We start from the raw sequence: 72,089 nt of genomic DNA on the forward strand, positions 1-72,089 counted from the left end.
TAATGCCTTCATATAAGTTCTCAGCCCAAACCGACTTCATTGTTTGCACTTAGATGCAGCCACCCTTAAAGGGCGTGTTCTGCTTTGTGTAAATCACTCTGATCTTCACATGTAGCATTCCTTTCCCTTAGAATGAGTCCTTTTGTCCTCCAAAATTAACTCCTACCTGACTCATTATTACTTGTGCCAAAAGCTCCACTTCTTGGAAAAGTGATTTCTTGATTATCACTTTAAACGTTTCCTTTTTCTTTTTTCCTTTGTGGTTCTAAAATCGTCAGCCATGTTGCTAATAAAATATTAATCAAATTTTGCTACCCATACTTATATTTGTTTTGTAAGATATTATGAATGGAATTTCATCTTTTTATTATAGCATAGAGAAGCTTAGTAGCCAACTGGCTGAAGATAGGCATTCAATAATCCTACTGCAGATGTAAAGGCATGATTGATCATAGAAAGTACCACATATATGACAAATACACTGTATTATTTATTATCCCCACATTTTCCCTATTAAAAGCTATTATAACTGCTGCTTAATACTCAGGAAAAATGTGGATGAAAACAGAGAGTAAAAACATCATTTAGTGGTGAAACTTTCACAGCACCATGATACAAAGACACACGCTGGGCCAAAAATAGAAGCCTCTTCCTTATCTGATACCTTTCATAGTGTCAGAATGTGCTATGTAGGCTGCAGGCGGGGGAAGGGGTCAATTTGAACTCTATGAACTGTGATACCAACCTGACAAACAAGATTTGACCACTTACACAATAGTATCATTATCATTATGGGGGTAACTCACCATTCTCTGCATTTGAGGTCCACAGTAGATAATCCATACATAGCACTAAACTTATTGGAAAATCCATGACAGGGAGGTCATAGGAAGAGACAGGGACTTAAGTCTGTTGTTTTAATAAAGTTATGTAGCACTGAATTACCTTCTAAAATACATGCTTATAGCCATAGACAGTTACAAATATTACACTTAATCAAAGAAGCCCTTCTTTCTAATGAACCATGATAGAAAAAGAGACTTGAAGCTGCATATGGTCCACAGAATAGATGGCAGTTAGCTACTACTCAACCCAAAACAAGACTTGGATTTCATCTCCTCCAAGGCTGAGAGACCATTGTAGAAGAAGGTGCAGAAAAGTACAAGTATGAGCCAGAATGTAGAGAGAAGTGCCACTAAAGGACACCTTGTGGTCAACACAGAGCCACTGCAAACACAACTCTTAACAACTACAGACAGTACCCTAGATCTACATAAGAAGGAGCCCATCAGCAACCAGGCATGGATAAAGGAGATACCAAAGAGACCTTATCTCTAACTGCTGAACTATCTACTTTGAATATATTCAAAGAAAGAGACAGCCATTGCCTTCAGCTGTGACCTGCTGATGGCTGTGCTAGGTTCCAATGAACAGTCCCAGCTCAGCAGTCACACAGATGGCCCTAATTAAATATGTCACACAACAAAATCAAAAGCCATAAATCTGAGAAATGGACAAGTATGGAGGAGAGGGGCTTGCTCTATGGAAAGGTAGATAAAAGAGGATGGAAAGAATAATGCCATCAGATGTGGGAGGAAACGGAGATGTACAGAGGGTAAGAAAATTGAATGGAGGTATATAGCAGTGGGGAATGGGGAACTGGGGGTAGCGACTAGAAAGTCCCAGAAGCCATGAAAGCAAGAGGCTCCCAGGATCCAACGGAGATAACATTAGCTGAAAGACCCCCAAAAAGGGGAGTGAAAACCTGTAGAGACCATATCCAGAGGTTAGGCATGGCCCTCAGTCGAAGGATGGGGCCACCCATCCATCTCAAAATATTAACCCAAAATTCCTCCTATCTAAAGGAAATGCAGGGACAAAGAGTGGGGCAGAGACTGAAGGAAAGGCCATCCAGTCCCTACCTAGGGATCCATCCCATCTGCAGATACCAAACCCAGAAACTTTTGCTGATGCCAAGAAGCCCTTGCTGACAGAATCCTGTTATAGCTATCCCCTGAGAGAATCTGCCAGAACCTGACAATACAGATGTGGATGCTTACAGCCAACCATCTGACTGAGCACGGAGACCCCAATGGAAGAGTTAGGGAAAGGACTGAAGGAGCTGAAGAGGGTTACAACCCCATAGGAAGAACAATATCAACTAAACAGTCCGGACTGCCCAGAGCTCCCAGGGATCAAACCACTAACCAAAGAGTACACATGAAGAGACCCATGGCTTAGCTGCATATGTAGCAGAGGATTGTCTTATCTGGTATCAGTGGGAGGGGAGACACTTGGTCTTGTGGAGGCTCTATGCCCCAGAGTATGGGAATGCTAGGTTGGTGGTGTGGGAGTGTGTGGGTGGGTGGTGGAGCATCCTCACAGAAGCAGGGGAGAGGGGAGATGGGATAGGGGGTTTTCGGACAGAAAACTGGGAAGGGGGATAACATTTGAAATGTAAATAAATAAAATAACCAATAAAAAGAAAAATAACTATATAATTAAACATAAATTTTTTAGGACTACAATTTCTTCATTTGTTAATGAAGCTGGAAAGAACCCAGATGCCCTTCAACAGAGGAATGGATACAGAAAATGTGGTACATCTACACAATGGAATACTACTCCACTATAAAAAACAATGACTTCATGAAATTAATAGGCAAATAGACGGAACTGGAAAATACCATCCTGAGTTATGTAACCCAATCACAGCAAAACACACAGGGTATACACTCATTGATAAGTGGATATTAACCCAAATACTCGAATTACCCTAGATGCACAGAACACATGAATCTCAAGGATGACCAAAATGCAGATGCTTCACTCCTTCTTTAAAAGGGAGCAAGAATACCCTTGGGAGGAAATAGGGAGGCAAAGTTTAGAACAGAGGCTGAAGGAACGCTCATTCAGAGCTTGCTCTGCATGTGACCCATACATATACAGTCACCAAACTAGGTAAGATAGATGAAGCAAAGAAGTGCAGGCTGACAGGAAACGAATGTAGATCTCTCCTGAGAGACAGAGCCAGAATATGGCAAATACATAAGCGAATGCCAGCAGCAAACCACTGAACTGAGAACGGGACCCCCGTTGAAGGAATCAGAGAAAGGACTGAAAGAGCTTGAAGGGGCTTGAGACCCCATATGAACAACAATGCCAACCAACCAGAGCTTCAAGGGACTAAGCCACTACCCAAAGACTATACATGGACTGACACTGTGCTCCAACTCCATAGGTAGCAATGAATATCTTAGTAAGGGCACCAGTGGAAGGGGAAGCCCTTGGTCCTGCCAAGACTGAACCCCCAGTGAATGTGATTGTTGGGAGGAGGGTGGTAATGGGGGGAGGATGGGGAGGGGAGCACCCATATAGAAGGGGAGGGAGAGGGGCTAGGGGGATGTTGGCCTGGAAACCAGGAACAGCAATAACAATTGAAATGTAAATAAGAAATACCCAATTTAATAAAAATGGAGACAAAAATGTTCCTTTTTTTTCTTAAATACATACAACAGGCTTCCCATAGAAGTTTTCTATCAGTTTCAGATCTATTGCCTGCTAGTCCCATTATCTTTATCCTAAGTTACACATGCACAATTCTGACTGATCTCTAGCCTTCCAGTATATCTCTTTCTCTTCTTTCTCTTCCTCCTCTTCCTCCTTCTCTCCCTCCAGCTTTTTCAGAATTATAGATTTCTTTTCCATAGACAGACTTTTCTCTGTGAAACTATACTTGTTGGCCACATTTTTTTTCTTTTTCTTTTAAGTTCTGCTCTCATATACTACATTTTGACCACAATTTCCCTTCCCTTCCCTTCTCCCAATCTCTCCCATCTACCATCCTTCTCCCAAGATCCACCACCTTCCCCTTCCCTCAGAAAATAGAGGCCTTCCAGGGACATCAACAAATCATGGCATAGTCAGTTACAAGAAGACCGTGCACATACCATCACATCAAGTTAGCCACCTATCTTAGAAGGATTAAAGCACATAAAGACAAAAGACAAGGTGAGGGGTTTTTGTTTCCATCAGTGAGAAAGAATACAGTCATGCCCTCTAAGTTCAGATGAACCACACCCCAGCTGCCCAGGTTCTTCTGACACAATTATCCTCATGGCCATCATGCACATTCACAAGAATATAATAATATCCTGAAATAAATAAGAAAGTCAAAGGACAAATTTCATGATCACTTGGTTTTCTGATTCACAGTTCCTGAAGTACTTACTAACTTTTCTCTGAAGAGCATATGGGACTACCCCATGGCTTGGAGACAATGTGTGACTATTCAACTTCTCAGTGGCCCTGTGACTGTCGCTTGGGTATCGGGATGCTTTTATTAAACTGTTATCTGTGTAATAGCCATTCTCCTGAGGTTGGAAAGGCCCAGGTTTTGAATGTTGCTCCCATGGGGTCCTTCCTCTCTGAAGATATACACATCTCATGAAAACACAACAATAAATAGTAATAGAGAGATTTCTGCTGTGAAGTCATGCATAGTCTCCCTGGAAATGACTGGGTATTACATAAACTGAAGTATACTGCTTCCAATGGGAATGGGTATCACTCAGGAGCAGAGATGATGCAAAGTTTAAATTTATTTCATTGTTTAATCATATGTGGGGCAGATGGGGTATTTACACATGAGTACAATATGCATACAGGCCAAAAGCGAGCATTGGATTCTCTGGACCTGTAGTTTCAATGAGTTACAAGTCACCTGATATGGGTGCTGGAACTAAACCCACGTTCTCAGCAAGGGCAGTGTATGCCTTTAATTGCTGAGCCATCACTCCCGTCCCAGTAACCATGGACATCCAAAGAAAAAAATCTCACTCATGTTAAAATAATCATCACCCAGGAAAAAACAGGAAATGGTAGTGATGATGACAGGTAATGGGGCCTCTTATACACTGAGGTTGGTAATATAAACTCCTCCTGCCATGGAAACTGATGCTATAATTCTTAAAAGAATTAAAATTAGAACATATCACTGGCCTCTACCACTTCTAGGTCTATATGTGTAGGAGAAGACATGGTTCAGTAGATTGCTTGGTATGTAAAAGGAGAAGACTTTTCTTTTGGAGCTAAGGTGGCTGAAGCTGTATTTGGACTGGTCTGTTGTTAGTGTTCATATGCAGACATTTGAGAAGAGGGAGGAATTCACTTCCTTGGTGAGTTAATTTTCCGTAACTTAGGAGTCCCTTCTGTACTCATAGCTGAAGTAATAACTGAATCTCACGTGGAAGTGATCATCTGTAAACAGGACGTGTGGCTTGTGTTTAATGGTATTAGTAACTCAGGCTGCTGATCAGTAAAGGAATAAACACGGAGAATTAAAATTCAACTGATACATGTGTGGCCTCTTCACCATCATAGCAAGTGTCCTTTCACAACCAACTGGCTACTTCTGCTGCTGCCCCAGGAAGCTCATTCACCCTGGTCCCATGAGCTTTCCACATAGGGATGCCAGGTACTTAGGGAGCAGCTACCAAACAAGCAAGTGGGGAGAACAGGAGGGCAGTTCTGCCTTACTATGGATGCTTTCCTCCTCTGTGCTGCCTCTAAGAAGCACTGTGCTGAGTCCTCAGATGTGAGGTGTAGCAGATGCTTTGTCTGTAGAAGGCACAGAGTGACAGAGACATGAGGTATGCCATAGGCTGTGTCCTCGGTATTTAGTGGGTGTGGATCAGCAGTAAATGAGGAAAGAAACATGATTTATTTAATCTAGGACTGAGATTTCATGGAATAGGTATCAGTCAAGATAAGATGAAGATGTAGGAGAATGAAGCATGATTTTTGGTTGAGATAAGAATATATGCAGTTACTAAACTGAGATAAAGAATATTGTATATGATATAGCTGAATCACTGTATGGAAACAATAGAAACTTTTAAATGAATTTCTGTTTTATTTTCTTTTATAGAATATTTTCTTTATTTACATTTCAAATGTTATTCCCTTTCCCAGTTTCCCCTCCAAAACCCCCATCCCACCCCCACCCTCTGCTCCCCCAACCACCCACTCCCTCCTACCTCCCCGCCCTGGCATTCCCCTACACTGGGACATTGAGTCTTCACAGGACCAAGGGCCTCTCCTCCCACTGATGCCCGACAAGGCCCATCCTTTGCTATATATGCGGCTGGAGCCATGAGTCGCTCCATGTGTACTCTTTTGATGGCACCTGGGAGCTCCGAGGTGTCTGGTTGGTTGATATTGCTGTTCTTCCTATGGTGTTGCACAGCCCTTAGTAACCTCAGTCCTTTCTCTAACTCTATTGGGGACCCTGTTTTCAGTCCAATTGTTGGCTGAGAGCATCTGACTCTGTACTTGTCTGATAAGTGGATATTAGCCCAAAAGCTCAGAATATCCAAAATACAATTTACAGACTACATAAAGTTCAAGAGAAAGACAAAAGTGTGGATGCTTCAGTCCTTCTTAGAAGGGGGAACAAAATTCTCACAGTAGGGAATACAGAGACCAAGTGTAGAGCAGAGACTGAAGGAAAGGCTATCCAGAGACTGCCACACATGGGGATCCATCCCACATGCAGTCACCAAACCCAGTCACTACTGGGGATGTCAAGAGGTGCATGCTGACAGGAGCCTGATAGGCTCTGCTAGAGCCTGACAAATACAGAGGATTATTTTTAAAAAGGGTTGCTTTTCCCTGCACAAGCCTCCAGGGGGAGCACAAAAAATGTTTGACACAGACTTGATTTGGAAGAAAACTTGAGTTAGACTAGAGGCAGATGAATCACTCTAGAAGAATATCAAAGGGTTCGTGCATTACAGGATATACTCATGTCTCTGATGCCTGAACTAGATATTTCCTAAAGTACCCCTATAACCATATACCTCCAGATTAATGTCTTATTCAGTTAATTAATAATTCTCAGCTAATATATGATTCCCTAACTTCTCATTTTCTGATGTTCAAGGCCAAGGTGCATGAAATTGTCCATAACAGCAATATTGCCTTCCTTGTATTTCAAAATACAAAATACAAAATGATAATTAATATTAATAATAAATGCTTTGGGTGATCTGGTGCTCAAGAGCTCTAATTTTTAAGGTATTATAGCTACGAAAGCATAAGCATTTGCCTATATACATACTAACTCAGATGTAAATACTAATAATGTATAGGGAGTGTCTCTGCAAGTGCCACAGCAAGCAGTGTCAATCCACAGGAGGTGAGAAGGAAGTGAGACTCAACATAACTCAGCAGCCAGAGACTTCAAACTTTGCAATTCTAACAGCAGACAGTTTATTTTAGGCACATTTAAGTACATTACGGTTTGGAGAAGTTTCTGTAACACAATCTGCTGTGCACCATAAAGCTTAGGGCACAATTATAGTGAGACTCTTCTCAAAGGACATGTCACTTCTTCCATAAAGACAGGTTCTACAGGTAAACTACACGTGTCATCTTAAGAAGCTAGAGAGGATCTGGTGAGCTCTAGACTATCAACCACTTCCGGTCCTGTTTGTAAGGGTCTGGACCTATAGGTAGCACCAAGATCACCTCGGCCTATAACCATCTATGGTCCTGCTTAATTAGTCAGGGGAAGCCCTGACGATTCAGATAGCACAGAGGTCACCAGGCTATTAACCCCATCCATCCCCAGCCTTCTGGGCAGAGGACAGGTTATGTATCTCTTTCTTTAAAGGGCCAACCCTGAGCATTTAACATTCCTGGTTTCTTTCCTGCTTGTCTGTGAACATAGGGACTTAGTACCTTATACACCAATGGAGGAGTGGCTGTACACTTAAATACAAAGAGGGAGAGAAAATAAAGGCTTAAAGCACTTTCCAAAAGTAACCTAAATTTCATGGAATAGGAGAAACCAGTGAGATGGCTCAGTAGGTAAAGGTGCTGGTCATGAGAGCCTAGCAACATGAATTCTGTTCCCAGAACCCACACAAAGGTAGGAGTGAATGGACTCCACAGAGTTGTCTGGTCTACACACATGCAAAATCACACACACACACACACATACACACACACACACACACACACACACACACACACACACACACACATTTTTTTTACACTGTGGAAGGCAGTTTTAATGTTTTGGACCAAGGAACAGTTTTGAGCATGTCTAAATGGAGGCGCTGGGTCACATGAATTGACCAGGGTCAGATAGAACTGTCCACAGGATTGAGTGTGATGGAGAAGTCAGTGTTGACATTCAAGGATTAAACATATCCCTAACTGCTTTCCCCAAAACAACATACATCTATAAAACAGAAGATCTAAACGTTCCACTATTTTTTTGACTTGCAAAATGTTGTTACTAATTTGTTAGTGTTTCCTGTTTATAATGAGAGCAGCTGAAGCTGCAGAGAAGTCAATTGAACTGCACAGTATGTTGAAGATGAAACTTGGAGTTAGTTTATAAAAATTCAAGTCAACTGTTCCAGGAACTTGACTGACCACAGAACTGATAATTACACCAGCCAGTTCAGCAACTTTCTCCCAAGAACTAGTTGACCATAAAGTTAGATTAATAACTTAAAGAACAATCTTGAGAAACAGGAAGCTGCTCCTTGTGATTTTTCACTGGTATCCTCGACATTTTCCAATGACACCATCCCTACCTCCTTGGGTTGTGGTTTATTCCTTTAAATACCCCTTCTCCCTGCTACACATGGTCGAACTCTTCTACCCCTTTGTGGGATATGAGTCTCAACCCAGTGCACTGGTTCCTATCAATAAACCTTGTGTGATTACAGCAAAAAAAATTTCAAGTCAATATGCTAAGCTGAACAAATACCCAGGGTATGAGATATTTAAAAATACTTTTCTCATGGATCAGCGCACACACACACACACACACACACACACACACACACACACACTCCTTAATAACATACACAACCTTTAGTTTCTATATTACCTGTCTCCAGGAAAATCACTTCTGATAAAAGTCACAAAATGTAGAAATCACCAGAGATGCACGCACATACCTCTCAAATACATTTGACATCAAGGTCAGGCAGCTCACTTGGAAGAAAGCCGTGATGCTACAGCAGGATTTTTCTAGAGACATCAGTTCTCTGTAAGTGGGAATATTTTATATATGGGGAGGGGGACCCACTGGTACTTTAAAATTTAAGAATATTACTAGAGTCATTAAGAAGGAGGTGAAGAGTTTATACAGCCTTTCGTGACTTCAAAGAGGTAATGAGGGGTTGGGGATTTGGCTCAGTGGTAGAGCGCTTGCCTAGGAAGCACAAGGCCCTGGGTTCGGTCCCCAGCTCCGGAAAAGAAAAAAAAACAAAGAGGTAATGATAGATGCTTGTTTTCCTGACAATGTCTGAAGCAGTTTCTTGTGAGTCATGCTTCAGCCCCTGGTTTGATGTAGTGATTCATTAAGGGGAGTTCCAGTGTATCTCTGCTGACTGCTCCAAAGCAGAAGGTGCAACGAGGTCAAAAGGTCTTTTGTTGGGCATTGATGGCTGTGTCATGCTAAAGTAAGAAAGAGGCCACCATGATATTATTCCACTCACAAGCACTGTGCAGTGGTGTTCAGCATTCACTGTCACTGCATGAACATCTGCCCCCTGAGCCATCAGCTCATGTACACCACCTAAATATCCCTTGTAGGTTTCTCGGTGAAGAGGTATATATGATCATCTTCATCCCCAGTGTTCACGTCAGTGGCTTCTCAGAGAGTAGTTTCTGCACTATAGCAAGCCAATCTTTTTGTTCAGCATCCCAAAGAAGCAATTTACTTGGATCTTTTTCCATTTCTCTTCTTGCAATTGATACCCTTCTTTGTTCCTTTCCTCTTGCTCCTCATCTTCATCAGAATCACCTACCCAGACACTCTGAGTACCAGTGGGAATCACATGTCCATGGGTTTCTAACAATTCAATCTGGTTAAACTGTTCAGAAAAGCCCAAAGAGCTTTCCGGGTCTGGTTTTTCATCATCCCTTACTTTTTCTTTTTCCATTTTTTTTACTATTCCTCTAAATAAAAAGCATTTCAAGTACTAGGGCACAATCTTTTAAGAGATAAGTTATGTCTATTGTTTGATTCTTTTCAGTCTGCAAGGTGCCTGGCCACGCATAGTTGCCCATTCCACTGCTTGGGACACATGACTTACCTTTGAAAAATGTCCTTGTATTCACTAATGTGCTTGTTTGTAATAGAAAGTATTATACTATAATATGGACTCCTATTCTATTATACATATACATACAAACACACACACATATATAATATGATTCGGTATCATATGTGGTATGATATGAGGAGATACATATACATATATGTATATATACATATTTGTGTATCCCTCTCCCATTCTATTGCATTCCACATTTTACTAATCTATCCTGGAAGCACTTTTGTTAATCTAATTTACCCAGTAGAATATATAAAAGAGAATGAGACCACTACTGACCAAATGGAACTAAAACGATATTGGATGAAACACATCAAAAATGATCAGAAAGCAATTTTGGAAGGGTAATAAGCAATATACCTATTGTAGAGATATCAGGTTTCTAGATATTTGATGGAACATTATTAAAATCACTGACTTTCACTAAACTTGACAGAAAGCATGTCTACATGGTCTCAAAGAAACGGTATAAGCAAATGGTGAAATTAAAAAAAAGTAGTTTCATAGGTATAACTCAGTGGTATTGTTCTGCTAGCATATGTAGTTCTGTGGGCAAGGCAAGAAAGAGACCAAGTAAGGAAGGGAGAAAAGGGGAGGGAAGGAGAGGGGAAAGGAGAGGTGGGAAATAGCAAAATGAAGAGGAAGGGGGGCAGTTTTAAAGGTAGGTAGGAAGGAAAGAACGAAATAGAGATTTTTCTCCCAAATGACTAATCTGAAGTTGTTGCTCTTTGCAGTGTGTGTGTCTGTGTGTGTCTCTTTGTGTGTGTGTGTGTGTGTGTGTGTGTGTGTGTGTGTGTGTGTGTGCACATGTGCAAGTGTCTTTGCCAGTGAACATATGTGTAGAGGCTAGAGGTTGACATCAGGATGTCTTTCCTTATTCACTTGTTCGCCTTACTTTGCTGAGGCACAACCTCTCTCACTGAACCTCAAGTTCATGCATATCCACTAGAATGGCTGACCAAAGAGATCTGGACCCTCCTGCCTCTACCCAGAGTACTGGGATTACAAGCATATGCAGCCATGCCAGCTTTTTATATGGGTTCTGGGGATTTGACCTCAGTTCTTTATGCTTGCTCTGTTAATATTTTACCCACCTAGCAATTTCCCTAGCTTCAAATAAAAAGTATTATTTACTTCCTCATGCAGTGGAACCAGGCTCAACTCTAGGACCTAGATCATACCAGATTATGCAGACATATGCTCTACCAGTGAGCTACATTCACAGCCCCATGGACAGACAGAACATTGTTGAAGCTATCTCAATCATCATGGGAGTCAACTATCAACATCTAAAACAGATCCAAAGGATTAAGACATTAATGGATTTTAAATGGAACTCCAAGGCATAATGTTATAACCTTCGAATAAGCAAAGAATTTATAAGGAACAAGACCCAGTAAGAGAAAAACTGTACTAGAAGCTGTAAATGGCACAGCAGGCAGCCCTATTGCCTGTGATGTGGTGTGTTAGATAATATAGACCAGCTGTGCTTGAAGAATCTGGAGAAGCAGTAAGCAGAGGAAAGTGAACAAAGGCATTTGCATTTAGTAGTTAATTGCCGGGCTGGAGAGATGGCTCAGCCGTTAAAGGCTAGGCTCACAACCAAAAATATAAGTAGTTAACTGCCCATGTAGGTTCAGGTTTAGAATCACCTAATGAATTAAGTCTTCTAGGATCTTCAAAAGAGAATATGAACAAGCATAAATATTTCCTTCCTTAAATGAGAAAAAAACAGAGTTTATGTTGAGATCAAGGGTGCCAAATTGGTATGCCAAGGTTTACACAAAACACTGCCTCCTTCCAAGGGAAATAGTCTTGGGTTCTATGATATATGAGGCTACATTGAACTTTAAGTTACAGGAGATTTGGGGGGGGGGGGATATAGTATATAAATAATACAAGCCCTTCCCTAAGAAACATCCAAGATATAAGAAACAAGATGTGATGTTTTATTCACTTTTATCCAGCAAAAGACACACAACACATAAAATATTTTATATCAGCTACTCTAAAGTATATGAGGTTGAGAAGATGGATAAAGCACTTCACAAGGCATGGAAGAGCTTACAGAGGGGCACACCTGTGACTCTAAGTGGCCAAATTACCTCCATCGGTGAATAAAGGCAGGCATTGTGCATTAGGGAGACTTTAATAAAAGGCTGGAGGACAGGGGCAGGATATGTGGGTACTGTCATGTCACGTTGTTCTAAGAGCATAACTGGACATGCACTTAAATCAAGATTATCAGTAAGTGCAGGATATAACCTCAGAAAAAAATCAACTAGCAGCTGACTCTGAAGGGAAGGATGGTAGGTGTTTGAAGCATTTTATACTTTGATTAGAATCAAATGTTGATGTTATAGAACAGAGAAACAAAGATAAAAGCTATTTTTGGTGAGATAAAATACTAAAGAAAGGCAAATTTCTTTACAAATTTCCTTAGAACAGTTAGGTCATCCTATATTAGTGTGTCAAGAGCCATTCTCAAGTGACTGTTAGGAAATAGTACACAGGAAGTTCTCAGGTACTATTCCAAAAGAGGTCTAGCTACTGATAAATTTATCCTTGGAAAAGCCTATCAAGCAGTATTTAGTCACTAACACTTTCAGTATGACCAGATGTAGGGAGCTGCGACGAGCCGCGCCTCAAAGATGGCACTGATTTCTGCCTTCCACTCTCCCAATGGTGAGCGCTCCTTGTAGTAAACAAGTCCTTATTTGGCTATGCCTGCCTGGCCTGCTAGCTTCCGCATAGTGACAGCCTATCTGCATGACCCACGTGGCTTGCTACGATTGGCCAGCGCTAGCTATTTAAGTGTGGTGCGGGGGTTCCCCGGGGTCAGAAGATTGTATCAGGTTTCCTGAGTAAAACTGCTTGAAGAAGATATTCGCTGGTCGTGTCTCCCTTACTGGTCGAGGTTGGGCGCGACAACCAGAACTGCAAATAGAATCTGTGTTAGCAAAACCTACCAACTCAGATGCCTTAATCTTAAAGATGTGACATAAGACACATTTTATGTGTCTTAATCTTAAAGACTGACAAGCTGGGCTCAACATAGAGAAAAAAATGTACATGTCTAAGACAAGTGGCAAAAAGAGGGGTACAGATGGTGGTTCAAATCTGATGGAAAAGTCAGACAGGGCAACATGAAGTCAGGCATTGATTAAACATATCACAAGTGAGGACAAACCATTCTGTTTAAAACATACATACCAGTGTGTGGGTATTTTAAAAGTATAAAATATATTATCCACAAGGAAAGAGCTGCTGAAAGTTCATATTCTAAAGAAAAAGGCTATTTAATAAAAATGGCAAAGTGTAAGAAGCTCAAGCAGGAGCCACTGCTTCTTGTGCCAAGAAGTCTCCAGGGCAGCACATGGCCTCCTCACCAGGAGCATTACTCAGCTGTCATTAGAGAAGTTAACTCCTGCAGCAGGTGGGAACAAAAACAGAGACCCATTCCAGACAATGAGCTGAGAGTGAGAGATCTCGGGACACTCAGCCCTAAACAGAATGTGTCCATCAAATCTCTCCCCTCAGGTCAGGGCGCCTGCAGAAGAAGAGATGGAAAGAATTTAAGAGTCATAGAGGATGGAGAACACCGCGGAAATGAAACTTTCTAAACAGCACTTTTGACAGAGACTGGAGCAGCATGTACAGGGTCTGCATTGGTCTGCACCATATACAATCCTAGAACTGAGTAGAGATGTGAACACATATCCCCAGTCCCAGCCCAGAAGCTCTCTCCAAGTGATAATTTCAGGAGCTACTATAAGACAAGCTAATAACTAACAGGTAATCTTCCTGAAATGGTCTACTTCAGATTATAATATAATCTGTAACAGATTCACTCTCATAAGCAAGGCCCAGGAGAATTCATTTTAGGAAAGATTCCTGCTATTATTATTCTTTTCCTGTTATTACTAAACATACATAATAATCACTAGTATTAGTCCACCCCTTTTGAACAGATCTTTGCAGATCTACAAAGATTTACTGTCTTGTAGAGATGTTATATAGACAAATAGATGACTTCTTAAATCTTAATAATGATCCTATAAAAATTCCTAAAATTATATCAGTGATTAAGCTCTTTTATAGTGGGGCTGCTATTAGGTCCTTTTCTGATAGTCAAAACTGCAATGAGAATTCTGTCAGTCTCCTACATGTCACCAGTTAACTGCTCTTAAGTAGTAACCAGACTTTCTCCTACTCAGAGCACATTCCAGGTTGTAAAACAATTAACCAAAGGTCATAAAAAGGGAACAAATGACGTATTATAGGTGCTAGGACAGAAGATAAAATATTGACTGCGTTTATCTATACAAAACTTCACTAATAACTTAGTTATGGTTTTCAGCCTTCTATGAACCTGTGAAGCTGTGGCAGGAGATGAATGTTTAGCCAGATAATTAATCCTAATGGATATGCATGTAAACATTCTTTGTTGTAAACTTCTAGTTCAGTTTATAATTTGATTTTATGCATGAACTTGTGATGAACTTTTTAACATGTGATCGTGTATTCTGAAAGGTGTTTTGAGTGCTGAGGACAAAGAGAAGAGTCAGAAAAACTGAGCTGAGAAGGAACTGAGCTGAGGAGAAATTTTTGGGACAGAACACTTCTTAGAGAAAGAGGAAAAGAAGAGAAGAATTCCCCCACCCTCAACCCCGCTTAGGATCTTTCCCCCTTTCCCCTTAGATAGCTTTCATAGAAAACTTTCCACAACTTAGTATCTCTATAATAACTTTTCAAAGTGTCCCTTTTTTCTTCCAGCGACTGACTTCTAACCAGCAGGCTGTTAGTTCAAGTTCAAGTTCAAGTTCAAGTTCAAGCTGGTTAGTTCCTGCTGAGATAAAAGAAAGGCCACATTGCTTAATCCTCCCGCTATTAGGCTACAGGTTTCAATCACCTAAGCCAGCAGCTTTTTATGCTCATTAGGACTTTTTAGGAGTTATCATCAGCATTTCAGTATAGTTAAAGAGCTAGAGCATCTGGAGACCCTCAGACTTTAAAGTCACACCAGAGTTCTACTCTGTGCCCTCCCCACAACCCCCAGGCTGGAATGTTCCCCAGCAGATAGTCACTTGTAAATGAACAATTCGTTTGCATTTGTTTTCTCCTATTTTGACTTGTTTTCTCTTATTCTGTTTTATTTTATTATTATTCTTGAAATAACTATTTTTTAAAAGAAGATAGAAAGGGAGTGGATCTGGATGGGTGGGGAATGAGGAAGGAACTAAGAGTAACTGGGGGAAGGGAAGCTAATCAGAATATATTGTATGAAAAAAATCTATTTCGACAAAGGAAAAAATAAAATAAAATCAAAGTTACGTTTGATGCAAGATCAAATGAGTTTTGTAATTTTTATTCATCCTTTATTTGTCTGTAATGTCATTTCAGAATAAAATTTTAGCTCAATTTAAAAAAAATAAATAATAAAAATGTTAGTAAGATCTGTTGAGATATGATTCAGAAAACAAATAGTTCTTAAACTAGTAAAGCTAAACTATTTATTCATTATATGACAAATATAGTTACAACTTCTCACATAGATTATGCCATGGAAACTTCCAAATAACTCCAGAATGCAAAACCCTCAGGGTTTAGGTGCAACAGAAAATTCATTTCCCAACTCTTACTCCTTAATCTGTGGCTGGTTTTCCCATCTCCTACAGCTCGGCTTCACTCCCTCAGGTCACATTTCAACATGATTACATAACAATTTAAAGTTAGATATATGTACTGAAGGTTTTAAGGGACTTAGAAACATTTAAAGACGCCTTTAAAGACATAATGTTGGATCCAGCCCATATATACACAGCCACCAAAACTAGACAATATTGCTGATGCCAAGAAGTCTACGCTGACAGGAGTTGACGCTGACAGTCTATAACTGTCTCCTGAGAGGCCTAGCCAGAGCATGACAAGTACAGAGGTGAATGCTAGCAGCAAACCATTGAACTGAGAATGGGGGTCCCCACTGAAAATGCTAGAGAATGGTTTGAAAGAGCTGAAGGGGCTTGTAACTCCATAAGAACAACAATACCAACCAACCAGAGCTCCCAGGGACTGAACCACTACCCGAAGACTAAACATGGACAGACCCATGGCTCCAGTTGCATATGTAGCAGAGGATGGCCTTGCTGGGCACCAATGGGAGGAGAAGCCCTTGGTCCTGCCAAGGCTGGATCTCCCAGTGTAGGAGAATGTCAGGGCAGGGAGGCAGGAAATGAGGGTGGTTGGGAGGGAGAACACCCTTATGGAAGAAGGAGAGAGGGATGGGATAGGGGGCTTATGGACAGGAAACCAGGAAAAGGAATAACATTTTAAATGTAAATAAAAATATCCAATAAAAAAGGTGGAATGTTTAAAAAAAGACTATATTGAGAAATCTACTACATCCTGTAAATTATCTCTGGGTATTTAACAAAAAGACAATTATATATACATAAAAAGAATATACTTACCATTGCAATAAAACAAAAACATAATGCTTAGGATGTGGTGTAGCTCACTGATAGAGTACATGTCCCCATGTGCAAAGTCCAAGGTTCAATCCCCAGCTTCTCACTAATCTTATCAACTAAATAATTTTTATGAGAACCTATCCCCTAAAGATTTTTTTTCTGATAGGATTCTGTGGGCTATAAAAACAGATGAATTTAGTAGCATAATGATGGGGAAGGGAAACCCTAGCTGAAAGGGGTGTAGTGTTATAACTAAAACATATCACACGCTTGTATGAAGTTTTAATGCAATTTAAGAATCAGTCACGGGGTTGGGGATTTAGCTCAGTGGTAGAGTGCTTGCCTAGCAAGCTCAAGGCCCTGGGTTCGGTCCCCAGCTCCAAAAAAAAAAAAAAAAAAAAAAATCAGTCACATTAAAGTTTCATGTCCAGTGCATGTTTCTCTAATGTATGTGACTGCTGCAGATAGCCAAATATGTCTGAAGGAAAATATTCGCATTGAATCAGTGCAAGTTTGAGGGAGCTAAGACTCGACTTACCATGGTTAATTTAAAGTTCTGCAGTAAATATTTAAATGTTCTATGCAACACAAATATTGTTTCTGATTACTAATATCTGTCCACAGGCCAGGTGTCATCTTACTTTTTAGAACCTCCTAAGCAGGTTCCTTATTCCCTGCTTAATCTCCCTGGTTCTCACCCCATAAACAATGGGATTCAGAGCTGGGGGGATGAGGTGATGAAGTATATTGAGCAGGATGGGGACATCCGGAGGAATCCTCTCCCTGGCCAGGTTAGTGATGACCAGCACCAACAGGACTGTGCTGAAGAAGAGAATGAGGATGAAGTGGGAACCACATGTGCTCAGGGCCTTGGCCACAGCTCCCTCTGCTTTGATCCTGAGCACAGCCTTCAGAATGAAAGAATAAGATAGGACAATGAGGATGAGGTCAGAGCCCAGCAGGGTCCAACCTATGACAAACTGGTACAGTTTATTAAAAGTGATGTCATCACAGGAGAGTCTGGATACAGACATGTTAGTGCAGATGCAGTTCTTGATAATTCTTGCACAATATCTCAGTTGGGAAGAAAATATGGGGATGGGCATAGTAAGAATACCATTTCTGGTTGCTACAAAGATGGCAGCCCTAACCACAAACTGGTCAGTGATGATGGACGGATACTGCAGAGGCTTACAGATGGCCACATAGCGGTCATAGGCCATGACCATGAAGGTGCAAGACTCCATCGTCAGGAAACTGTTCATGACAAACATCTGGAGGAAGCAGGCAGAGAAGCCGATGGATTTATTGTCAAACCAGAAGATGGCCAGGACCTTTGGTATGACTGTGAGGCAGAGCACAATGTCTAGCAGGGACAGAAGGCTGAGCAGGTAGTACATGGGCTCATGCAGAGAGGCCTCCATCCTGATGGTGATGAGAAGGGTGGCATTGGCCCCCATGGCCAGGAGGAAGAGGAGGCTGAGGGGCAGGGACAGCCAATGCTGCCAGGTCTGATAGTTGGGGAAGCAGATGAGAAGGAAGTCAGGGACCAGGATAGAGGAAATATTGCTTTGTGCTTCCATGTGTTGCCTTCTGATCATGACTGACACCTGAAAACCTTGGGGCTAGAAGAAAATTAATCATCCACACACTATAAATACCCACAAGTAGATGGCATACAATAATTATTCAAAAGTAGTAAGAGGGCTCTATGGGTAAAGACCCTTGCTGGCAAGTCTAATGACCTGAATTGAATTCTTGGACCTACATGGTGAAAGAAGAGAACTGATTCCCACAGGTTATCTTTTGTCCTCCACACATGTGCCATGGAATACATGGGACACATGTACTAAATAAATAATTTGAAGATCATAAGAGGTAATCTGGCATTTTCCTAGGTCCCCATCCATTCTATTAAAAAGCCTCTGAGAATTGACATAGTTTTACTTGGATAATTCCTGTCTATATAGCTTTTCATTTCTTTACACCCAATTTGACTAATACATTATATTAGCATCCTTCTTAAAATAGAATGCCATTATTTAACTTCACAGAGGAAAAATCAAAGGCATAGTTTTCTTAATTATATTAAGTAAAAAACACTTGGATTATGCATTTTTCCATCACTGAAACAAAATACTCAGGCCTTAAAGCTAACTGATCATTAAGAGTTCACTGGACTGTTTGTCTTTTTTTCTTCCAAGAGAAGATATAACAGGCAAATCTGTAGCTAGACCCAAGGGCATCACCAGAATGTATCTGGTAACTTCATTGGACATACAGTCTTCATTTGGACAGGAAAACAACCTTGATGACAAAAATATAGACTCAACGATAAATATAATAAAAATATCATCTAATATACTAGACAATGGGTGGGATAAGAACAAGCGATTTTAGTAGCAAGCAGTTTTTGGATACAATCAGCTGACTCCTGGGAATTCTCTATGAGTCATTAGCAGCTTCCCATTAGCCTCGTAAGTGATAACTACCTTATAAAGCATGTAATGAACTGAAGTGTTACATTGTTTCCACACCAGGGCTATTCTCTGAGCATTGGTGGGTATGTCACAGTGGAGCTATGCTTTTAATGTTCTGAGAAAGCCCACAGTTGGCAAATTTTAACTCAGTAATGATAGTGGTCCTATTGAGGGCTGAGGTCTCTTATGTATGGTCAGATTCCTTCCCTCATCTGAAAGAACGGTAGTGATTTTCTCAAAGGCAAGGAGTAAGTGTGAGAAGCCAAAGGCATTTTGAAGGTAGAAAGAAACTAATTTACTCTTCTGTGTTTACCTACTAAGTTATCACCCTACAAAGGCTTCCCAGTACCATAAAAGTCTAGAGCAAAAATATAATACAAACCATGTGTGGATCCAAATGCTATTGAGTACAGTATGAGCCAATACTTCTATGTACTTTTCTTTTCATTTTGATTAACATGGGAAGGTAATCTTGATGTTAATTCAATGACATCTGTTGTTTTTAAATGGTATCTGGGAACTTATTTTATGTAGTTCCATTCAAAATTATGGTTTTGCTTTCTTTTTCTAAATAGCCTCTCTTTAGGAATTTCTTTGTGAATTTCTTTGAATGGATCTTCTTTGCTTCAGAATGGAAATCCACAAAGTACAGAGATAATCAAACAGTCATTGTCCCAGCATACCTTACCATGCGGGTATTGTCCAAAGACTAGCTCTCCAAACAACAGCAACCCTGTACCTCCACCCAGCCCACATCCTCCTCTTCTCTCACACCTTACTTCAAGCAGGGAATTAATATCTATATTTTATTAACCAACATAGTTACCATTTACTGGGGAATGGGAAGTTTTTTACATATCATCAAATGTGGCAGTAGGCACATTGTTTTTTGTGTAAGAAATATCTGAAAATTAATACTAATTAGTGTTAATAAAGAAATGCAAAGGAGTGAAGATCAAAAGAGTAGAAATTGAATTTTAAAAGTACAGCTACACAAACAAACTCAAATAAAAGCATATCTATCTTTTCCTATAAAGCAGACAAACTTACCTTAGCTAGATGATAGTCAGCTTAAAGAAATAAATGTCCTCATAGAAAATTATCTTTATCATTTCCAGCTGGTTATGAAGTTCTTTTCCCTAGAACAATAAAATGAGGATAAAGAACTATATCCATATCCTGACTAGAGTTTTCTAAGGAATACGGTAGGTTGAGCAATGGAAGAGATGATCTGATCCAGCCCAAGAGGCAAGAGGGCACTAACATGTAAGGCAGAACCCAGAAGGGTAACTAAGGAGCCGGGATTACTGGCCTTCAGTCATCTGAAACCTGTACAGCAGACTTTTTATGGAGGCTGAATTGTACTTGTTAACATAAATTTACTGAGAATTTTCTGGTTTCTGGCTCATATAGATAATGATGAAAGTATTGTTATAATTTATGAATCTTTAACCTGATGATATCTGTTTTCTAAATGAGTAGTGTTCAACTCACACTGGAAAATGAAAAACCCAATAGAAAGTAGGGATAGAATCTAAAATTTTAACATCAGGCTTGCAATAATCCTATTAAAAGGAGTCCTTCTTCCTGCCTGCATTAGACAGCCATGTCACCAACCACACGACCATCTCTTCCTCAAAGAGTCCTGATTCTAAGCCAATATCAGCAGCTCCCAGAGTAGCTCCCACAAACGCTGTTTATGACAGTTGGTTGAACTATTTAGACCAGACTTGCAAAGATGCTGAAGGGAATTTTCATGCCCCAAGCTCCTCTCCATCCCTTCTCTTCTCACTGCCCACAGGGGTTAAAGCCACTTTAGGTATCTGAACTGGGAGTATACAGCCTATTCCTCATGGAGTTAGGTAAGGAGACACAGAAGAGAAACACAATATGGAACAATGTTGAGGAAGTAAAAGAAAGGTAACTAAAATAAAATTATATAGCACATTTTAAGCAGGTAGATAGATAGATGATAGATAGATAGATAGATAGATAGATAGATAGATAGATAGATAGATAGAGATACATAGATACATAGATACATAGATACATAGATACATAGACAGACAGATGGACAGATAGATAGATGATACATTTGAAAGCAAATATTTTCAGACATAAGATCTTAACTACTTCAAGATGAAGAATACTCTTAGAAAACATGTTTAAGCAGGGATGTAATGCAGGAACTCCTTGACTTTTTATGAAGCTATATATCAATGAACACTTTTTAACTAAAAATCTTTCAAAATTTAATATATATATTCCATTGAAGCTGAGGAAAGCATCCAGTGCATAAAGTGTTTCTAAACAAGTACCAGGACTTGAGTTCAGATTCCCAACACTCATATACAAGCCAAGCCTGGGGTTTTACATCTGTAATCCCAGATCTATTAGGTTGGAGACAGCTGGATGCTAGAGGCTGATTACTCAGTCAGTATAGCCAAAATGGTGAGTTCCAGGTTTTGTGAGAGGCCCTGTTACAAAAATTAAAGAACAATAGTGGAAGACAATTCTTTCTTATCTTTATCTCGTTCTTCATGCTGACACCCTCAGCCTACCTACCCACACTCCCACATTCAACCAATAATTCTGTTTACTGATTTGCACCAAGGGGTATTTTCTAAATCACCTACTCCTGGAAGACCTTCCTGTTGTGGACCTAACATAGCTCAGCTTTAAACTATAAAACTTTGATTGTTAATAATATTTGTTACACTGTAATTGATATATATGTATACATACATATATATATTGTATCATATGATTTATTTTATAACACTAAGGAGTACCTGGAGTAGTAGGTAAAACAGATCTTCACCAATTTATGATGGTATGACAGCCAATAAACTTCTTGTAAATGTTGTAAGTCACAAATGTTATTCATATACCTACTACTGAACACATTAGCTCACTAGTAAAAGGTACTGTAGATTTCAGTTGTTTACTCTAATGAATACACAGTTGCCCATAAAACACACGTTAGTGACACTGCCCACACTTACAAGAGCATGCTTTCACATGCATTAACTTGGAAAATACCGAATTCAAAACAGTATGGCTTGGGATGAATGCATGTCACTTTTGCATCATTGTAAAGCTGGAAAATAGGAAATTGAGATCTATGTGTATTTCTGTGGTGAATGGATAGATGTGGTCTCTCATTAAGTACACATTAATATTTGTTGACTAGAGGAGAGAACATACTAAAAAAAAAGAGTATTGCTCTCAAGGGGATAGTAAATGGGCTATGATGATGGGACTGACGTCTGTGAAGATCCACAGTCCAAGGCAGTCAGCATTTACTTGGGTCATCTTTAAGAATAGACTCTTGTAGTGCAAATCCAAATGAAGAGAGCCAAGTGTGTGGTAGATATGAAATCAATAAATGCCAGTTGTCAAAGAATCTTGGTGGACAGAGGAAGTTATACTGTAATCCAAATCAGATGTCTTGGCTAATCCAATAGAAGCCCATAAGCTGGGATGAGAATCTAGTATAATTTAAAATTTAGATAAAATGGAATATATTTTTGTGTTCTTAAATCACTAATCATTAGGAATGTGCTGAATTTAGAAAGAAAAAAACAGCAGAATGGGAGAACTATGTTTTTTAACAACAGGAGAATGGCTACAATAAGCTTCAAAGATTATGCTTCTAGCATGCGGCATCAGAGTGTCAGTTAAATGCGAACAGTCTTTAACCTGGGCTTAAGAACGGTTTGTGTGAATGGTAAGGGTAAAGACCAGAGCACTATGAAGTTCATGGCTCACAGAACATGCATTTCCTAGTGCAGTTTCGGGGTGTTTAGACTTAGAGGTCATAGTTGGCACTACACAGAGCCTAGCCACACAGTTGTGAGCAGGTGTCAGCACTTGCCACACTGCACACCCAACAACCATTCTTGGATGTTCACTCACCCCATGTGTCTCTCCAGTCCAAAGACTAACTCAAGTTTTGACCAAATGTGCTGCGAGTCTTCCGGCAATTGATATTAACACCCTTTCTCAGAACCTGTTCACAGTCATGGTCCCTCCTTTAAGGAGACATCACAAAGGGACTTTCATAATTTCACAACCAGCAACAAGATGAAACACAGGACATAGGCTAAGGAAACGAGATCAGATCTAGAACTTCATGTTGGGAGAAGCTTACTGAGAGCTAATGTTTTTCACAGCCCTTAATGATGATTCTTTCTCAGATTGTTTGGTAGGGTTACAATTCTGCAATAACCACCAGTTTAACCAATCTTTATAGTCAACTTATGTGTATGTTTCCGTGTGTGTGTGTGTGTGTGTGTGTGTGTGTGTGTGTGTGTGTGTGTATGTGGTACATGTACATGATTTTGTGGATCTGTGCATGTGTGTACATGGATGCACCTGCATAATGAAGTCAGAGTTAGATGGTAAGTGTTTTTCTCAGTCTCTCTCCATCTCATATTTTTTGAGAATGGGTTCCTCGCTGATCCTTAGCTCACTGACTTAGGCTGGCCAGTGAAATGGCACATCTGCTGTCTCTGTCCCACAGTGCCTGCACTGCAGACATTTGACTAACTGAGCTTTCTCTCCAGTCCAGCATCTCTTAGTGTTTTTATATATTGTTCCCCTGAGTCAGAAGGTTTGTTTATTACAGGGCTGGCATGGGCACTATCAAAGAGAGTTAAGTACCTAGACACAAAGATCATGGAGGGCACACTGCTACAAGTTCATTGTTCACAGGACACCTAGTGATCTCATTGAACTTCAAAGTCGGCCTGAGACACCCCCAAGCTTTTCTGCATGGTCTCCTTTCCTCATCCACATAGCACACTAGCCCAGGAGGATGCTACTATTAGTATTAGTGTTGACAACTTCAGAAGCATTAGCTTCACAGACCATGAATGATGTGTTTAATTTTCTCTTCAACATTCAGAAATTGCTATGCAGCCATTCTAAGTACTAAGTCTCCCCATCCTCACTCCAAAGCTAGAGCAGTGTGTCACTGTGGAGGCTGGAACGGTGGCTGGAAACTGTGGGTTGAGGGAAAATTCTTAGTAGAACCTTCCCGAATCTCAAGATTCCCCCATTCTAAGTACTATCCTTGCTGTTGAGTCTGTCTTCTTCATAGCTAACATAAACCTTCAAATTCAAAGGGTAAATTCTTGAGTTCAGCCTAGACACAAGGAATACAGTGTCCTGCTTGTAGTATTAGGTTCTGTGAAATGTGATAGTTGGACCTGTGCCTCTGAGTGCTTTGTGTCTTCCTCTTAGATCATTTAACATGGAGCCACTGTTTCTAAACCTCTGGCTGTGTTCTTATCTTTCTCTTTCCTGAACTTTCATGGAATTTACTACACTGTTGTGGAGATTAAAGAGAGTCGGGTCACAGCCAAGAGAGGAGCCTTCCTGCCTACTAGGCAGTCAAAGAAGTGTCTTCTAGTAACCATCAAATCCATTCTTTTCTGTGTACATCTAGAACTATGACTTGTCTCTTACAGCTGAGATTCAGCAGAGCCCCCTCACCCATGAAGCACAGAGTGTCATGTAGGGTGGGGAACATCAATGCTCAGGGATCACCTCCCAGTACACACTCTTCTTTTTATTATGATATCCTTGTCCCAAAGTCCAGCCTCTGCTTCATCAAGTTCCCACAATTTCAAGTCCTTTAAAATTTTTTATCATTCTTAGTTATTTATTATATAATTTCAGCAGTTGTGTGTGTGTGTTTCTTTACCCAGTCATAGGTAAGATTAATTAGATTCCAAGTGTACTGAATCATGTTCTGGGAAGTCTCCCCTCAGTAAGACAAAATTCCACTTTTCAGGGATTGAGTGGTCTTACAGTGCAAAGTATTCAGTGCAGTGACACAGCAATGAAAGGATTATAATTGAGAAGAAAAGGAGACATGTCAGACTGCCCTACAGAGCTCAAGAACCACTTGACAAAAGACAGATGGCTTGGACTGGATCTGCATGGCTGTGAGGGAATTATAGCCCAGTGCTTTCTGCCTTTTACTTCCTGCTTAGAAAGTTAAATGCATTTCTCTCTTCAGATTCCAGAAGACAAAGGCTTTTCTGGTTTTTGTAAGGTTCACAGAGGACCAATTAGTAATACAAACAGCTCCTGGTTTTTATTCTGGACACACAAGCCATAGACCAAAGAGGGAGCTGATCATTACCCTACATACCCATGATAATGCTCCTATAAAAGCTATGAATACACTTGCCAAATGCATAATGGTACTTTTGCTTTTCTGCTGAAAAATGAAGAAGCAGGCTTGCATCAGAAGAGGATAACTAAAAAAGAGAATAAACTCTCTGTGTGTAGAGTACTAAGTACTGATGGGAGAATTTGTGTACTTGGATAAATTATCATGGAGCACTCAACTGAACTACCTCTATTCCTTTAAGATTAGGGAGAAAAAAAGGAAAACTTAGGAGATGTGCTCTCATAGGAAGTTGGTATTTGGTAGTTATTATACAATGTCTCAGGGCACTGTTACAGTCATTACTGATTTATGAAAAAGTCACTCAGAATGATCTATTGACGTGCAATCTAAAAGAATTCTGTTATGCCTGAATCTTTATGGGTTTATTTCTGAGCCCTTGCTGAGATCAATACTGTTTCAGAGTATACCTGTCTCAATACAGAAAGTCATGAACATATCATACCAAATTTTTATTGTAACTATTGAAGAGTGAATCAGATGAAGCAGACAAAACCATGTGATGGCTTTTCTATGCCTACCATTAGCATACACAGAGGCAATAGCAATGAATTACTACAATACAACAGCAAGAGACAGAGTAATAAAGAGTTTAAAACACAAAGGACACTTTACTACCAAGAAAAATGAAAAGGTATTTGAAATTTTATTCTTACCCACCTTTATCAGCAATGTTAATAATGGGACATATAATTTATAGAATAACATGAATGTAGATTTTGAATATGTTACTGGCTAAATATTTATAACAAATTGCATAGATAACATTACTCATTTTACTGTTGGATAAGAAATCAACTTTCATTCTCTATCTGTGCCCTGGAGTTAATCCTGTGGCACAGTGCTTTGTACCCAAATCCCACTGGAGGGAACTAGTCTCCCAGTTGTGCTGTCACTCTTAAGTTCACAGGGGAAATGAACATTTTTGCTCCAATAACTGACCAAAGAGGGACCCACCAGAAGACAGGAGGGCTCAGGAATCATGGAGCAATTGTGAAGAGGTCCTTCCAGTCTCTATCTGCGCCTGGTTAACTAATTAACTAATCATGTAACACAGCTCTCCTTATCCAAATCCTGCCCAGAGAGAGCTGGTCTCCCAGGAGTGCTGACACACCCAAGATCACAAGCTCATAAGCTAACAGGCTCACAGAAGGAACAGGATCCACTTAGAGATAGCAAAACCAATACTAAAGCTCAATGTATACATTGTCCCTCACACAATATTGCTGGGAGACTTCAACACCTCATTCTCAAAAATGGTCAGATCATGGAAACAGAGACTAAACAGAGACACAGTGAAACTAACAGAAATTATAAACCAAATGTATTTAACAATTATGTATAGAACTATAACAAAAAAAGAATATACCTTCTTCTCAGAACCTCATGGAACCTACTTCATACCTGACCATATAATCTATCACAAAACAGGCCTCAACCAATATAAGAAGATTGAAATAACCCCATGCAACTTATCAGATCACCATGGACTAAGATTGGTCTAGAATAACAACAAAAACAACAGAAAGCCTACATACACAAGGAAGCTGAACAGAGTGGTACTCGATGGTAATTTGGTGAAGGAAGGAATAAAGAAAGAAATTAAAAACGTTTTTAGAATTTAATGAAAATGAAGGTACAACATACCCAAACTTATGGGACACAGTGAAAGCTGTGCTAAGAGGAAAACTCATAGCTCTGAGTGCCTCCCAAAAGAAACTGTAGAGAGCATACACTAACAGCTTGAGGGTACATCTGAAAGCTCTAGAACAAAAAAGAGTAAATACACACAAAAGGAGTAGACAGATGAAATAGTCAAACTCTGGGCCGAAATCAACCATGTAGAAACAAAAAGAACTATACAAAGAATCAACAAAACCAGGAGGTGGTTCTTTGAGAAAATCAAAATAGATAAGCCCTTAGCCAGACTAACCAGAGGGCTCAGAGACAGTATCCAAATTAACAAAATCAGACATCAAAATGGAGAAATAACAGAAATTGAGGACATACAAAGAAAATCATCAGATCCTACTACAAGAGCCTATATTCAACAAAACTGGAAAATTTGGATGAAATGGACAATTTTCTAGACAGATAGTAGGTACCAAAGTTAAATCAGGATCTGATAAACCATATAAACAGTCCCATAACTCCTAAAGAAATAGAAGCAATCATTAAAAGCCTGCCAACCAAAAAAGACCCAGGACAAGGTAGGTTTAATGCAGAATTCTATCAGACCTTCAAAGAAGACCTAATACCAACACTCTTCAAACGATTCCACAAAATAGAAAGAGGCGTGATGCCCCAGTGTAGGGGAATTCCAGGGCGGGGAGGCAGGAGTGCTTCTATCCACCTTATAGAAGCAGGAGAAGAGAGGATGGGATAGGGGGTTTCTGGAGGGGAAACCAGGAAAAGGGATAACATTTGAAATGTAAATAAATAAAATATCCAATATAAAAACAGAAATCAAAGGTTAGAAATTTTAAGTAGTCAGCCAAAATTTTACACTCAAATATGAAATAGACATAGTTTTCACTTTTAAAATAAATTTATTTGTTGTGAAGAATTAATAGAGAGGGTTGTCATTATTGGGTTCAATCAGATCTATTTCAAAGATTATAAGACACTGAAAGAATTTTTACAATGACGATAAATCAGAATGGTATAATAAAGAAGAATTGTAAAATATGGACAATATTTTCAGGGTTGGGATACTGTTGTGAGTCTTTGTGAAGGAGAGGGCACTGGAATCTGGATTTCAGTCCATGAGATGGACCAATTTAGATAAAGGAAGGAGCAGAGAGGAGCACAAATGTCCCACGTAAAGTAGGCCTGTGCAATTGTGTGATATGCAAGTTGGGGGCCAGCTGTGGTTGTGCACCCTCAGTTTCCTCCCTAGGGTGTGCAGAAGCCACTGTACACCAGGCTGGAAGGTTGAAGCAAATTCCAGAAAGGATGGGGCCTGCTGGATCCCCATCTGTCTGGGTACTTGTCTGAGGAAAGCCTTCTGCAGAGATTTTAGTGATACAACTCTTAGAGGATACTCAATGAAATATCTCAGAGTTTAGCTGAAATAGCTGGTGTGCATATACTTTATTTGGGGTGAAGAAAGTCTACATATGAACCTTAGAAAGTGGAAAGGAATTTTATAGGGGAATGTAAAACCATTGGCTAGAGTTTAAAGTACTGAGAATGCCTCATTTGCATGAGAGGCATTCCAATAATCCCAGGCACTTGATGGGCATGTTCTTGTTGGGAAAGAAGAAGTGAAAACTGTAAGTTTGCCAAAGAATAGATAACATTTCTCCAGTAGAAGACTGGAGGTGTGGCTCCCCAGATAAAGTCAGACAGAGAAGAGGAAGCCCCACTAAGAAAAGGGAGTCCTTAATTTTGCACAGAGCTCAGAGGAGCTATCCAAACAAGGTAGATTACAACCTTAGATAGGAAGCCAGATTTTCCAACATGATTGTATAATTAGAACATCGTTCCAATGGTGATAGCAAGACATTTGTGTGACTGGAAACGCACAACTCCTAGGATGCAGTACAGTGAAGACTCTCAAAATCTGCCATGCCAGTGTGCACTTTATTCCGTGCATTGTATACACCAAAGTGTTTTACATATAGGAATGGCATAGCAGTGGCAGAATTTTAGGAAGATTCTGTCTTCAAGGTGGAGAAATGATTAAGATGAGACAGAACAAAAATAGAGGTATAATAGAAATTTTCAGGTGAGAGAAACATGGAGTGTGTACTCAGGCAGTAATACAGGGGGCTGACAAAAAAATAATGGCTGCTGGAGGTTAAAGGTAAACTCAATGGGGAGTGTTGAAAAGACAAAAGTATCAGTTGTAAAAATTAGTAAAGACAGTTTTCAATGTGGAAACATAGATAAGGATTTATTCACACAAATATTGACATAACATAGACAGGCAAGTGTAGGATGACTGGGAAAGATGGGTCAGCCAGCAGCTTTGAATGTTGGGTGTAGGAGCTTAGGGATGCAGAGAAATGCATTTGTGCACTGAAGATAAACTTGGAATGAAATGAAGTGCATTAACCAGTTAAAACCATGTAATGAGAAGTCACAGAGGAAAGAGGAAGGAGGAGATCCTGAAACCCTGGAACTGACAGGTAACGAGGGAGAAGATGTGGGATGCAGACTCCCCCAGGAACAACTACTGAGTGCTGTGTCATGAGGCTGCAGGAAAAGTGTCAAGGTGACAGATGACTCAGCCTTCAGCACTGCTTACACAGTCAACGTTATGATTTCAAGTTGACAGTTTTGAAACCAGTCATTGAGTGTCAGAGTTAGCATCTCTCTCAAGGCAGCTGTGTTCAGTGTTTACTCTTAACCCATATGTCAGATTCAGTCTAGATCAGTTGTGTGGAAGACTCGTCTGTAAACATTTGTGTCCAGAACTGATTTTCTTCCTTACATCTAATTCCATTCCCTCGTGTTACAGCTTAAGTCACTGTGTTCTTCTGATGAGTATGATAGGTCTATCATGTAACTTAGCTATATCAGTCCTTAACAATAAAGCCTAAGACTCCCTTACCCCCTCTAACTTCTTCCATATTGCCCCAACTTCCTCTCAATTTATTTTTTTCTTTTTGAGATTCTAAAATAATTACAACATTTCTCCTGTCCCTTTCTTCCCTCCAAACAGACCCGTATGCTTTTTCATGCTCTTCAAATTCACAGCATAGTTTTTTATTAATCGTTATTACATGCATATATACCTAAATATAACCTGCCCAGTCTGTATAATATTATATATGTTTTCAGAACTGACAATTTAGCACTGGACAACCAATTGGTGTGTTCTTCCCTGGAAAAGACAACCTCTCCCACTCCCTTTCCTCAGTTGCCTGTAGCTCTGTGTAGGGCTGAGACGTTATTGGTTTTTATCCATCCATTTTGGCATGCCTTCTGCTGCCATGATTAGGGGGAAAATCGAAAAATAGTGGATGACATTTGACTATGAAAACAAATCCTGGAGTTTTTGTGGTGGGAAACTTTATCAAGCACTGTAGTAGAACAAATAAATAAATCAACTCACTTGTACTTGGGATGGATCATGAGTGGACTCAGCCAGTGTCAAAATTCAGATGAAAATTTCTAAATCCAGGATTGGAGAGATAGCTCAGTAGTGATTTCTGCTTTTGCACAAAACCTACGTTTCAATCCCAGCACCTACATAGAACCTAACAACTATCTATGATTCAGCATTCAGGACCAGAAACTGTCTTCTGGCTTCCACAGACATCAGGAAGCCTGACAGGGAAAACAATTAGACACACATAATAAACAATATTTTAGATTTAAAAATAGGAAGTGTCTTCCAAATATAGTATAAAGTGAGAGTAGCCTCGGCTATAGGAGGGTAAAGTAGAAGAGATGAGAGCAGGGGTGAGGGAACAGGAGGGAGAGGGAGAAAGATATTGATCTAGAAAGCCACTGAAAGGCACATTTGCCAAAAATAAATGAGTTGTGCTCAGAATAAAGAGCTCCACCTCAAGAACCACACATTGTCAGTGTTTTGTCCAAACTATCCCTTCATGGCAAAAACAAACAAACAGACAGACAGACAAACAAAAGACCAGGCAGGGCTCTACCACAATGACTCATAGGAATGGATAAGGACTCTGTGTCCTTTACAAATCCTGCTGGTCTTTTCCTGCAAGTCACGGAAGCTTGCATCCATTTTCTTCATAACAATGTTTCCTTTAAAACAGCAGTAAAGAATTTGAAAGTGAATGTTTCTTATACTGCCTAAGATGTTTGTAAAAAATCAGAGTCAAAATCATTTAGCCTTCAAAATTTTAATTCCTTTTCAATATAAAAGTGATTTCCTATTTTCCCATTATTTATTATGAGATCTAAAGGTGGCTGGGTACCTCTTACCACCTCCTCAGCAAGTTCTGAATTCCCTGCTTAATCTCCCTGGTTCTCACCCCATACACAATAGGATTAAGAGCTGGGGGGATGAGGTGATGCAGGATGTTAAGCAGGATGGGGACATCCGGAGGAATCCTCTCCCTGGCCAGGTTAGTGATGACCAGCACCAGCAGGACTGTGCTGAAGAAGAGGATGAGGATGAAGTGGGAACCACATGTGCTCAGGGCCTTGGCCACAGCTCCCTCTGCTTTGATCCTGAGCACAACACGGAAGATAAAAGAGTAAGAGAGGACAATGAGGATGAGGTCAGAGCCCAGCAGGGTCCAACCTGCTACAAGCTGATATAGTTTATTGAAGGTAATGTCATCACAGGAGAGCTTGGACACTGACAGGTTGGTGCAGATGCAGTTCTTGATGATATTATGAGCGCAGTACCTTAGTCTGGCAGAAAGGATGGGAACAGGGAGAGAAAAAAGGGCATTCCGGCTTATAATGAAGATGGCAGCCCTAACCACAAACTGGTCAGTGATGATGGACGGATACTGCAGAGGCTTACAGATGGCCACATAGCGGTCATAGGCCATGACCATGAAGGTGCAAGACTCCATCGTCAGGAAACTGTTCATGACAAACATCTGGAGGAAGCAGGCAGAGAAGCCGATGGATTTATGGTCAAACCAGAAGATGGCCAGGACCTTAGGTATGACTGTGAGGCAGAGCACAATGTCTAGCAGGGACAGAAGGCTGAGCAGGTAGTACATGGGCTCATGCAGAGAGGCCTCCATCCTGATGGTGATGAGAAGGGTGGCATTGGCCCCCATGGCCAGGAGGAAGAGGAGGCTGAGGGGCAGGGACAGCCAATGTTGCCAGGTCTGGTAGTTGGGAAAGCAGATGAGGAGAAATTCAGGAGTGGGAGCTTCAGAGTTGTTATTGGATAATGCCATGGAAGAAATGCCAATCAAGCCAGAAATCCAAAACTCACATAATGAAGTTAGTGAAATTATACAGAAAAGATATGTTCTAGATAACGTAGAGCTCAAGTTTCCATTCAGCTTGAACCTGCCCCAAAGAAGTTTTAAAATCATCATCATTATCATCATTAACTTATCAAAAAGCTCTGTACTTAATACTTCATATTCACTAATCCATTCCCTTCTTTGAAAAGACTCTTCCTGAATGGCTTGAAAGATGGCTACCAGTGAAAGCCATCCAAAATCATCCCTCACTTCCATAAAGAAGAGCATAGGCAAGCACATCAGTGCACACACACACACATACACCATACATACACACATGCATGCAACTTGTAAATATTTTTTAAAGATTTATTTGTTTATTTTTATATATGTGAGTACACTGTAGCTCTCTTCAGACACACCAGAAGAGGGCATCAGATCCCATTACAGATGGTTGTAAGCAGCCATGTGGTTGTTGGGATTTGAACTCAGGACCTCTAGAAGAGCAGCCAGTGCTCTTACCTGCTGAGCCATCTCTCCAAACCGAAAATTTTTTAAAAAGAAAAGAATTAAACATTCAGTATTCTCTATTTTTCAATGTCATCTGATCAAGGTAATGTGGCACAAACTAAAGAAATAGAAAACACATCTTCTATGCCAACACAACAACGAAATCGACTGTTTTAGTTTTCATGGCAGTAAGAATTAAACTTTCCTAAGAAATAGGAATGGGGAAATAAGTTTTAATGGCAAGAAAATTAACTTGTTTTAGACAGGGAATTTTTTTTCTTTTTTATTAAGAATAGTTTTTTATATAGTATATTTTGTTTATGGTTTCCTATCATCCCACTTCCTTCCAGATCCTCTCCCTACATGCCTACCCACCCAAATCCTTTCTATCTCTCATTAGAAAACAAACAGCAGCAACAAAAACAGAAGAGATCAAAACCAACAAAGAGGAAAAAAGAGCCAATTGTAAAGCTGAGAGACACACAGAGATGTAGACACACACACACACACACACACACACACACACACACACACACACACACAGAAATCCCATAAAAACACAAGATACTGGGAAATTTGCAAAGTATTTGCATAGTTTTCCAACAGTTACTGCAACTATACTGTGCCTGAAAATGAGAAGAAAATTAAAGTTTCCATATGAAAATGTGCTTTTTTGTATTAGGAAAATTAAAAAGAAATATTAGCATATAATACCATGGCAGGGAAATAAAGCATTTTTCAGAGTCTGAATTTTAGACTAAGAAAATTTAAGTGGGTTGATAGCCATGATGTCAGAGAAAAGGAAATATGTGATAGGACATAGAAGTAGAGAACACTGGAAAGGATGTGTCTGTGTGACCAATGAGAATTCCTGTGTGCAACAGAAACAGGTACAGAATATCAAGTATCCCTCCAGTACTCTTTTCTCATGAGAAAGTTTCCACACTAGAAACCAATAATGAGAAACCACTGTGGCTTTCTGTTAGGTAGGTGGGTAATGGAACAAAGTTCCTATTATAATAGCAGGAATTTCCCTATATATTTCCACAAGATACAAGTGAGGCACCAACAACAGTACCATTTTCGTGTTATTAAATGAAAGCAAGCATCAAGTCAATGGAATAGAAATGACCTTTCCTGTAAATACATTATATATATATATATATATATATATGCATACACACATATACATAGATGATAGATAGATGATAGATAGATGATAGATAGATAGATAGATAGATAGATAGATAGATAGATAGATAGATACCATGAATTTGAGAGAGAAGGGGGATATATGGGAGAGGTTGGAGACAGGGAGAAGGAAAAATGATAGTTATATAATGATTTAAAATCCACTATAAAAATTTAAAAGAAAAAATGGCTCTTCCCCTGAGATAGAATAATATTGGGAATATTTGTAGAATTCTTCAGAAACAAGTGGAAAATGTCTTACTGTTTTGATTTGCTTTGGAAGGTGATTTTTCCAGATCACTTGTTCTTCAGAAAACAACACTTTTGTTTGACTCCATGCAAGGATGAGTCTGTGGCTGATCATAGGGCAATGTTCTTTGGAGTTTTGGGGGTTTTTTTAATGCCTGTGTGTGCGCGCGTGTTTCTGTCTGTCTGTCTGTCCATCCGTCCGTCCGAGACAAGCATTCTCTGTGTAGCCCTGGCTGTCCTAAAACTTATTGTGAAGACCAGGCTGACATCAAACTCAGATATCCAACTGCCCCTGCCTCCCAGGTACTGGGATCAAGAGTGCACACCACTAGATCCAGCTCAGAAAATGTCCTTGAAGTAAGACCCTTAAAATGGCTACTTTCTTCTACAATGACTCCCATATCAGTTTCTTTTCTTCACTCTACCCTTCAGAATATATTTTGTCTTAAATCTTTCAGGAATGTACTCTCTGTACCTACTGATGGGTCTCATAATGACATTTACATTCAAGTGGATAAATACGGTTCTTTGACCATGTCGATCCAAATAACCCATCTTTTCTCCCCTCTTCTCACTCCCACAGTAAAGCTTTCCTAATAGGGATAGAAGTTCTTCAGTACTCTGTAAACTATAACTCCTTCAAAAGGGAATTCTGGATGTTTAAAACTAAGCATGTTTGAGAAACATAACCAAAACTTTAGTTGACATCTATCAAAAAAACAGTAGAAACTCACTAATAAGTTTAGGTAAATAAGCCTACATAAGAAGCCCTTTACCTAGTAACAAATTTGTCAAAGCTTCCTTATACATAGAAACCAATCATCCCAGAATGTGGGATCCACATTCTAAACTTTCACCTGTTAGGGTTCTAGTTGTTTCTTTTTAAAGATGACTTGGGAACTAGACTGTATCAATATCCTGTTTCTGCTTCTGTGCCTGTGCTAAAGAGACCTGCATCAGAATTTAATACCTTGCAAGTGCATCTAACTCTTCCCTCACACAACATTTTTGAGTTGTGTCCAATTCATTGAAGATTTTATACAGAAAGGAGGAATGGCTTTTATATTATATACCCTTTTCTATAAAATGTTTAAACAATACCAAACATCCTACCAGATCTCAGAAGTACCCACTTGGTAGCATCACCAGCGTGGGCTGAAGCCTTAAATCTTCTCCAGTGATGCTCCCCTACATTGGGAACATTTAAATGTTTTTCTCTTGCTTGTATAATCTACTACCTTTGCCTCTGCTGGGCAACTGGGAAACTCGAAATCTCATCACAGGTAGGTACAGCTCTAAATGTACTTAGTTAAACAAACTTGTGTGTTTACAAGACAAGCTCACCTGTTGATTGCTAGAACATCTGTCCCGTTGATTTCTGGAACACCTATCCTATTGATTTCTGGAACGTCTTGTCATGTTAATTTCTAGAATATCTATCCTATTGATTTCTATAACTCAGACTGTGATTTCTTTCTTTCTTTCTTTTTTGTCTTTCATTTAAATCTTTTTTTATTAGATATATTTCTTTACTTACATTTCAAATGTTATTACCTTTCCCAGTTTCCTGTCCATAAGCCCTCTTCCCCTCTCCCTCCCCCATACTGGTATTCCCCCATCCATACCCCTTACTGCCCCCCATTTCCCCCTGCACTGGGGGTCCAACCTTGGCAAGACCAAGGGTTACCCCTTTCATTGGTGCCCCAACAAGGCTACTTTCTTATTCAAAATAGCTTCATTTCAAGGAAAACTTGTAACCTCAGGATGTTCTGATTGGAAATTTTTCACATGAAAAAGATAAAATCTTCACACTCTTAAAATGTAAAGTTCACATATATCATTTGGTGGCACTCTCACAGGGGACAAGTAGAATTGTCTATGTCTGAGGTCCTCAGATCCCTGTACAATTAAGATCGGCAATATGCAGGGTGTGGATGGAAAAAAAGACTATTTTACAGTTTTTCCCTTTTTAAAAATTCTTCCTGGTTTCTAAAATTTGTTGGATTATGTTTTCAGAACCTATTTCTTACTTTCTCAAATATAAGGAATTTGTTAAAATAAAAATGTTAAATGCATGAATGCCAAGTAGATAAATGGTGCCCCTGTAAATGTCATGTGACAATTGAGACAAAGTCTGTGAGTGCATGATTTTGTAATTAAATGAATTAATAAAAATGATAAGCTGTTTCCAGAATTCATTTAATTACAATAATAAGATTAAGAAATGAAACATGATTGCTCAGTTTCAATGGGGACCTCAGTCTAATTTAGGTCTTGCTACACATGAACAGAAAACACTGGACCCTTGCTAAGATCTCCTAAACTCTTCCCACCCAAACTCTATGCTGCTCCTGTTACATCCTCTCACCCCAAACCAAAATTAGTGACAGCCAACCTTGCCCAATGACCAGCAGACAAGATGAGAGCATGTGCCCAATAGATGTTGAAATAAATAGGAGTGAAATATAGAGCTGAAACCACCCAGAGTTTTTGTTATGACAAAAAAATACTGTGACCTGTTTGAAGTGTAAAATTGTACCCTCCTGATTGTCCATTAATGAGGGAAGGGGAGCAGGGTCATGTGTCTAGGGTTATATTGTTCTCACACTCCTGCCCTCCAAGGCTAATGCACAATTCAACAAACTTGTAAAATAAACTGCCTTACATTTGCTACTCTTAGTCTCCAGTGATCTTATTATGAAGAGAGGATCTTTGTTTCTCAACATAGCTATTTCTGACATTTGTTACAATGTATTTAGAACATAAATTCTTTTATCATAAACATGCTTTATGCAATCATAAACTGCCATTAAAAACTTGGTCTTTGATAGGTGTGTGTGTGTGTGTGTGTGTGTGTGTGTGTGTGTGTGTCTACGTGTGTGTGTGTACGTACACCACTGTTTTTGTTTCTCTAGAGGTCAATCTGAAGATACACATAGACACTATAGAGAATCATGGTATATTTGGAAAGGGAAGCAATGAACTATAGGAGTTACTTTAGACTTTTCAGAATCTCACATGCTGGATGGTGTATGAACCAGTAAATAGTGATTAGTCTGGAAATGAGTACATGTAAGATTAAAGGGTCAGAAAATTCAGCCCCTGAATTGGGTGAGGAGCACAGATGATACCTCTTACCATGACCTCTCACAATAGGGCTGATTGGGTCCACCAGTCACAGATGACTCAGCTTTAAGTTGTAAAGAAATCACTTAGGTCAGTGTACCTTGCACCAAGATCTAAGTGCCTTGAGAGGTTAGCACCTATACTCTAATTCATATTGAAAGAATTCTACTTCCTTTCCATACCAACCTCCTAGACTCCCTCTTACTCCTCAGTGTCTCCTTCATGTAGATTCCCTGGCACTCCTGAGACTCACCAACTTCAGAAGCACCAGCCACTGTTCCTGGCTATTCACTGCAACATAGTATTATAGATGCTCTTCTGTGTGTCTTTTATCCCCTGTTGGCCATGGGGTTAATACTCTTATTAGGTAACTTAAAGTGGCCCTGTGGTCCATTTCCCAAGAGAAAAATATTACAAAATGCATTGCAAGTTTTAGAAAAGGTTACAAAGACCTGGAGAGTCTAAATACAGAAAAAGAAGATGTAAGCATGGTAAAAAACTGTACCAGAAACAGAGATAAATCTATTGTACAGACCTACTTTGTGTTTAGAATCTAAATGAGTTGAATTTGTGGAAATGGACAATAAAGTAGTAATTACTAAGGGGCTGAGTGTGGGGGAAGTAGAGAGATGAAGGTTGAGGATCCAAAGGCTCAGTAAGGAAGGATAGGAAAGCCCCAAAGGTCAATGAATAGCACCTTGACCAAGAACCCTTTACATTTTCATTAGCAATGCCTTCTTTCTTTCTTTCTTTCTTTCTTTCTTTCTTTCTTCTTTCTTTCTTCCTTTTCTTCCTTTTTTTCTTTCTTCATTACTTCCTTTCCTTTTTCTGTTTTTCAGATAGTGCCTCAGACCACAGTCATACCCTTGCCTCAATCTCCTAAAAATTATAGATTGAATCACTTCCATCAGCTAAGTGTTCTCAACACACACACACACACACACACACACACACACACGAAATCCTAGAAACTGTATGAAATGTTGGGTATAGGAATTATATGAAAGTTAGTACTCAGTAGTTCACTGTGCATAACACTCAAAACATCATATCATTTATGTAAAATATACACTCCCCTTTTGCCCATGCTCAGGATTAAGCTCAGAGGCTCATGGGTGCTAGGAAAATGTTCTGCCACTGAGTAACACTCTCAGTCCTAAATACATCAAGTTTCACTTAAAGATTTTCAAATGACATGGAAGGGATAGAAAGAAGGAGGACGACAAGAAAGGGGAAGTGATTGTAGTGAAGACGGTTGATGTTTTCATAGAAATAATTGAATAAAAATAAAACTACTCATTTATATATGTGAGACAAATTGAAACATGGAGCATTTAAATCATCTTTCCAATTCAAAAATCAGGCAGAAACATAGCCAAGATATGGAATCTCAAATCCAAATCTCACTGTGACAACAGTGAATATAAAGTGGCTTTCTCATGAGAGCATTTAAGCAGAGTTCCATCCTTCATTCTGTACAGAAGAGAAAGAATGAAACCTACTATTCATTACAACTGGTTTATTAACTGAGTGATTTATGCAAGTCATGTGGCTAAGAACTTAAATGAATTCATATAAGGAAGTATTTAGCCTACCTGTTAGGGATGTGGAAGAAAATGTAGAGCAAGTTATTCTAATGATCTCAGAAATGCATTCTGGTTGACAGTAGTTGGTGATGGAACCACAGGGTTCCTTAGACCCCTTAAGCCAACAGTATATAACAAAGTCAATAAAGAACATTCCTCAGAAACTATGAGAAGAGAACACTCATGGACCAAAGAATAGTCCTCTCTTGGCTAATGTACGTGCACTTAGCATTTGTTCTTATAAAAGCATAGCTCACACCTTCATTCCCAGCACTTGGGGGACAGAGGCAGGCAGATCTCTCTGAGTTCAAGGGCAGATTGGTCTACAAAGCAAGTTCCAGTACAGACAGGGCTACATCAAGAGAGTCCAATTTAGGACCCCTATAGAAGAATTAGGATTGAAGGAGTTAAAGGATGGCAACCCTGACCCCATGTAAAGACCAGCAGTCTCAACTAACCTGGACACCTGGGAGTCCCCAGAGACTGAACCACCAACCAGGGAGCATGTCCAACCCCCACACTCCCAGCACACATATAGTAGAGGACTGCCTTATCTGGGCTCAGTGGGAGGGAATGCACCTAATCCTGTAAAGACTTGATGCTCCAGAGATAGGGAATGGGGGAGGAGGGAAGAGGACCCTTTCAGAGGCAAATGGGATGGAGGGACAACATCTGGAATGTAAATAAATAAAACAATTAGTTTTAAAAGAAGCTTATAATTAAAAAAACAAATGGTTTTATCTAATAAACCTAATCAATATGCATGCTTTTTCTGAGAGAGAGGGAGAAAAAGAGGGGGAGAGAGAGAGAGAGAGAGAGAGAGAGAGAGAGAGAGAGATGCCCCAACTCAAAATAATAGATAGATAGATAGATAGATAGATAGATAGATAGATAGATAGATAGATAATGTATATTTTTTAAAGTAAGTGTAGATGTAGGGAAATACTCAGCCCCTAAAATAGGGTATAGTTTTTATTCTTTTCTAAATATCTGTTTCCTTCCCTGTGACTATGACAGAAGCAACTCAAAAAAGAAAGGGTTTGTTTGGTTCACAACTCCAGATTACTGTCCATCAATGTGAGTAAGTCAAGATAGGAACTTGAAGCAACTGGTCATGTCACATCTACAGTTAAGAATTGGGAAAAATGAATCAACACAAGCATATGAGTGACCAGCTGGCTTTTTCCACTTTTACATCCAGTCAATTCCCAATCCCTTCCTAGGGAATAGTGCCATGATTCCCACTTCAATTAATATAATCAAGATAATCTCCTACAGACATGGCTACAGGTCAACCTAATCTAGACAGTCCCTCACTGAGACTTCCTTTCCAGATAATACTAGATTGTGTCAAGTTACCAATTAAAATTAATCATGACAGCATCCAAGTACAATCAGTTTCTAGTATCCATAAGGGAATGGTGGACAACCTTGTCTTGTTCCTGATTTCAATGGAGTTACTTTGAGTTTCTCTCCATTTAAGTTGATGTTGGTTATAGACTTGCTATAAACATCCTTTATTAGTTGAGGTATCACGTTTGTATCCCTACTCTCTCCAAGACTTTTATCATGAAGAGATGTTAGATTTTGTCAAAGACTTTTTCTGTAACTAATAAGATGATTGTGGAGGTTTTTTCCTTTCAGTTTGTTTATATGTTTGATTACATTTATTGATTTTCTTAAATTTTTATTAGATATATTACTTTACTTACATTTCAAAGGTTATTCCCTTTCCCGCTTTCCTGTCCATAAGCCCCTCCCCTCCCCCATATGGGTATTCCTCCTATACACTCCCTTTATTTCCCCCCCCCATATTCCCCTGCACTAGGGGTCCAACCTTGGCAGGACCAAGGGCTTCCCCTTCCCCTGGTGCTCCAACAAGACTATTCTCTGCTACATATGCAGTTGGATCTCTGGGTCAGTCCATGTATATAGTCTTTGAGTAGTGGTTTAGTCCCTGAAAGCTCTGATTGGTTGGCATTGTTGTTTTTATGGGATTGCAAGCTCCTCCAACTCTTTCAATACTTCCTCTAATTCCTCCCAAGGGGGTCTTATTCTCAGTTTGGTGGTTTGTTGCTAGCATTGACCTCTGTATTGGACATGCCCTGGATGTGTCTCTCAGGAGAGATCTATATCCAGTCCCTTTCAACATACATTTTCTAGCTTCATCAATCTTATCTAGTTTTGGTGGCTGTATATAATATATGGGCCACATGTGGGCCAGGCTCTGAATGGCCATTCCTTGAGTCACTGCTCTAAACTTTGCTTCCATATCCCCTCCTATGGATATTTTTCCCCTTTTAAGAAGGAGTGGGAGTCATCCTTCTTGAGCTTCCTGTGGTCTGTGGATTGCATCTTGGGTAATTTGAGCTTTTTGGCTAATATCCACTTATCAATGAGTGCATACCAAGTGTTTTTTTCTGTGATTGAGTAACCTCACTCAGGATGATATTTTCTAGTTCATTCTATTTGCCTATGAATTTCATGAAGTCATTGTTTTTGATAGCTGAATAGTAATCCATTGTGTAGATGTACCACATTTTTTTAATCCATTCCTCTGTTGAAGGGCATCTGGATCCTTTCCAACTTCTGGCTATTACATTTACTGATTTTTAATATATTGGACTATCCCTATATCTCTGGGATGAAGTCTATTTGATCATGGTGAATGATCTTTTTGATATATTCTTGGATATCGTTTGCAAGTATTTTATTAAGGTTTTTTTTTTTTTTGCTTCTTTAAGCCTCGAAGTGAGTCTTAACTACTGGGAGACTCCCCCAAGTGAGACACGAGAATGAGTTCGATACAAACGCAAGAAGTTTATTTTGTGGTGCATTGGGGTTAACCTTCAATCAGCCCCATGTGTAAAGTGACTAGAAGGCGACCCCAAATGGCTATAACAAGCTGTTTTTATACTTTTTCAGGGTACAGGTTATATCAGCAAGGTTACAGTTTAAACTTATTGGCTAAGCATATTAACCTTTGAATCTATTGGCTAGCAAGCATATGACATGCATTCGAACTCTATCTGGGACCAAAGGGTCAGGTGATTATCAGTCAGTACAATCTGCAGTTTTTCAAGAATGTCCCTGCTCCTGCCAAGAACTGTGGGTGAAGAATGGAACTTGTCCTAGTCTTGACCCAAGGTGGGAAGCTGGTACTTGGCCTAATCTTGACCTGAGGCAGTGGGTGTAAAGCTGACAAAAGCCCTTAGGGTCCTTCACAGGAACTCCATAACCTACCTACTTTCTACCAGGCCAAGCTTCCTAATAGCTCTAACACTTCAGTAAGAACTAGGGTCCTTAACTTCTATGTTTATATGACAAATTGGCCTGTAAATCTCTTTATTTATTGGTCTATGTATGGTTTTAATATCAGGGTGCCTGTAGTCTCATAAAATGAATTGGCAATGTTTCATCTGTCATTATTTTATGGACTAACTTGAAGTTTATTGATATTAATTCGTCTTTGAAAGTCTGGTAGAATTTGTTGCTAAAATCATCTGGCCCTAAGTTTTTCTCTCTTTTTTTTTTTTGGAGGGGAAGGGACTTCTATTTCCTTAGGTGTTATAGGTTTAAATTGCTTATATAATCTTGATTTAACTTGGGTAATCAGTACCTATTGAGAGAAAATTATCCATTTCTTTTAAATTTTACAATTTGGTGGAACACATATTTTTAAAATATGTCCTTATAATTCTTCAGTATCTGTTATATTCTCCTTTCATTTATGATTTTATTAATTTGAATATTCTCTCTCTCTCTCTCTCTCTCTCTCTCTCTCTCTCTCTCTCTCTCTCTCTCTTTCTCTGCCTTTAGGCTAATTTGGATATAGGTTTGTTGATTTTGTTGGTTTTTTCAAAAAACCAATTCTTTGTCTCATTGATTCTTTGTATTGTTTTCTTTGTATTTTATTAATTGTAGACTGAGTTTGATTATTCTTCGCCATCTACACCTTTGGGGTGTGATTTCTTCTTTTTGTTCTAGAACTTTCAGGTTTACTGTTATGTTAGTTTGAAATCTCTCATTTTTTAATGTACAGGCTCAGTGCTATGAACTTTCCTCTTACCACCACTATCACTATAGCCCCGAAGTTTGGATATGCTGTACAACCATTTTCATTCAGTTCTAGGAAGTCTTTAATTTCTTTCTTAATTCTGTCTTGATCCATTTTTTTTCATTCAAGAGAGTTTCTCAGTTTCCATGAGTTTGTAAGCTTTCTGTTCTTTCTATTATTATTTAGGTTAGATAGGATGCAAGGTGTTATTTCAATCTTGTATCTAAATATGTGATCAATTTTGAAGAGATTTCCATGAGGTAAAGAGAAAAAGGTATATTCCTTTGATAAAATGTTCTGTAATATCTGTTAGGTCCATTTAGTATGTAACATCTGTTAGCTCTAGCATCTCTATGTTTAGTTTTGCCTAAATAACCTGTCTATTGATAAGAGTGGAGTATTTAAGTTTCCCACTATTAGTGTGTGAGGGTCAATAAATGATTTGAGCTGAAGTAGTGTTTCTTTTATAAACTTGGGTTCCCATATGTTTGGCTCACAGATATTAAGAATTGTAATATCCTTCTGGTAGATTTTTTCTCTAATGAGTATGCATTGCCTTTCCTGTCTCTTCAGATCAGTTTTGGCTTGAAGTCTATTTTGTCAGATATTAAAATGGTTACACCAGCTTGCTTCTTAGGTCCAACAGATTGAAATATCTTTTTTTAAGATTTTTAGCATGATGTAATGTCTATTTTTGATATTGAAATGTTTCTTGGATGTAGCAGAAGAGTGGATCCTGCTTTTGCTTCCATTCTTTTGGGCCCTTCTTTTTATTGGGGAATGGAGGAGACCATTTATGTTGAAAGATATTAATAACCAATTATTGCTAGCTTCTGTTATTTTGGCGATGGTGGTCTGGTGTGTGTGTGTGTGTGTGTGTGTGTGTGTGTGTGTGTGTGTGTGTGTCTGTGTCTGTGTCTGTGTCTGTGTCTGTGTCTGTGTGTCTGTGTGTCTGTGTGTGTTGTGTAATCATGTGTTTCCATTCATTCGATTTTGCTGGTCTGAGATTATTTTATTTCCTGTGCATTCATGGTTATAATTAACCACCTTAGTTTTGAGTTTCCCTTCCAGTACTTTCTGTAGGGATAGACTTGTAGATAAATATTACTTAAATTTGGCTTTATCATGAAATGTTTTACTTTCTCCATCTATGGCAATTGAATATTTTCTTGGGTATAACATTCCATTCTCTGGTCTCTTAGAGTCTTCACCATATCTGTCCAGAATCTACTAGCTTTTAAAGTCTCCGTTGATAAATCAGGTGTAATTTTAATAGGTGTGCCTTTATATGTTACTTGGTCTTTTCACAATGAAGATTTTAATATTCTTTCTTTGTTCTGTATAGTTATTGTTTTGTTATTATATGTCAAAAATATTCTTGTATGCTTTTTGGATCTTATTTAAACTATGAAATTATTCTTTTGTAATTTTTGTTGAAATATATTTTCTTGACTTTTGACCTGGTTTTTTCTCCTTCCTCTTTCCCTACTATTCTTAGATTTAGTCTTTTCATGGTGTCCCAGATTTCCTGGATGTTGTGTGTCAAGATTTTTTTAAAGTTAGCGTTTTTGACTGATATAGCCATTTCTTCTATCATAGCTTCATCAGATAAGTTGCATTCTCTCTTCTATCTCTTGTATTCTGTTGATGAAGCTTGCCTCTGTAGTTGATATCCAAATTCTTCAATTTTTCATTTCCGGAATTCTTTCAGTTTGAATTTTCTTTGTTGATTCTACTTTTATCTTTAGGTCTTAAAAGTTTGATTCATTTCTTCCCACTATTTATGTTTTCCCGGATTTCATTACAGGATTTACTTTCCTCTTTAAAGATCTCTATCATTTTTCATAAAGGCTGTTTTAAGGTCTTTTTCTTATGCTTCTGCTATGGTGGGATATTCAAGAACTATTGTAATAAGGTTACTGAACTCTAATGAAGACATATTGTCCTGGATGTTATTGATTGTGTTTTTACGCTGACATCTAGGCATCTGGGATGGGGAATTATAGGTCTATGTGCAGATAGCAGGTTTTGTCTTTCTCAGATGCTGATTGTTTCCTTGGTTTCTGTTTTTTTTTTCTGAATTTTAGGAGAGTTTGGTGTCCATATGCTGCCTAGTAGAATATTTCCTGTGGACCTGACAGGCATGACCACTGGAGGTTCCAGGTAAAATGTGATTCTGGATATGGGGTGTTGACAGTTAGGAATGGTAATAGGATAGGATCTGAGGGGGTTCACAGGAGAGAAGAAAGCAGAGTGTTCCAGCAGGATCCTCTTAATTAGCCTCCTTGGAATGGGGATAGAAAATAAAAAGAAGTCACTCCAGAAGGCCTGCTATAGAGCTTGGGATAAGACTTGGAGTTGGATCTCAAAAAAAGAGTAGGAGAGGGGAAGATCTGAAGTCAACCTGCCTGCTTCTCTGGTAGGAGTGGCTAGTGGGTTAGCAGGGTGTGCCTGCTATAGTCAATGCTGTGATGAAGTAATTAGTGGTGGAAGAGATTAGGAGAAGATGATATGTGGGGTCTACAGGAGATGCGGGCAGCAGAGGAAGGAAGGCTCAGCAGCAGGTGTTCTGTCCCAGAGCTAGGAATGAGACTAGGGGATTGAATTTGGAGGAGGGAAGGGATTGATGAAGGTCTTCAGTTAGTGTATCTGTTTCTCTGCCTTGCTCAACTGGTGGATTCACAGGGAATGCCCTCTGGTGTTGGAGGTAATGTAATGAGTTGGGGGAGAAGAGCCTCCTGATCCATTTGGAATAAGGTCAAAGAAGAAAGGAAGACTCCAGCAAGTGCTCTGTTGCAGTGATAGGAATGAGACTGGGCCCTTGGATCTGAAGAAGCAGAATGAGAGGTGAACATCTGTGTCAGCCTGCCTGTTTCTCTGGCATGAGTTTTCACAGGCTATTTTGACCATAAATTCTTCTAAAAGTAGCTTATCTATAAGCAAGTAACCATGTTTTTAGAACCAATAACTAATACTTAGCTATAGATGATGAACCAAATTGATTTTCACATATCCTTTGGTCAAGAACTTAGGAAGCATGAAGACACTAATTTAAGAACAACCTGAACTAATTAATATATAGTTAATTCCAGCATAGTACAACCCTGCTTCTATGGTTAAATGAATAAACTTATTATATATTTCATGTATATATAAATACAGTACCAAGATATATACTGATAAAGTAATAGATTGTTAATACCAAGAATTTATACTGGCTGATGAAGGCTTGACTAATAGGATTGATTTAATATTTTTAAATGTCACCAGAGGAAAAAAATCAGAGGTTATGTTTTAGTGTCTTTGATCTATTAAATTAACCACTAAAAGATCCATATGCTCAATAAGAAGGAAACACAAACCTTCATGAAGTGGCAGGTCCACCCATAGGTTTTAGAAATCCCCCAGTGACTGCTGAGAACAGAATTGTCGACACTCTTTCAAACATGAAATAGCAGTGAACTGTAAATCACTCCTGTACTGTTATTCCAGTTTATTGCCACACGAAGGCACTGTTGCCTTGCCAATAATGAAGAGTCTCCTTCCTTGCAATAATGCTGTTGTTTAGCTCCTGTTGACTGTACAACTTTGACATCCCAAACTTTGCTGTCACAGCCAGACTGTATTAGCAAAAGAGTCTTCATAGATTTCCTATTAAGTGACAAAATATGGGGCCTGTGAAGATACTTCAGGGATTAAAAAGCATTCTCTGCCCTTTCTGAAGACTGAAGTTCACAATTGCTAGTAACTGCAGATCACATATCATCTTCTGGCTTCCACTGGGATCCATATACCTGTGATGTATACACACACACACACACACACACACACACACACACACACCATGATAGATGATAGATGATAGATAGATAGATAGATAGATAGATAGATAGATGACAGATAAATCATAGATAGATTCCTTCAAAAGATATTTACAAAATATGTATATCTCCCCAACTTGAAATTCTGCTTCATTTTATCTACTTAACAGAGTGTTCCAAGGCTTCTAGTAGGAGAACATTATCATAGTGTAAGAACTTCAAAACAAGCAAGTCTGTTCTTCATCTGCATTCCCTGTCATCTTTACCTGTATGTGAGTTTATTTCTGGGCCTAAGTGTCTAGGTTTCTTCTTCAACCATCTTCACTGAGACTGGTAACCTGTGGGAAAACTGAGTGATACCCAATGGCAACACTTGGGCTCCAAAATTCTTAAATCCCATTTCTGAGGTATTTAACATTGGAGCATGTAAATCAGAAAAAATACTGAAAGAAGGAGACAAACTCTGAAGTTAACCTTCTGGTTCACATTGTAAAACATAATTGAAACTTCTAAAACAGTGTTGGTTGTATTAAATGGCATGTGGCATTTAGAATGTATCAGACAAGAATTCATCGAAGAACCACATAATCAGATCTTTTTCAACTTGTTCTACCCAAAGCATCCCATCCAACACAGAGTACCACATGTTAATGTATTCCTTGTCAAGCTGAGACACAGCCATAGATACCTTCAGGATGTGACTTCTAGGGTGGGATGGAAGGCAGGCTGTATGTTGGCTGGTTTTCATTTATTGTTACTGTTGTGGCTTTTGTTTTTGTTTTGGAATTTTTGTTTTATTGGTTTTGTTTGTTTTTTGATGGGGTGTGTTTTGCTTGTTTTTGTTGTTGTTGTTGTTGTTGTTGTTGCTGTTTTGTTTTGTTTTTGAAGACTAGAAGGCTAACTTTGAACTCTTGCTCTTCCTGCCTCAGCCTCGCAAATGTTGGTCTTATAGTCATAAATCACCACATCCAGTCAAGTGGGTTGTTTCTGCAAATTATAGGTGTGCATTAAATAAAAGTATCATTGTTAACTTGAAAGGGTGTGAATAACTACATTGGGTGAAAAAGAAAATATTGGACATCCAGAGAGAAAATACAGAAAAAGCTAATCTTGAATTCATGAGAGAACTTTCCTGTGGGGACTTTTAAAGCAGAGTCTCTTCTACCTGAAACTTTTCTTTTGAACCGCGGATGGGGGAGTGAACCAGATTGTAGGAGCTTTTCTAACCTCCTACACCCACTGTCCAGGGACAAACTAAACCCAGCATCTCTGGCTTATTTCATCCTACACATCAACCCCATTGCAGGCCTCCTCTTCTGACTAGACAAGAGGAAGCCCAACTTGTCTAGTCTCTCATCCACAGCAAGAAATGGAATCCTGTACAAAGGCAGATGGCTGAAAGACCACTCAGGAGGAGCTTTCACCCACACTAACTCATCTACAGTCCCCACAGCTCTCACATCCTTGACTTCATATTTAGTAGAAGCCCATGAGTCAAAGATCCCTGCCTACCCCGTCAGCTGGCTACTCTCCCTGCTTAGTCCCATATGTCTTACCTTCTTCCTTTAGCCTGGAATTCACGGGTGCATCTACTACCATAGTAACCCTGCTGGGCCTTTAGTGAACAAACCACAAAGGTCTTCAGAGTTCTTAATTCTCACCTCTTCCTAGTCCCAGATGACTTGGGAAGCAGACTTGGAGGGTTATGAGTTGAGGCTTTAGGAAGTCTATTTATGAAACAATTAAATTGGAATGTGTAGGAGAGGATAGTTTCAAAGTAAAATAGAAATTATAGGGGCCTGGTGCAAAAGGCTGACACCTAAACAGAAATGGAAGGGAAGTAGAGAGACTACAGGGAATATTCTTTTATTGTTTGGGCAATGTGGTGCTGCATAAGGACCCCTTTATTGCCATGATCTCACATCGGACTCCGTATGGTGCTAAATTTCAGATTGAGATTCACAATGATAAATTTTACATGAAATCTGTATTTATTCATGATGATTTTTTCAAGTAGATTAAAATCTCACAGAGATAACATGTTTTAATTTATTGATAAGCAAAGCACTATGGGCTTTTTTAACTAACTACAGTATAGGAAAGATAAAAAGGTTTGGGTTATTTTCAAGAGAGTCAGTAAATGATAGCCAGAGAATCTGAGCTAGACAAAGAACAGCATGATCTAGAGCAGGTTCCCTCCAGTAACCAGGGGTTGCTGGGTTTGGTGCATTTCACTCAGCCTCATGGCCAGGGGCTTGAGAACCATTGTGTTACATACATTTTAGTTTTTTCAATTGTTTTTAATTATAGCATATATTTGTGATATAGAATGATGGGGTTCATTATGAAACTTTCCTTTCTGTGTGTCATGTATTCTGATCACACCCTCCCACTTTGTTCTTTTGTCCTTCCCCCTCCTCTGACCTCTCCCACCTCTCAAGTCTCCCTTCCTTATGTTTATGTATGACAAAGATAATTTTGCAATCTCTATTCCACACATGAAGAAAACAGGCAATATTTGTCTTTCTGAGTATGATTTCACTTAACACAACCACCTATATTCTATCAATTTTCCTACATAATTTCACTATGAATGAATAAATCTCTCATATGTACATGCTGAATTTATTGGGCTTTTTCATTTTATTTTCTTGGATATTTTGTGTATTTACATTTACATTACATCCCCTTTCTCCCGTCTCCCTACCCCCTCCCCCTAGTTCTACGAAGATGCTCTGACTCCAATGTATCCACTCCCACCTCAATGCCCTGGCCTTCCCCTACATTGGGGAAATGAGACTTCAAAGGACAGCTTATTGTTTATTTGGTGATGGGATGTTAAGCTAACTCTATATCTTGGCTATTTTGAATAGTGACACAGGCAACACAGACATGCAAATATCTCTCCAGGATGCTGGCCTAGTTTTCCCACTGTTTTTAGGTGAGAACATAAATTTAGGGATACCACATCTCAACAGGCTAACCTTCTTCTGCTTACACGGACATCTCCCGTGTAACTTGTGTCACACTCCCATTTCTGCAGACCATTGTGTCCAAGGGTAAATGTAGAGTGTGTGCAGTCACCTGATCTCCATTCTGTCCATCACTCCTGAGACACCTGAGTCACAGCCACAACTCTAAATCTTAGAAGGGCTACACGTCACAATGAAAGGAAATATAGCTCTAAGTGACCCAAGATCAGAGTGATTTGAGAACTACAAATTGTATCCAAGGAATTTGAAGAAAATGTACAGGAAAGGACAGTGATGTCTAGAAACTAGAAATAGAGTTAGAGATCACTGAACAAGATCTTCAGATTAAAACAGAAATGAAAATAATATATTATTGTCGTCATCATTCTCGTCATTGTTATCGTCGTCATCATCATCATCATCATCGTCGTCGTCATCATCATCTGGAGACAGGGCTTCTCTGGTTGTCCTGGAGCTCACTCTATAGATGAGACTAGCCTGGACCTCAGAGATTTACCTGCCTTGGCCTCCTGAGTGGCAGGACCAAAGGCTAAGCTAGCACTGTCCAGCTAAAATGAAATTTTTAAGAGAAGGGGCTACCAAAACTTTTTTCCAGATAAACAGTTATGTATCCAGAATTAAAGTATGCTTCATGTCCAAGACCATGTAACTATTTCTTACAAAGTTAAACAAAAGCAACCAAATGGCTAGGACTCCATATACATGTACCATCACGTTCAGCCATAGGAAGCTTGAAATGTAGCATTCACACCTCTCTCTCTCTCTCTCTCTCTCTCTCTCTCTCTCTCTCTCTCCCTAACTTCTGTCTCTCCCTCTCAATTCACATTAAACAGATAATCAGTTTTTGATCAATATTCAAAGAAGTCCCTTTAAACTTTTCTTTAAGTAGACTCAGTAGTTCCTTGACCCCCACCACTGACTGACTCTTTGTTAGACCATAATGACATACAATAAATATGCTTATTTGATATTTTCAACTTTCCATTAAAGAGGTGTTTCACAGAACAAAGATAATGGTATTTGGTTTTTTAAAAAAGCATCAGTGTTCTATATATTTTAAATGGCTGTAATTTAATAGTTCTGAAATCTGATCACCTAAGTCAATCATTAAGCACTGCTTGGCCTTTTAAGGTCCTGCTTTCAGCCCTCAGGAGATTTTTCAAACAGAAAAGAAGATGGCTTGGGGTTGGGGATTTAGCTCAGTGGTAGAGCGCTTGCCTAGGAAGCGCAAGGCCCTGGGTTCGGTCCCCAGCTCCAAAAAAAAGAACCAAAAAAAAAAAAAAAAAAGAAGAAGAAGATGGCTCAGTGAGTCCTTGTTGCACAGTCTGAGGACATGCATTCAGCTTGCCAGCAGTCACGTGTACTTGATAGAATGTATTTGTAATCCTGCATTGGAGGTGAAGACAGGAAGAGTCAGTGGCTTACTGGTCAGGCAGTCTAACAAATCAGTGAGTTCCAGATGTGATGAGAGATCCTGTCTCAAAAGGGGCCACCCTCCCATCTCAAAGTTTTTAACCCAGAAATGTTCCTGTCCAAAGGAAGATCGGGGATAAAAAATGAAACAGAGACTGAAGGAAGGGCCAACCAGAGATTGCCACACCTGGGGATCCATCATGTCTATAGACACCAAACCCAACACTGTTGCCGTGGTCAAGAGGTGCTTGCTGATAGGAACCTAGTGTGGTGGTTCCTGAGGAGGTCTGGCCAACAACTGACCAATGCAGATGTGGATGCTTGGAGCCAACTGTCAGACTGAGCTCAGGGAACCTGGTAGAGGAACTAGGAGAAGGACTGGAGGAGTGGAGGTGTATTGCAACCCCATTGGAAGAACAATATAGGTTAGCCTGACCACCCAGTTCTCATAGAGTCTAGACCACCAACCAAGGAGTGTACCTGCAGGGATCCATGGCTCCAGATACATATGTAGCAGAGGGACATACAATAGGAGGGGAGGCCTGATAGCAATGGGAGGAGAGGCCCTTGGTCCTGTCCTGGGGAGGATTGATGCCCCAGTGTAGGGGGAATACTGAAGAGGTAGGGAGGGAGAGTGTGGATGGGTGGGAGAGCACTCTTATACAGACAGAGGTAGGAGAGGAGGGAGGAGGCCAATGTGGGATGGGGGGTTGGTGGATGGGTAACCCGGAAGTGGGATATCATTTGATATGTAAATGAATGGAATGATTAATAAAAATAATAATAATAAAAGACTGAGAGTGATGGAAGGAGACACCTGACATGAACCTCTGGCCTCCCCCATCCACTGCATGGACACACACACACACACACACACACACACACACACACACAGGACTGTGTCTAAGCTTGAGTAAGGTTATTGAATAAATCTGAACACTCCGTTTTCTGAGCTAAATGTAACATCACAGCCTCCAAGTGCAATAATATGCCGTTTCTTCATCCATTTCTGCAGACCATTGTGTCCAAGGGTAAATGTAGGCTGTATCTATTCTCTCTTCCCTTGAGGCTCTTGAGCTTCGTATCACTAGAGGAACAATTTTGGATTCAAAGGATACCCCTTATGCCACTCCAGTTGTTTTCCACCACCCAAACCGCTGGTCCTCCCATTCCCCAACCACCTCTATTGACCCCAGGTAGCAAAGGTGAAAGCCCTAGGCACAAACTGGTCAGTGATGACAAACGGGTGCTACAGAGGCTTGCAGATAGCAGTCACAGGCCAGACTCCATGGCTGTTTGTGATGAGAAACTGGAGGTAGCAGGCACATTATCCTATTAAGAGTTATGGCTTTCAACCTGGCAAGCATTTAATACAGAAGAACACTGCAACAACCTTCTCAGATGAATTCATCCCTCCATCATCTCGACTACTTTTTAAAGGTTTCTTAATACTTTTCCATCACTTCCTTCCTTCCCATCTGTAGCACAAAGGCAGTAGAAATATCAGATTCAAGTTCCCCAGTTTTTCATGACAGACACATAAGACCATCAAACTCCAAGAGAATCTTTCTCCCTGATGACAATCCTTCCATTCGTGCTTTTGAATCCACCATACCCATCTTAGGAACTTTCTACTCGATTTCTTAACTGCTCAGACTCTCCTGGAGCCTTTTCCTGGATGTTTAAGACACTTGTACTCTCATTTCTTGGTAACTATTTTTAACTGTTGCACACCCCCACGTGGTGGAAAGTGCATGCCTTCATTTTTGACAAATGTACTAAATCTTAGGAATCTGAATAAAGCTAGGCATATTTTCATATGTCCAGTTGATAATAACTCTTAGAAAACTATTCTGAGAGTGAGGCTGACCACAGAGAATCTTCTGCTTTGGCTTGGTTCTGCCATGCTCAGAACATTGTGTCCCATCCATTTGTTTAAGGATTCCATTAACTCAAAATGATGCTGAAAATTCATTACAAGAAACAGTTTGGGAATGTAAAGATATTTCAACTAATTATTACTTTCATATGATTGATCACAAGAAGACAAGGGAACTGGGGTGGCAAGAAGATGTAAAGTGAATAAGTAATAAGTAAATAATAAATTAATAAATAAATCAAAGGGAAGAACTAGGGTACAGTTATAATAAAAACCAATGAGAGCCTCCAAAAATTAACTTTTTAAATATTATTGTACATTTTATAAATGTCTTTTATTTTCTACATTCATGCCTTTCTCTTAGGGGTTAATCCTTCTGGCCTGTAGCCCATTCCTACTACCTGAGATTCTTATTCTTGTCTATGTGCTATAGATGAGATTGAAAATCAGTCATTTTGGACAGTTGCTATATCGTATCAGGTGGAGGTCCCTGCTCCTGAGCACTGATGGTAGGACTCAGGTCATTACTGTGTAGGGCTTATGCAAAGGACTATTCAGTCTAAATGGAGGCATTCGATCTTTCCTAAGAGACATTAGGATACACCTTTCTCATCCTCTGGGTGAGAGAATTCAAGGCCTCTTTATAATCCTACACAGGAATTAGCGACAGGAGAAGGTCGGGTTTTTTTCCCTGTGTCACAATAAATTTCAAAACCAATGTTGTAGAATCTATTCTCTCACCAAGTTAAAGAAACAGTAAAAATATGATGGCATCAAATAGCACTAAATAGTCAAAAAAAATCGAATCTAAATCATGCACGTGCCAACCAGAAGTAAGAATATGATTGTCATTAACTTAAATTAATTGATGAAGATGCAAATGTATTGACCACAGATAGAAGGAAAATACAGAAAATATACACATTCAAGTGTTCATATTGGAAAAAAAGGAGATTTAAAAATCAATCAAAGATGGGACTTGCTTTTGGACGGGGTTTGGGTGGGTTGGGGGTGGGGGGTGGAAGGGTGGAGGAGATTGGGGGGCGGGTCCGGGAGGTTGGGGGTGGGAATCAGGGAGGATAAGATGTAGCAAACAAGAGGGCCCTGGTTTAGATGGTGATCTGCCCAGAATCACCACTGGAGGATTTAACTTTGAATGGCTTACCAAATTAGAATGCTAGTTGCTGTGCCCAGTGATTGTGTTATCTCTTGACTCTAAACTAAGTTTATGCATTGTTTTCCTTCATGCCGGCGACTCAGCTGGGTTCCAGAGAGAAAGGTACAGTGGCAAAACAGCAGAAAAGCGTGTGTTTTCAAGAAGTAAAAACCAGCTAGCCACGTGAATTTGGATGTGTGGGGCTGGCATGGCAGCAATCCACCACCGGAACTTAGTGAGTTGAGTGGAGAGATTTCAAAGCACCAGGTCAGTGAGTCTGCTGAGATGAGAACACGCCAGGCCCGCAGTCCTGTCTGCCAGCTGTAGTGTGGTGGCTTTTTTAGTATTTCCCCTACAGATGACATCTACCATGGCAGGCAAGAGTCCACTAGAAATTAAGATTCTTAGCCTTTAGTTAGAAATCTAGTTAGAAATTTGGAAGTTTGACTAGCTGAGTAGAGTCAAGTCATGTGTTGACTCAAGGCAGGAACCCTGAAACAAAGCCAACTCTGAGGTCCCCGGCTGTAAAAAGAGACAAGATGGCTGCTGTGATTCAGAGAGCCCAGAAGAATGGAAGCTGCCTACATCTTAGGGCAGATATTGATTAAACTGTGAATTTATAAAATTGGGATTATTTGCTTTTAGGATAGATTTATGTACAGATTTTGTCCGAATCATGTGGGGAGTTTCACCCACGGTTTGGAACTAGGATAGGGAAAATTAGTCACTGACTCCAAGTAGAGAGCAGTGATAATTGACGTCTATGAACAGGTATTGATCAATAGGAGTCTGTAGCTCTGGGAAGAGAGCATACCAGATAGATGCTATGTTGAGTCTACAGGCAACTCTTCTTTATTCCTGAGCTCCACGGGAATTTTGGGTTAATTTCCTGACATGACAGAATAGAAAAAAAAAATCAAAAAAACTAAGAATAGGCTCATACAGTATTTTAGTTTACTTCATTTGTTTTGGATTGTTTTAATTTTCAAAATGGGTGTGATTTTGAGTTTTATGGTTATATTATTCCTCTGGGAGAGAGGTCAAGATAAAGGTTTTTCTGGTTACTGGCTCAAGGACATGCTATGTTGGGAGAAAGGTTTTGTCTTTGTGTTTTTAGAAAAGGTGGTTAGTGGCTATACACCTTCCAGAGTTATATGAATCAGATATGATGAAGGGAGACTCCCTAAGGACTAGATTCCAGAGAATCAAACAAAACATACAAGTTGATGACACATTTCATTTTGAGATTTGTATATTGCAGAATGTGCAGCTTTGGTGAGAGCCATCATCAGACATATAGAACAGACTTTCCTGAACTCCTGATCTCAGGGACTTTCATCAGATCCAGTTAGGACAGATATCAGAGACTACAATAATCATTGGTATGGCCTTCTGAAAACCAAACAACTCCCCCAATTTCTCTATTCCCCTCCCAAAGGTATCTCAATGCCAATATACAGCTGGAACCAGAAATGAAGAGTCATCACCCTGGCTCCCTGGACTTGGGGGCCTGGAGGTGGCTATCCTAAGGTTGTCTTCTGGGGAATTTACAAATGGTTATAATTTAACATGGAGGAATTAGTTAGAATTGATTGTGCAGCCATAATCTCATTTGGTAGAATTCCTTCTAAGTGTTACTAAGTTGAAGTAATAATTTCTCACATTGGTACAAAAGTTTCATTCAAAAGGTTCAGGGTTTTCATTGGCATAAATTTCCTCTATTGTTACAAAACTTTTAAAAGTACAAGGCTTGGACCCAGTCCTTCTATAAATGCCATTACAAACTGATCTGAGATGATTAAGCATATGAGTTAAGGGCCAGATAGCAAATTCTTGGGTCAGACTTAATTACTAGGTTGTGTACATGGTATTTCTATTAGAAATAGCTGAGAGTAGTTAACGGACAACAATCCAGTTACTTTATGTAGGTAGATAGTTTTCAAAAACGTCAGAAATCCACAGAATGTGACATTTAATGTTATTTATTCATTTGTTGAGACATCTGCTCCTAACAGCTCCCCATTTGTGGATTCAAAGAAGCAGCTGAGCATCTCTACCTCCAAGTGAGGTTGTACGGTGTGGCTAGGTGGCCACCGGGCAGAAATTGCCTATTTCTCCAACAGACTTGTATTGTTCCTGAGAGGACACAAATTACAGGTTAGGAAGGCTTAGTTCTGCTAAGACAGAATAAACTAGTCCTTAATAATTCCTGTTTCACCAAGGTCTGTCAGATTCCTGGGCCAGAAGGCTGAAGACTGATGCTCCAACTTCCTGACAATACAGGGGCTGTGTAGGTAGGCAACTGTCTCTACAACTTGTCTCAGTGCTGGAAGCTGTGTTAGGCTTCCTGTATTTCCAGATAATAATGGTCATTCACAGGTGGATTTCTGATGGGGTTGAAAGACTAGATATAGTCTCATAGCCAACCCAGGCTATTAGCATTGAGAGAACATATTTAATTAGATAGCTTTCAGATAGCATACAAGCTAAACTGGGACAGAACAGATATGGAATTATACACTCTTTTAAGTTAGGATAGATAACAGAGTGTCCTATTTAATTGACAAAAATGATGGACTAGATGTTAGGTGTATTTCGTGCTTTGTAAATCACAGAATGGTAATAGTTGTGCTCAACTTATAAAAGTTCTTTTTTAATTGGACAGAAAGGGTGAAGTGTGGTAGGATCTTTCCCTAATGAATAAAGATTTCAGGGGTCCAATCACTGGATGAGGAGTAGCAGGACTTACAGGTTGGAGAGAAGAGGAGAGGAGACAGGAAAGGGGGACTTGCTTTGGAGGGAGGAGCTGGGAGGACAAGATGTAGCAAACAAGAGGACCCTGGTTTAGATGGCGGATCCACTAGGATTCACCACTGGAGGATTTAACTTAAAATGGCTTACAAAATTAGGATGCTAGTTGTTGCCTACAGTGATTGTGTTATTCTGAACTTTAAAAAAAATCAATCAAAGAGGGGATAGAGAGACAGCTCAGTAGTTAACAGCATTGGCTGTTCTTTCAGAGGACCTAGGTTTGATTCCCAACAAGCACATGGCAGCTCACAATCTTCTGTAACTCCAGTCTCAGGGAAAATGATGCCCTCTTTTGTCCTTCAAAGCCACTGCACAACACTGGTGATGCGCAGACATATAGGCAGGCAAAACACCCATACACATAAATAAATTAAATATTAAAAGATCAGTTATCGAACTTGACAGCTTAATAATTTAGAAAACTAAGAATAAATTAAATCAAAGGTGAACAAGTATAAGAAATTAATAAAAATAGCATCAGAATAAATAAAATAGAAAATATATGGAAATTAACAAATCTGGTTAGTTTTTTGAAGGATTAATAAAATAAGAAGCCTGTAGTAGGCATTATCAAGAAAAAGATAAACAAAAAGGATCAATATCATTGGGTGAGTAGAAACTGACAATCGTAAGAACTAGTAAAAGAAAAATCAAGAAATTTTACAAATTCTTTAACTTTGTTTTATACTATTGAGATTTAGTTTGGTTTTAAGATTGTAACTATTCCCTGCTTCTCCTCTCATGGAACAAGAAGTGTTTAATGGTTTTTGTCCTGTTTTCTTTTGTTTGATTGATTGTTTATCTTGTGTTTTTACATCTGCCTACAGTTAAAAGATTTTTGTATTTTTAAACAGATTTTTGGATATTTTTAAGGGACTAAACTTTTTAAAGACTATAGGACTTTTTAAGTTATACTCTTTTATATTGTGATATTAGTATGAGATCTTGGGTATAAATTAGAAGGAAAGGCTATGGTCTAATAATAATGAACGTGTGTGTTAAGTTGGCAAAGAATCAATTGTGCTGCTTATTTCTTTGCCAGCTTGACACAAACTGAGACCAGGGGAGAAGGAACATCACTTGAGAAAGTAACCCCACCTGATTGGCCCGTGGGTAGGCCTGGGGGTATTTTCTTGATTTATGACTGGAATGGAAGGACCCAGCCCACCATGGGCAGTGTCACCCCTGGGCAGATGGTTCTGAATTGTCTAAGAAGGCTGACTGAGCATTCAGTCTATGGGTAGTAACTCAGGAACAGCATTCCACCAAAGCGTCTTCTTCTGTTCCTGCCTCCAGATCACTACTTGGCACTCTTTTCCTGACTTCCCTCCATGATGTACTGTAAGCCCTAAGATAAAAGAAATCTTTTCTTTCTCAAGCTGCTTTTGGTCAGTGTTTTATCACAATAGAGGCCTAAGATAGCAGACAAAAGTAGGAATAGATTACAAATTAAGTTGAAAATAAAACATGAAATGATACAACGTATTGGTCATCTGACTATAATTTAAAATAAATAAATAAAATATGCAATAGAGGTGGGTTTAAGCAAACAAGTTGTGAAAAACATTTATAAAAGAAAACTATTAGAAATATAATTCACACAGAAGATATACATCCTCTTTAAAGTTCCAAGATGATTTAAAGTTCCATGTAGTTAGGCATGTATGTATGTATGTATGTATGTATGTATGTATGTATGTATAGTGTGTATCTGTATTAATGTGCATAGGTAGTTGAGAGTGTGCCACAGCATGAGTATGAAAGTCAGAAGAAAACCTCAGGTATAATTCCTCATCTTCCATGCCATTTGTGACTTGGTCTGTTATTCACCACTGAGTACACCAGGTAATCTGGCCCACAAGCTTCTGCCTTCTATCTCCCAGGTGAGCACTGTAATTAGATATGCCACCATGCCTAGCTTTGCATTTATTCTAGACATTCATCTTTGTGTGGCAATCTCTTTACACACTGAACCATCTCACCAGCTCCAAAACATACTTTTAAGCTATAGGCTAGTGTGCTGCAACAAAGATTTCCCAAATATAAATGGCTTAATGCAAACACAACTTTATTTCTATTTTAGAGTCAAGTCACAGTTTGTGATCTAGACAACATGAGGGACACATGCTCTTCCATATTGTTTCTCTGTCGTCTTCAACCATCATTGGTTGAAAAGAGCTTTTGTAGAGCTCATGCCCATATCCACATTCCAAGAGCCACCATGTGATATTAGTAATGAGGATAGCACTCTTCCTTTTATAGGTTCCCAAAACAAAATGACTCTAAGGTCAAACCACCGCTCCAAAATGGATATAATATGCCATACCCTGGATTTCCTCAGGGTAACTTAAAGGAGTTAAAGTTCGAGATGTAGCTACTAATAAAAACATAATTCTTCCTGAACTAAGTATAATTCATATCCATTCTCACTAACTCATCACAGATGACAGCCAAACCCCATCACAGATGCCAGTCAAACTGAAAAATGTTCAGTCTCTCTAAAAGAAAAGCACTCATCAGTAGCAAAGCGTACGAAGGATGAAGTGATCAGAAGCATTGGCTGCCCTCTTCACTGAATTCCAGCAACAGATACTGTCATCACCTTAGCACCATAGCTCAATGGAGCAATTCAAAGTACCATAAAAGTTTCAAGCACAAAGAACCTTAGATGGATGTCCAAGTCTAAGTTTGGTAGTCCTCCTGTGAGTTTTCACCGGTTCCTATCTTCAGAAATAGATGAGATTACTGATATCCCAATATATTTACCATTACCAAGAAAGAAATTCATTTTAAATAACAGCCTTGCTTCCATAGTTACAGAAGCTGTGCATCAGAGACTCGTACAATTTGCTAACTTTCTTACATAAAAAAATTATAATTACATTTATTAAATTAATACTTATAAAAGAGACGTAGTTAGTACTTTGTCTTATCTGCTATTTATGTTAATCAAAATATGAATAAAATTTAAAACATGAACTTTTTAAAAAGGAAATCACTACACAGAAATACAAGTGTTTATAGGAAAATATGTCCAAGACTAAGTTACATATAATACCTAATTTGTTTAACTTCTTTTAAATAATGTAACATCTAAACTAAAATGAGAGGTGGTATTTTACCAGGTGGCCATTTTGTTTCCTTTAAGAGACACGATGAGCAGTGACATGCATCCACTGGATTGGCTTAGAGATTTTGAAGTCACTATGAACCAACCCTAAATCAGGAATACATTGGGATTTGCCAGACTCATTTACACAGTGTTATGCAATCACTTATTGGATTTAGGTTAAAAAAAAATCCTATATCCCTGACAACAGTGGAGAGTTGAACAGAATAATAAGATTAAGGAGAAATAAAAGCACAGATAGCCAGATACATCTCAGTAGTACGCTGAGTCATATGCCTGTGGGTATTCTCTGCACTGACGACTAGGAATAAGAATGTTCACTGTGAAATTGCTTCTGCTCCTGTACTCTACACCAGCCATGGGCTCTTGGTGGAGTCTTCTGTAGCCAAAGATGAGGACATGCTCAACTCGATGCTTTTGTGTAGAACACCCTGAGCACTCGTTGGCGGATCTGTCGAGTCTTCACCCCATAAACAAGAGGATTGAGGGCAGGTGGCACAAGGAGATAGAGAGTGGCCAGCAGAACGTGGACATGATGGGGAACATGGTGGCCAAAGCGGTGAGTGAGGAAAGAGAAAATTCCAGGGACATAGAAGATGAGAATAACACAAACATGAGATCCACATGTGCTGAAGGCCTTAAGTCTGGCTTCACCTCCTGGAACCTTCAGCACTGCCTGGAGGATGAGGGCATAGGAAATGCTAATGGCCAGGACATCTAGCCCAACCACCAGCAGTGCCACTGACAGCCCATAAGCTCGATTCACTGTGGTTTCCAAACAGGCAAGTTTTACCACAGCCATATGTTCACAATAGGCATGGCTTATGACAGTGGCTCTGCAGAAGACAACTTTCTGCAACAGGATGGGGAATGGGACAAGGAGGACCAATCCCCGCACCAGCACCACCATCCCGATGCGCCCAATAATCCCCGGATGCAGGATGGTAGAATGATGCAGAGGGTGGCAGATGGCGACATAGCGATCCAGAGCCATGGCCACAAGTATGCCTGACTCCATCGAGGAGAAGGCATGAATGAAAAACATCTGAGTCAGGCAGACAATGTACCCAATCTCATGGGCGTGAGCCAGAAGCACGGTGAGAGCTTTAGGCGCAGTGGAGGAGGCCAGGACCAGATCAATAGCAGCAAGCATGGCCAGGAAGAGGTACATAGGTTGGTGCAAGGATGAGTCAGTCCAGATAATGAAGCTAATAGTCACATTGCCCACTAGAGCAAGGAGGTAAAGGACCCCCAGAGGCAATGCTATCCAGTGCTGACTTTCCTCCAAGCCCGGAACACCTACTAGGAAGAAAGGGGGCTGGGGTTGCCTCCAGCTGGAGTTGCTAAGAGCCATGAACAACAGCACAGAGAAAGAAGAGTGCGAAGTCACCAGAGTCATGACTTCTCCCTTCTCGATACACTAAGCCGCTGTGCAGATTCAGCTGCCATGCGCATTAGCAAAACAGGGTGACTTAAGCTGCAACACAAGTGCACAGTTAGATGTAAGGAAGAAAATCTGCACACAGATGTTTACAGACGAGTCTTCCACACAACTGATCTAGACTGAGTCTAGCTGACATGTGGGAGAACAGTAAACACTGAACACAGCTGCCTTGAGAGAGGTGCTCACTCTGACACTCAATGGCTGGTTTCAAAACTGTCAACTTGAAATCACAAGGCTGACTGTGTAAGCAGTGCTGAAGGCTGAGTCATCTGTCACCTTGACACTTCTCCTGGGGCCTCATGACACAGCACTCAGTAGTTGTTCCTGGGGGAGTCTGCATCCCACATCTTCCCCCTCGTTACCTGTCAGTTCCAGGGTTTCAGGATCTCCTCCTTCCTCTTTCCTCTGTGACTTCTCATTGCATGGTTTTTACTGGTTAATGCACTTCACTTCACTCCAAGTTTATCTTCAGTGCACAAATGCATTTCTCTGCATCCCTAAGCCCCTACACCCAACATTCAAAGCTGCTGGCTGACCCATCTTTCCCAGTCATCCTACACTTGCCTGTCTATGTTATGTCAATATTTGTGTGAATAAACCCTTATCTATGTATGCAAATTGGAAACCATCTTTACTAATTTTATGACTGATGTTTTTGTCTTTTCAACACTCCCCATTGACTTTATCTCGAACATCTCACAGCCATTTTTTTCTCAGCTCCTAGTATCACTGCCCATGTTCACAATCCAACTTTCTCTTACCTTAGCTCTTCTAGACATAACAGAAAAATTCGGTTTGTAGAAACACTTAATGTAAACTCTGGCTGTGTTACTCTGTCCTTGTTATAAGGTTTTAAAATTTTTATTTTCTATCCTAAAATCACAAATTCTCCCTAAAATTTACCCCTCATACACACACACACACACACACACACACACACACACACACAAATTTTGGGGGATATCATGTACGGAATAAATCACAGACTGTCACACAAGGTTCTCAGGTTGTCTTATAGCATTGTTGTCCTAGCGGTTGTGTGTTCCCAGTTGCACATATGTTTTGCTCTCCCCTTTTGTTGCTATTGTAATTTTATGACCGCACAGACCTATTATACATGACTTCTTCCTTTTTCTCTTTCCTATCTTACCTAAATTGGTCTTTCTCATCGGCCAAAATTCGAAGTCCAGTGTCCTGTTCTCCTCCAGAAGGATTGACAGTAATTTGCCAACCTAATAACATTGTCTATATGTTATGATCTGCCTTTCTTTATCTACAACTTTCTGATATGTCAGCATCACAAAATCCTTTTTAGTCTCATAGGTTTTTTTATTTCAAAAGACACAATCAGATCTCATTAGACTTGTTAACCACAAACCAGCATGGTGGGCCTTTCACAGCACATACATCAAATGTAATTGAATTTAAGCTATTTCTACTTTGTATTCTAGTAATAAAACATTGGCAGGCTATTTAAAATTTCTAAGCCCTGATTTCTCATCTGACAGGAAAGTAAAGAAGATCAACTATGCACCTAACTATAAATATTAATCAAAGTGTACATTCAAAGTCTAGACTGACACTGTTCTACAAGATATGGCTTTCATTATTATTACTATAAATTATTAAAGAATGAAGTCCCACATTTTTTTCCTTTTTTCTTTCCATCCACAAATGTTCCCTCTATGTTTCAAATGTTCTGTCTTTTGTTGCTTTGGAAATGGGATATCATTTGAGATGAAAATAAATGGAATGATAATGAAGAAAAGAATTCACTCCTGTTGCCTCCAAGTATGTTAGTAAGAGATAAAAGTAAATGACACAGGTACTCTGTTTAATCTGCTTCAATTGATTCACCCCTGAATCATAACAACAGAAATTTAGTTGATACATCCATGACTTAAGATATTTGTCTTAAGATAAAGATAAACTCTGAAATAGTATTAATCTAGGCTGGAACTCAGACATACATACACACATGAAGAGGCAGACATGACTCAGCTTGGGGAGATCCCACATCTATAGATAATATTGAGAGATTTAAAACAAATCAGGGATGACTATATTTCTCTGAACTCTGTCTATAATTACGACAAAATCCAAAATTCCTAGTGAACAAACAATATTCAGTCTTTTCTTTCCTTCTGAGATTAAAGGAATAGGGAGAGTTCTGTTGAGAGTTTCATAGTAGTCTATCGAAGTACAACAGTTTACCAGTCATTATTTAGTACTCTATACAAAGAGAAATTTTATTCTCTTTCTTAGCTATCCTCTTCTGTTGCAAGTCTGCTTTTCCATTTTTATCAGAAAAGCACATTACCATTATGCATTTGGGAAGTGTGTCCATAGCTTTTATAGGAGCAATATCAAGGAGGCTGAGGGGTAATAGATGCTGTTCCTAGGCACCAACTTCCTCTGTGCTCTGTGGCTTATGTGCCCAAAGTAAAAGCCTGCTGCATTACTAAGTGGTCCTCTGTAAACCTTACAAAAACCAGAAAAGCGTTTGTCTCTAGGAATCTGAAGAGAGAAATGCATTTAACTCTCTGAGGAGGAAGAGAAAGGCAGAAAGGACTGGGCTGTAATTCCCTCACAGCCATGCAGATCCAGCCCAAGCCATGGGTATTTTGTCAAGTGGTTTTGAGCTCTGTAGGGCAGTCTAACATGTCTCCTTTTCTTCTCAATTATAATCCTTTCACCACTGTGTCACTGCACTGATTACTTTGTACTGTAAGACCACTCAGTCCCTGGAGAGTAGGGATGATTTCTTACTTAGGGGAGACTTCCCAGAGCGTGATACACATACCTGGATTTTAATTGATCCTGCATCTGACTGGATATGGAAACAATACCCAACTGTTTAAATTACATAATAAATAAAAATGAAAAGGTCCTAAAGGACTTGAAGTTGTAGGAACTTGACGAAGCAGAGGCTCAACTTTGGGACAAGGACATCATAATAAACAGAAGAGTATCTACTGAGGGGTGACCCCTGAGCTTTGATGTTCCCCGACCTTCATGATACTCTGGGTGATTTACAGAAGAAGCGGCTCTGTTGAATCTCAGGTCAGAGTTCTAGATGTGTATATAAAAGAAGGGATTTGATGGTCACTAGAAGTTACAGTTCGACTGCCTCTAGAGGGCAGGAAGGCTCCTCTCCAGGCTATGGCTTCATTCTATCCCTAAGCTCCTTAATAGTGGCCTGGATTCTATGAAAGTACAAGAAAGGGAAAGACAAAACCACAGCCAGAGATGTAGAAATGGTGGGTCCATGATAATGCCCTGATGTAAGAGGAAGACACAAAGCACTCAGAGGCATGGCTCCAACTGACAGAGAACCTGACAGGACAAGCAGGGCACTCTCTTCCTTGTGTCTGGGCTGTGCTCAAGGATAGTATTTAGAATGGGGGAATCTTGAGATTCGGGAAGGTTCTACTAAGACTTTCTCCCTGATCCACAGTTTACAGGCACCATTCCCGCCTCCACAGTGACACACTGCTCTAGCTCTGGAGTAAAGATGGGGAGACACAGTCCTCAGAATGGCTGCATAGCAATTTCTGAATGTTGAAGAGAAAATTAAACACATCATTCATGGCCTGTGAAGCTAATGCTTCTGAAGTTGTCAGCACTATTAGTAGCATCCTCCCAGGCTAGTGTGCTGTGAGGGTGAGAAAACAAGAAAGGGCTGTGAGAAAGGTCTGGGAGAGCCTCCAGCTGACTGTGAGGTTCAATGAGCTCATTACAAAGGACTTGTAGCAATGTGTCCTCCATGGTCTCTGTGCTTAATTCTTCTTGTCAGTGCCCGTGCCAGGCCTATAAAGAACAAACCTTCTGACTCAGGGGGACAATATCTAAAACCACTAAGAGATGCTGGGCTGGAGAGAAAGCTCAGATAGTCAGATGTCTGCAGTGCAGGCAGTGTGGGGCAGAGACAGCAGAGGTTACATCTCACTGGCCAGCCTAAGTCAGTGAGATCAGGGTTAATGAGGAAGCCGGTCTCAAAAAAATGTGAGATGGAGAGAGACTGAGAAAAACACCTGCTATCTACCTCTGACTTCCTCATGTACGTGCAGTCATGTATACATATGCACACATCCACAAAATCATGTACTAATACCACACAAATGAACAAACAAACAAACACACACACACACACACACACACACAGGGAGAGGGAGCAAGGGAGGGAGGGGGAGAGGGACAGGGAGAGGGACAGGGAGAGGGAGAGGGAGAGGGAGAGAGAGAGGATCAAGATGTGTTTACGTAACTGTATTTGCAGCCTCGTTAATCATGCTGAGAAATAATACTTTCCACAGGACTTTCAAAAAAATCAGTTCTCATTATGCTTCCCCCAAAACCAAATTTCAAGTCTGACCTCCTTTCCACAGCCCAAGTCCTGCGCTCTATCTTCTTCCTGGTTGTAAAGGTTATGAAAATTTCTTCTTGATGTCTCCTCAAAGGGGCAACCATGACTGTGAACAGGCTCTGGGAAAGGGTGTTAATACCAATTGGTAGGTCCCTGAGGACCAGCAGCACCTGTGGTTAAAGCCTAAGTTATTCTCCAGTCTGGAGAGACACATGGGGTGAGTGAACATCCCAGAAGGATGGGTGGATGGGCAGGAAGACAAGGCTAGGGATGAAACCTTGACATGTGGGGTAAACTGTGGCAGGCAAAGAGAAGGCACATGGATTTGGTGATTGAGGCCAAAAGTTGTTGGTTCCTGACATGTAAACTCTTTCTTGCTATTTGGGGGCTAAAAGCTACTGGCTGCTAGTAATTTAACTCTTTCTCTAGGTCAGAAGCTGGCAACTTCTGCCAATTTATCATCTGCATCTGGGAATTAAGGGGTGAAAAGCTTAGTTACTTGGGCTGTTTTCCCTTAGCTCAAAGGCCTCTTGCTGGCCAGGCTAAGGGCTCTAGGCTAAGGGCTCTTTTTGAGCCAAAGAAAAGAAAAGAAAGGAAGTTAGAAAGTCAGGTTCGTTCTCTCTCTCTCTCTCTCTCTCTCTCTCTCTCTCTCTCTCTCTCTCTCTCTCTCTCAAGCCCAACTACCTGCTTCATCATTTTCCCAAGTGCATCTGCATACTTAGATACGTACACATATACCTACATATGTATGTCGGTCCATACATATAGACAGACAAACATATATAAGTTTGGTGGATGGAGATCAGAGACCAATGCATGCTCTGTGAGCCACAAACCTCAAACTGCTCATTCTCACAAATCAGGCTTAGCCCCACGTGAACTCTATCTTTAAAGGATGCTCTAATTGCAGATGCTAGAAGTATTAGCTGCTGGAAGCTCTTAACTGAGTTACTTTCCTATGGGCGGCGGAGGCGGCGGGGGGTGGGGGTGGGGAGTCTTTCTTACCCCAAACTATTTTACTTTTCCATTCAGCCCTCCACTGAACTAGTGCTATATGAATATAAAGGTAAAGTCCATTTCATTTAAATTTTAAAAAATACTCAACAGTCGCCCATCACATACACAGTGTTCACAGTTTCCATGACAGCAATGCTTCAGCTCCTTATCTTTTCCCTCTTCTAGTCAACAACTATTCCAGTCACACATTGTGGGAGGCTACAAAATTTATCAAGTAAACAATTTGCACATAGTTTTAAACTTCCTAATGTCCAGCTTTATAGTGGCACAAAACTGTTATGTGTTCAGTCAAAGCCATATGATTTTGAATTTTGATGCTTTCCAGGTTAGTGACGTATGATAGCATTCTCCTTTAATGCTGCACAGTGTCATTGAGCTCTGCTTTCTATGTAGCTACATAGAGGTGAAATTATAATATCTGTGGTACATTCCCATCCCCATCCCCTCTCCTACCCAGTTCCCTCCTTCTGTCTGCCTCCTATAACTATTTTATTCCCCCTTTTAAGTAAAATGCAACCATTCTTTCTTTAGATTTTTGGTTCTGTGGAGTGTAGCAGGGTACCTGTACTTTATGGCTGATATCCACTTATAAGCCAGTATGTACCATGAATGTCATTTGGGGTCCAGGTTACCTCACTCAGGATGATGATCTCAATTTCCATCCCTTTGCCTGCAAAATTTATAATGTCTTTGTTTTTCATAGCTGAATAGTATTCCACTGTGTAGATGTTCAGCATTTTTTTTATCCATTCTTCAGTTGAGGGACATCTAGGTTGTTTCAACTTTCTGGCTATTATGAATAAAGCTGCTACAAACATAGTTGAGCAAAAGCCCCTGTGGTATAGTTTGGCATCTTTTGAGTATATGCCCAGGAGTGGTGTAGCTGGGTCTTGAGGTGGAACTATTCTCAAATTTCTGAGAAACCACCAAATTAACTTAAAAAGTGGTTGTACAAGTTTGCACTCCCACCAGCAATGGAAAAGTGTGCCCCATGTTCCACATTCTCTCCAGCATGTGCTATTACTTGAACTTTTGATCTCAGCATTCTGATTGGTATAAGATGCAATCTCAAGATCATTTTGATTTGCATTTTCCAGATAACTAAGAACGTTGAACATTTCTTTAAGTACTTCTTGGCCATTTGAGATTCCTCTGTTGAGAATTCTGTTTAGCTCTGTACCCCATTTTTGAATTGGGCTATTTGGTTTGTTGGTGTCTAACTTCTTGAGTTCTTTATAAATCTTGAATATCAGGTGTACTGTTGGTGAAGATCCTTTCCCAATCTGTAGGATGACATTTTGTCCTACTGACATGTTCCTTTGCCATTCTCAGTTTTGCAGTTTCAAGAGATTCCCTTTGTCAATTGTTGATCTTAGAGCCTGAGCCATTGGTGTTATGTTCAGGAAGTTATCTTCTATACCAATGAGTTCAAGACTATTCCCACCTTTTGTTCTACTAGATTTAGTGTATCTGGTTTTATGTTAAGTTTTTGATCTACTTGGACTTGAGTTTTATGCAGGGTGATAGATATGGATTTATTTGCATTCTTCTACATACAGACTTCCAGTTAGACCTGCACCATTTGTTGAAGAGCTTTCTTTCTTTATTGTATGGTTTTCTGTTCTTTGTCAAAACTCAAGTGTCCATAGGTGTGTGGACTTATTTCAGGGACTTCAATTTTATTCCATTGATTAACCTATCAGTTCTTATATAAATAAAATACAGTTTTATTATTATTACACTGTAATGCTGCTTGAGATTAGGGATGGTAATACCTCCAGGTGTTCTTTTGATGTATAGGATTGTTTTAGCTATCCTTGTTTTTTTGTTTTTCTATATGGGATTTGCTCTGCCATGGTCTGTAAAGAATTGTGTTGGAATTTTGATCCACATCACATTGGATCTCTACCATTTTACTAAAATGATCATTTTGACTAAGTTCATCCTACCTATCCATGAGCATGGGAGATCTTTCCATCTTCTAATATCTTCTTCAATTTCTTTTTGAGGGATTTGAAGTTCTGACAAGAATTCTTGAGGCTTAGTCTATTGCTATGTATTGTAATGCTTAAATTCTATACAACTCTATATAAAATTAGCAGCAGCCAATTACTAGGGGTGGGATTATCCGTGTTCTACTCTTATAACTGCAGTCCTGGCTACCTCCCCAGTGATCTACCCCAGACACTTGTTCCTCCTAGCATGTCTTCATGGTTCTTCTCACTTCATAGATGCTTGAGGGGAGGTTTCTTTCCTCCCTCTCCTTCCTCCTTCTCCCCCTGGTCTCTCCTCCTCCAACTGGGTTACTCCAAGCCCACCTACCTCTAATCCCTTCATTAATTGTCTATTGCCTACTTTATTTAACCAACAGTTTTAAATCAATGAATACAGTTTACACAACAAAGCTTTATAAATACAAACGGTCACTGATAGGCCTAGACCTTTGGGTATAGGAGTTAGCATTACAGTACATAGCCATAGACCAAACCACAACAATTCTCAAGAACCATGGCATAAGAGCTAACACCCAGGATGTGCCTTTGCTAGCAATATTTTTCATTAATCCAATATATTCAGAGAATGGTGCAAAAGGGGCTTATCCAAAGCCATCAGAGACTTCTAAGTCAGTTGGAGATAATCCTTCACCCACCTACACAGAATCCACCTGCATAATCTTGAAGTTATCCCATCTGTCCCTCAGATCTTCATCTCAGTAACATGCTGAAATTCTGAAAAATACTCAAAATTATATGAAAGAAAATGACATCAGGGAAAGAAAGAGGAAATGGAGAAGAAAAATTTGATTATTTATTAATCAAATACCAGGAACCATGACAAGAATATGATCATTGTCTGCTGTGGATGAAGACACAACTCATCCATTAAAAAATACATATATATTTGTAAATTGTAATAAAAGATGGGAGAAATAAACCAAGATTTCTGGCAATGGAAAACTAGTGACTTGATGAGGTTGGAAAATACTCCAAATACAAAAACAAATTAATAAAACAGACAAACAAACAAACAACAGTGAGATTAAGAACAGGCATATCTGCTAACTCTGATTGAAGGGAGCACAAACATTTGAAGACCCTCCCCTCAAAAAAAGGCACTTCCAAATACAGAATACACAACACAAGGGAAATATTATGTATTGTATTTCAAGGACATGTAATGTTATTAAACATACAGTAAATACATTAAAGAGAGTGGCAATGGGAAGAGTTTGCAGAGAAATAAGTGAGAAGATTAGAAATGAAGAGAGAAAATAAATAAATGGGATGAGAATCAAGAAAAATTACTGTGGGCAATATTTTATGCTGTAGTTTCTACTATTCAAACTCAAAAATGAGAAAATAAAAAATTATTCTTATTATTATTCTTATTCTCAAGGGTTAAAAATCTGTAGGATTAGAGGAAGAATTGTCTATCCCAAAATTAACCTGAAAGAGTATATAAAATAAAGAAATGAGGCTTCATCTGCAATTCTGGAATCCCGTACTGATTTTCAACCTTCCTAAAGCTGAAACATCACCACCCTCCCCTAAAAGGGACATTTGACCCTCAGGGAGCTGCGACCTATAGTCTGAGAACCACTGGTCTATCTAAAGTGTTTTTTTATTAATTCAAACTCAAGATATTACTATAATTTGATACTTCTCTGAAATCTGAATTTCTCCAGCAGAAGAGATCTATTTGCCAAATTGGCATACAACATCATGGGATCCGCCTTATTTTCTCACTAAATGCCAGGTTTGTAAAAATCCTTTTGTGTGTGTGACATGGCCTTGCTGTGTATTCCTGGTGAGATTTCACTTCTTCATGTAGCCCAGGTTGACTTCAAACTCATGATTCTTCTGCCTCATCTTCCCTCCTGTAGTTCCATGCCCAACTAATATCCTATTTCTTAGCTATATGATGTATCTATATTATCAACAGAAAGTATCAACTCTTAGAAGAAAACGATCCAAGTTATACACTTGTTTAGTGAATAACTGAGATTTCGCACCTTTCTTAATCTTGTATTTCAATATGCAAGCATCAGAGATTCCAGAGGAGATTTCCTCTCCTACAATAACCCAGGATGCTTTCTTTCCCCACCAGGCCGATGACATGGTTAGTAGAGCTTCAATTCTATGGAAAAGGGCCATCATGACTCCTGAGGTCCAGTTGACAAAACAACAGTCAAGTGGGTTCAATCTTCTTGGAGCCTACAACTGTTAACAGACACTCTCTGATCAGCTTGGTCTTAATCCCATATACGATGGGGTCCTAAGCAGGGGGAAAAAGCAAGTAGAGATTGGCAAGAATGACCTTGGCAGCAGAGGCTGTGGATGGCCCAAAGTGCTGCATGACCACAGAAAGAAAGCCAGGTCCATAGAAGAGGATGACACAGACATGGGCTATGCATGTGCTTCCTGCTTTGCCACGTGCCTCGGGGGAAGGAAAATGCATCACTGTCTTCACAATCTACCCATAAGAGTAGGCAATAAAGGCCACATCCCCCACACCAAGAAAGATTGCCACAGCAAAAGCATAGAGACTGGTTACAGTTGTGGCCCTGCAAGCCAGCTTCACCACTGATATATGCTCCCAGTAAGGCAGTCTACAAGCCAGGCTCAGAAAGAAGATGGTTAAACCCACACCTCGCAGTGCCACTAGGCCTCCAATCTTTGCAACAACCTCAGGGGTAAGGATGGTTGCATAATGCAATGGGTTGCAGATAGCCACAAAGGGGTCCAAGGCCATGGTCAGCAGCACCTCTGACTCCATGGCAGAGAATGCATGGATGAGAAACATTTGGGACAGACAAGCATAGGGATGATAGCTGAGGCACCAAACCAGAAAATTGCCAGCATCTTGGACAGAGTGGAGAAGGAAAGGACAAGTCAACAAAAGAAAGCATTGCAAGAACCAAAATCATGGGCCAATGGAGCCTGTGTTCTTTCCAGATGAGAGAAAGCAGGACGGCATTCCCAGTTAGTGACAGGACAAACATGAAGCAGAAGGGAAGGGATATCCAAACATGAGCAGCAGTCAGTCCTGGGATGCCAGTCAAGAAGAAAGTATGTGGAAGAAGAAGAGAATTATTGGAAAAAGTCATGGTTCCTATCCCACACAAAGAGCAAAGAGCCACTGTAAAGAAAGACAAAGATACAAGATCCAATGAGTGCAGATTATTAAAGTCA

At 39.7% G+C, this 72,089-nt stretch overlaps 3 protein-coding genes and 2 pseudogenes across 3 annotated transcripts; all 5 read right to left on the reverse strand.

The window, feature by feature from the left end:
- Window positions 1-9,144: 9,144 nt before the first annotated feature.
- Ankrd49-ps3 (ankyrin repeat domain 49, pseudogene 3) lies at window positions 9,145-9,968 on the reverse strand (annotated as a pseudogene).
- Window positions 9,969-17,256: 7,288 nt separating this feature from the next.
- Window positions 17,257-18,195, reverse strand: Or56a5 (olfactory receptor family 56 subfamily A member 5). Its single transcript, NM_001000549.1, has one exon. It carries the CDS (start codon window positions 18,193-18,195, stop codon window positions 17,257-17,259), a length of 939 nt encoding a protein of 312 aa, NP_001000549.1.
- Window positions 18,196-31,197: 13,002 nt separating this feature from the next.
- Olr193 (olfactory receptor 193) lies at window positions 31,198-32,139 on the reverse strand. Its single transcript, NM_001000186.3, has one exon. The coding sequence runs from the start codon at window positions 32,137-32,139 to the stop codon at window positions 31,198-31,200; it is 942 nt and encodes a 313-aa protein (NP_001000186.1).
- Window positions 32,140-60,476: 28,337 nt separating this feature from the next.
- Window positions 60,477-61,427, reverse strand: Or52l1b (olfactory receptor family 52 subfamily L member 1B). Its single transcript, NM_001000948.1, has one exon. The coding sequence runs from the start codon at window positions 61,425-61,427 to the stop codon at window positions 60,477-60,479; it is 951 nt and encodes a 316-aa protein (NP_001000948.1).
- Window positions 71,086-72,004, reverse strand: Or52x1b-ps1 (olfactory receptor family 52 subfamily X member 1B, pseudogene 1; annotated as a pseudogene).

Source organism: Rattus norvegicus, chromosome 1 (genome assembly GCF_036323735.1).
Source record: "Rattus norvegicus strain BN/NHsdMcwi chromosome 1, GRCr8, whole genome shotgun sequence".
Lineage (NCBI taxonomy): Eukaryota > Metazoa > Chordata > Mammalia > Rodentia > Muridae > Rattus > Rattus norvegicus.

Bases quoted from the DNA above. Each gene is read 5' to 3' on its own strand.
- Olr193 (NM_001000186.3), bottom strand. From the start codon at position 32,139: ATGGCATTATCCAATAACAACTCTGAAGCTCCCACTCCTGAATTTCTC.
- Or56a5 (NM_001000549.1), bottom strand. From the start codon at position 18,195: ATGGAAGCACAAAGCAATATTTCCTCTATCCTGGTCCCTGACTTCCTT.
- Or52l1b (NM_001000948.1), bottom strand. From the start codon at position 61,427: ATGGCTCTTAGCAACTCCAGCTGGAGGCAACCCCAGCCCCCTTTCTTC.